This window comes from Rutidosis leptorrhynchoides, chromosome 4 (assembly GCF_046630445.1).
Source record: "Rutidosis leptorrhynchoides isolate AG116_Rl617_1_P2 chromosome 4, CSIRO_AGI_Rlap_v1, whole genome shotgun sequence".
In the NCBI taxonomy this organism is placed as follows: Eukaryota; Viridiplantae; Streptophyta; class Magnoliopsida; order Asterales; family Asteraceae; genus Rutidosis; species Rutidosis leptorrhynchoides.
In genome coordinates, this window is record NC_092336.1 from 355,890,049 (window position 1) to 355,962,137 (window position 72,089).

Consider the following 72,089-nt stretch of genomic DNA (forward strand, 5'->3'; position numbering starts at 1 on the left):
GGTTTAACATAAGATTTAGCCTTAACTGTGTTATCTTCATTAACTTTTTCAACTACCGGTTCTTTTTCCTTATCTTGTTCAGGTTGTGGTTCTTGTGGAGTAGGAATAGCTTCATCAGAAATTACATGTATTTCAGGTGGTTTAAGTGTTGTACCACTTCTTGTAGTAATGGCTTTAGCTGTTTCATTCCGGGGGTTAGCATTTGTATCACTAGATAAACTTCCCGGTTTTCTTTCACCTATTAACCTTGCTAGGTTACTTACTTCTTGTTCCAAATTTTGAATAGAAGCTTGTTGATTTCTAAATGCTTGAGCATTTTGTTCATTGGTTTGTTTCTGAGATGTGAAAAACTGCGTTTGAGTTTCAACTAGCTTCGTCATCATATCTTCTAAATTCGGCTTTTTATCATCGGTTTGTGGTGGTTTGTTTTGAAAATTAGGTCTTTGCTGGTTGTAAGTATTGTTGGATACTTGTTGATTACTAGGACCTTGTTGGTTGTTGTATGGAACATTTTGGTTATAATTCTAGTTTTGATTGTAAATTGGTCTTGGTGGTTGAAGATTATTCTGATAATTATTTCCAGGACTTTGGTTTATGTATGAAATATTCTCTCTTTGTTCCATTGTTAGTTCAATACTGAGACAATCTTTTGTCAAATGTGGTCCTCCACACTGCTCACAACTAATTCGTATTGAGTGAATATCCTTAGTCATCTTTTCCATTCGTCTCTCGACAGCATCTATCTTTGCTGAAATGGAATCTAAGTCATGGCTAGAATCGGCTCTAGCTGCTTTAGATGATCTAACGATATCTTTTTCTTGGTGCCACTCATGTGAGTGGGAAGCAGTGTTATCAATAATTTTATAAGCATCAGTTTCGGTTTTCTTCATAATAGAACCACCAGCTGCTATATCGATGTCTTTCCTTGTAGTGATGTCGCATCCTTGGTAGAATATTTGTACTATTTGACAAGTGTCTAAACCATGTTGCGGACATCCTCTCAATAACTTTCCAAATCTGGTCCATACCTCATATAGAGTTTCATTTGGTTTCTATGTGAATGTAACAATTTCTCATTGAAGTCTTACGGCTTTAGATGCCGGAAAGAATTGTTTAAGAAAATTTTCAACTAAAACATCCCATGTATCAATCGCCCCTTCAGGTAACGATTCCAACCAATCTTTGGCTTCTCCCTTTAAAGTCCAGGGAAATAACATGAGATATATCTGTTCATCCTCCACTTCTCTTATTTTAAATAGTGTGCAGATCCAATTAAAGGTACGAAGATGTTCATTTGGATCTTCCTTTGGCGCACCAGTAAATTGGCATTGATTAGTTACCATGTGTAGAATTTGTCCTTTGATTTCATAATATGGCGCATTAATGTCAGGATGAGTAATATGGCGCATTCGGTCTTCCATACTTAAAGGTTCCAGATTTTCCATGATTGAATTTATTGAATCTGAATCACTAGAGGATTCTGATTAAATGGTTCGTTCCTCAACAATCTCTGTTTGAATGATTGGTGGTTCCGGAGAAAAAATTAATGGTTCAGGATCTATGAATTGTCCCTGAATATTCTTCGGATTCTCAATTGTGAGGTCGGGTTCAAAAAATGGATTATCAGAAATTTGAATTGGAGTACTTGGTCGACTGGATGACGATTCTAAAGAAAAATCAACGGCGACAATATTTGCTAGATGTCTTGATCTGGTTACAGGTGGTGAACGTACAAAAGGTGGTGAACGTCTTGCTCGGTGCATTCACTGAATATCCTATTAGTTTTTAAAAGGAAAGAAAAATTATATAAGTTATCCAATTAATAGACTTTTCTGATTTTACCCACGTTTCAAATAGCCAAAAGATGCAGCAGAGGGGCAGGATTCGTTTGGTCTCAATATAATTGAGTACTGTTTGGCTCCAATAACCCGGTCCTCGTACAAATCCAACTATTACTACGAACCAGAAAATTTTGATGTCTATCAATTTAATCACTTAAAATAAATTTTCGTAATTTAAAGAAATATTAGATAAGAAATAGAGAAAATTCTAAGTCCTAAAACTAGAATTGCGAGAAATAAGAAAGAAAAAGAGCGCGTCGGTATTAAAATTGGAGAAATAAGAAAGAAAAAGAGCGACTTATAAAACTTTAAAACACTCGACTATCCCAACCTTATTATTATCACTAACTTAAAATTAAAATTGCAAATTGAGATTACTAATTGGAGTGATAATTGATACATAGGTAAAAGGTGTCGAAAAATTAAAATAAGAAAATAGCGCGTCGAAACTTAAAAAGGAACTTAAAAACTAAAAATTAAAAGTTGCGTCTAAAAATATTAAAGCTTACAAGTAAAACTATATCCCAAATGGCAATATCTTAAAAAAAATACTAAAACTTAGATAGGCGTCACAAAATTCTAAAGCACATAAATCTTAGTCTAAAGAGAAAGCACTTAAGGGATTTTACGGCAAAGTCTAAAAATCTAGGAGTAAAAATAACTATGGCAAAAATTATGACTTAAAACTAAATACGAATGATAAAATTACAAAAATTACGAATAAACGATTAAAAAAATACAAGAATAAAAATAAGATTAAAATTGATAAAATTATTTAATTTTGTAAAAATATTATTTTTATATATTTATATTATAAAAGTATTAATTTTTATATATAAATAAAATAATTATAATTAATTATTATAAATTAAATTGAAACTTAAATTAAATATTAAACTAATTAACCCTAATTAATAATAATAATAATAAATACTCCGTAATTAATGCTTACTAGGGTTTCTGTGTGACCTGTCTGGGCGGCTCCGCGAGTCGCGGTGAACCCAATTCAAAACCCCCGCAAGTCGCGGAGATTGCAGGTTCAACGTGTACTAGGTTCAAATTTGACAGGTTCAGTTTTTATTATATTTTTTTATTATATTTTTCTATTTTATATTTTCTGTTTTAATAATTAAATAAAATATTTATATAAATTAAATAAAAACTTATGTTTTAAAAACTAAAATAAAAATAGAAATACAGAAATTTTATAAAACTTAAATATTTAACAAACTCTTAAAAATATTTATATTTTTGTTTTTCTTTTTATATTTTCGAATATTTAAAACGTATTTTTACAAAAACGTATTTTTATAAAAGTAAACTAAAAATAAAAATCTTTTTTTTATATTAGCGTTGCGCTTCCGGCTTTTAAGCTAGATTTTGTTCCCCGGCAGCGGCGCCAAAAATACTTGATGTGCGCAGAGGTGTATATGAAATAGCTTATATTTTACTAGGAAAAACTATTAAATACGATACAATTTTACACAAGATATTTATTTATTTATAGAATGGATATACCTAAACCTTGCTACAACACTTATAGGCAGTGTACCTAATCGTACAGTAGTATAGTTTTTAGTAAGTCCGATTCGTTCCACAGGGAAAATCTTTTAAACAAAGCTTAACGCTATATTAGTTTTAATTTATAAAAATACAAATATATATAAGTAATATTATTATTATAAAGGGGGTTTTTACCGTTTAATGACTGGTTTGTCGATTTTAAAAACTTTAGTCGCAGTTAAAACCTATGTAAAATATTAAATAAATAAAAGACTTAATTTAAAGCGTAAAATAAATAACGATAATGAAATTGCGATAATTAAAAGTGCGATAAAATAAACTTGCGATAATTAAAAAGTACGATAATTAAAAATGCAATTAAATACAATGACAATAAATAAAAGTGCGAGAATTAGAAGTGCAATTAAATATGAAAATAAAGGAATTATGCTTATTTAAACTTCCGTAATCATGATGTTTGACGTGTTGATTTTAGTTTTATGTCCATGGGTTAATTGTCCTTTATCCTGGATTATTTAATATGTCCGTCTGGTTTTTGTCCATAACAGTCCATCAGTCATAAATATAAAGTGCGAGTATCCTCGTCAAATTATCCTTATATCCGAAGTCAAATATTCTAACTAATTGGGGACTTAAACTGTAACAAGGTTTTAATACTTTGTTATCAATTATGCCAAGTGTCCTTGTACATAATTTCACCCCTGTTTTAATAATTCCATAGACTATTAATCCATTCCCGTGTCCGGTTAAATGAACGATTATTCGTACATATAAATACCCCGCCCATCGTGTCCGATCGAGTGTATATGGTTATTTATAGGTACATCTAGTTGTAAATCTTTATATTAAAATTAACAAACTATCATTTAGTTAAACAAATATAAAGCCCATTAATAGCCCATAGTCTAATTTCCACAAGTGTCGTTCTTTTTTCCAAACCCCAATTATGGTACAAAGCTCAATTACCCAATTTTAGTAATTAGCCCAACATCATGATTACTTCGGCTTAAATAAGCATAATAATAACTTAGTTATGAGACATTAAATTAAAAAGGTTGAACATAACTTACAATGATTAAAAATAGCGTAGCGTTACACGGACAGAATTTTGACTTACACCCTTACAACATTCGCTAACATACCCTTATTATTAGGATTTAAAATTAAAATTAAAATTAATATATATATATATATATATATATATATATATATATATATATATATATATATATATATATATATATATATATATATATATATATATATATATATATATATACGTTTACATATAGATAGAGAGATTGATGGATGGATATTTAAAACGATCAAAATGCGTTGCCTTTTATAGGCAAATTTGGATTTGAGTGCTCCGCGAGTCGCGGTCAATTTCCCCTTCAAACTCCGCGAGTCGCGGAGTTTGAATTTCCAGCTCACTCCAATTTGGATCTTTATTTGCCGACGGATTTTAATAATATAAATATATATAATTTATATAATTAATTATATATTATATTATATTTATATACATAATTAATTTGTAACTTTCGGTCCGTTGCGTCGAGCGTTGAGAGTTGACTCATGTCCCGGTTCCGGATTTTCGAACGTCCTTGCGTACAATTTAATATCTTGTACTTTGCGTTTTGAATCTTGTACTCTTGTAATTTCGAGACGTTTCTTATCAATAATTGGAACCTCTTTGATTGTATTTTGTACTTTTGAGCTTTTTAGTCGTTTGCGTCTTCAATTCGTCGAATCTGTCTTTTGTCTTCACCTTTTATTATTTAAACGAATATCACTTGTAAATAGAACAATTGCAACTAAAAGCTTGTCTTTCTTGAGGGATAATGCTATGAAATATATGTTCGTTTTTAGCATTATCAACTTCCTTCAGTTTTGCAGACAATGACGCAATCTCAGATTCCATAAACCTTTTTTTAGCAACATGATGGTCCTCCTCTTGCTACCTTTTAAACATTATGACATTTATCCTCTCTTCTACCTGTACATGCGCGGTCACAGCGACTGCAAATTGGGCCGTTAGCTTTTCATTGTCCTCTTGCAAGGCATTTATTTTAGATGTTTCTGAAATTGAGGGCGGTGGTGGATGAGCAATGTAACGACCCGGCTTTTTTGACTTACTTTTGTGCTTGTTACTTTCTGCGAAACTGCGTATTTGTGCGTACTGAGCTATATTATGTTTTGGAATCTTAATTCATGTTAATTACTTTCGTTATTACCATACAACATTCCATTAAGTACTTAGTTACTTAACTTGATCCCCGAATACTTTTACGACCGTTAGTGTCACTTGACGTTTAGAACGAGCTATGTATTTTGAAACACGTTTCACTTTGGTCATAATTGGAATATTATGACTACTTAATACTAATTTTTATTTTATAATGACAATTACTTGAGTTATTGGTTTCTTAATTACGCTTAATAATTTACTTATGCTCACTAGTTAGTCTTGTTGGACTTTCTACCTTGTTGGACTCAAGCCCACCCTACTCTAGCTAATGGACTATTTAATTAGCCTAATTTTAATAAGTTTATGACCCATATTAATGTAAGACAAATACCCATTTATTAGAGGGAACATACTAGCATTTTTATTAACCATAATCACAATTGTTGCATGAGATCCCAACATAAGCACCAACTTTAGACCACCATTAACCAAAAAGCAAAAGTTGCCCCCCCCCCCCTTGTCTCCCCCTAAACCCACGGCCACCACCACCCCCACTCACTATAAATACCAAGCAAACCTCACCCATTTTACACTTGATCTCATTCACAATTTACACATACTTACTCCCTAATTCTCTCTCTAGTCTTTCTCACTCTAAAAAGTGTAAGTTTTAAATTTTTTTTTCTTCTTCTTCTCTTCTCATTTTCGACATCATCATCATCATTGAAGGATCTAGCTTTTTAGCTTTTTGATCTTGTTATATCTTGTAGATTCAAACTTGGGTTTGAATCCTTCAAGAACATGAAAGAGTCAATATTTTTAGCTTTGAATCTTCATTTACTTGTTAGATCTAGGTTTTATAGCTTATGATTCCTTTATTTTGTTAAAAGGATCAAAACTTATGTTTTTGATCTTCATATAACTTGAAGATCTAGTCTTTTGCTTTAAGGATCTTCAAGAACATTAAAGATCCAAGCTTTCTAGCTTTGGATTTCATTATTTTGTTAAAGATCTTAGCTTTTTAGCTTATGGTCTCATTACTTTTACTAGATCTTAGGTTTCTAGCTTATGGTCTCATTAATATTGTAAAGATCCAAGCTTTCTAGCTTAGGGTTTTCTTAATACTTGAGATCTAAGTTATCATTGTAGATCTCACTTACTTGAAACTTTTTTGTGATTGTTGTGATGATAAAGATCAAGTCTTCATCATCTCATATGATGAAGATGCATAAACTTGTGTAAAAAGGACAAAGGTTGAAGCTTTATTGGATTTATGAAATAAAGAGGCAACCTTGATGTTCAAAACTTGTATAATGTTTGCTTTTACTCTTAGTTGTGTGTTGATGGCTGAAACTTGGTCAAAGTGATGCTAAAACATCAAAGAGTTGTACACTTGAAGCTTACACGCATCAAGGATGAGAACCGTGATGAGCATCAAGCACCAAGAAACCCAGTGGAGCACTTGTTTGATGTTTTTAGGGGTCTGATCTGACTCTTGTAATTCTGAAAAATTGATTTTCAGATAGTTCGTTTTGATTAGATAACTTTTCGTTTAGGCCTCGCCTAAATCCGATATACGGTTTAGGATTTATAGCCTTCCGAAAGTCACTACGCCGTTATAACGACGTGCTGAAAATTCTAACCTACTCGCGCTTGAACCGTCGCCACGGTCAAACGATATCGAGTTAGGATCTTAAAATTGGAAAGCGGTTAGAGGACTCACATACAGAGCCTTGGCCACTGACCACGCCTCGTTTCGTTTTGTATAGAGGTCGTAGAAGCTGTCCGAAATCATCCTTTTGTTTCGATCTCTATTCTTTTTGAAAACTTACTTTATCTTTTACGAATGATGATGACGATGATGATGTTTAGGACTTTACTTACATACTTTTAAACCTTTTGGGATAATATACTGACTTAGTGACCTTTGACTTAGGTTGACGACCTTTTGGACCGACTTACTACCTTCATACTTTTCCTATCGACTTTTACTGCTTATTCACTGTGAGTTATAGCTTCCCTTTTTACTTTACTAATTTTGGCACTGAGAATACATACGCTTTTTATATTTTACATACTAGACATGAGTACTTAAAATTTACATATGTGTGGGTGATATAACGGCACAAAGATTCCCCTTAGCACGGTAACGTTTTATCATTTGGTTTTTGAACCGGTGAACGCGAATATTAGATATGGATCCATAGGGTTTGACATCCCCACTCGGGCTAGTCGCGCTAGCATTTAACGGGTGTTTGATACTTCGAGGACATACGCACTCGCCAAGTGTACTTTTATGGGGTATTATTATTTCGTTAAGTTAGTTACCGGGTGCCCACGGATAAGCATATACTTTTTATACTGTTTTGAATACAAAATCTCGTGGTCTACATTACATTACTGAATACAAACTATAGCTCACCAATATTCGTGTTGACCTTTTAAGCGTATATTTCTCAGGTGCTTAGACGTTGTTGCTTTCGCTGTTAGACTTGCTGTCTTGGTGTCATAGACTTGCTGTTACAGACTCGCTGTGTTAGATTTCCTCTGCATTACTTAGAGATGTCTCAATCATGGAACTTTTATTTTGCATTCATAACTTTTGTTATTTGAATAATGGCTTGTAACGACCTTTGTGTCACGTTATTTTTTGTAAAACGTTATCCTTTTTGAATGCAAAACTTGTTTTAAAACAGCATGTAGTATTATACCGTGTAATGGACCTGTTGTTGACGATTCGTACATGATGGTTTTGTACGGGGCGTCACATTTGGTATCAGAGCATCGGTTGTAGGGAATTAGGTTGCATTAGTGAGTCTTGACCGAGCCGAATAGGATTCGCTAATAGGACTAATCTACAACTTGCTCGTTTACTTATTACAGATTACTACTAATGCATGCTACTGCTTACCTTTACTGCTATGTGAACTTGCTGTATGCTGCTACTTTCTCGGTACTGCATGCTTCTATCTGTCTTTGATTGCATGTTACTTTTGTTTAATACTGTTACGATTGCCATGCTATGTACTGCTAGGATGCTGTAGTGCCTGATTACGTGCTTGCTATATGTCTTACTAACATGGAAAAAGTTATTTTTCCTTGTTCAGATGTCAGACATGCTGCCCATGACCTTTGACTTCGAGGGTGACTCGGATACGTCTGCTACTTCGCCTACTATTGTTGCTGATTCACCGCTACCCTCCGGCGACTCCGGCGATTCATCTTCTGGAGATAGTGGACACGCGCTTGACCTGATGGACGTCTCAGACAGAGATGAGGATCTAGAGGAGATTCCAGATCTAACCAGCCCTAGACTCCCGGAGTCACAACACCATTCCAGTGGTACTGTGATTCCCGGGGGAAATGGAGACGGTCCCTTCCGTAACGAGCATGGACATTGGGCTAGATGCACCACTGACGGACGTGTCGTACCGATTACACCTGGCAGATGTCGACTTATGACCACCGGCCAGACGCTTTCTCCCGCCCCTGATGTACCTGCACTACCTTCCGACGATTCAGACGGTTCATCATCCGATGATACCAGTGAGGAGGATTCCGAGGAGGATTCTGAGGAGGACTCCGAGGAGGAGCCCATGTAGCCACCTTCTACCACGCCAAAGAAGAGGTACCGCTTCGATGGTACTGTTATTCCAGGGGTTAATGGAGGTAAGTCGTTCGTGAACGCACATCGAAAGTTGGTTAGGGTCACAGCCCATAAACGGGTTGTACCATATCCCGCCGATCCATTTGTGCGTAAGGTCGCCTGCACTGTGCCGTCTACTTCTAGTACTACATCCGCATCATCTGGACCATCTGCACCACAGGCACCATCTGCACCACCTGCCCCACCAGCATCTCCCACCGTCGAGGAACTGACGAGGGAAGTGTATGCCCTCCGTGCTCGGGTAACTGAGCTCGAGGACCAGCTGACCCACCTGATGGACATCATTTACCCACCCTCTCCCTGGGACTGTTGTATTAAATTTCTTTATGTATTCCGTTTGTAGTTTCCTGTTTTTTATTCATGTATTATACGAACTTCATGCTGTTGTATGCAATTTTCTTACTATGAATGGAATTACTGTTGTTGATTTATTATATGGCGTTTTATTACATATTGGCTTTTGTGCTATCTGCTGCTTGTTGCCATGCTTAGTTATCGTGTACTGTGTTGTTTCCATGTTGTTTACCGTATGCCGTGACGTTGTTGGATTTTGACTTAAGTCGAAATTTTGTTTGGAAGATCGATGGTAAACGGAAGAGGTCCCAGAGAAATGCCCACCGTAGCACAAATCGAGGAGATGATAACTGCTCGAGTAGCTGCAGCTATGGCAGATGCCAACCCTGCACCAGCACCAATGGCGAACTGGAATGCTCAAAATGGGTACACTTTCAAGGAATTCCAGAGCTGCAAGCCCCATAATTTCAGTGGAACAGAAGGGCCAGTTAGGCTGACGAGATTGTTTGAGAAGTTGGAATCTGTGTTTCGTGTGAGTAACTGCTCCGAAGGGAATAAGACTAAGTTCGCATCCTGCACTTGGTCGGATGGCGCTTTGACTTGGTGGAATACGCTCACCCAGGCGCAAGGAATTGACGAAGCTTATGCTACACCTTGGGAGGAGTTTAAGAGGGCTATGATTGAGGAGTACTGTCCTAGAACCGAAATTCAAAAAATGGAAGCGGAGTTTTGGGAACTGAAAGTTGTAGGAACTGATCTTGATGGCTATAAACGAAGGTACATGGAGTTAGCGTTGATGTGCCCCACAATGGTTACTCCGGAGTACAAATGGATGGAGAGCTATCTGTGGGGACTCCCCAAGGACATTCAGGAAAATGTCACTTCTTCGAAACCAGCGAATGTCTCAGAAGCTATGCGCATGGCGCACACCCTGATGAATTAAATTACCCGCCAAGAGCCAGCGAGGGTAAAATTAGAATCGGGAGCTAGTTATGGGAAAGGTAAGTGGGACGGAAACAAGGGAAAAGGTTTTGACCAGAACCCAGCTAAGAGGTATGAGAATTTTAAGGGAAACAACGACTGGAGGAACCCTAACCCGAACCCTAGCTCTAACCCTAACTACAAAGGTAGTCTTCCTCAGTGTAAGAGATGCTACAAGCATCACACTGGATACTGCAACGTAGTATGTGAGAAGTGTAAAAGGACTAGATACATCAGCAGAGATTGTAAGATCAACACCCCAGCTGTGAGGTCAAACCCAATCGGACCAAGGAAGTGCTTTGAGTGCGATCAGCAAGGCCACTTTAAGAATGAATGTCTTAACAAGAAGAAGAATGGTGGGCCAGCACATGAAAGAGTCTTCAACATGAATGCCAGAGATGCCCGTGAGGATCCTGACTTGGTTACAGGTACATTCACTATCAATAAACTATTAGCTTTTGTCCTATTTGATACCGGTTCCGATAGGAGTTATGTATGTAGACACTTTTGCTCTAAGATAGATTGGTCGTTAGTGCCTTTAGATGAGAGTATACTTGTTGAGGTAGCCAATGGAAAACTTGAGAAAGTTGACCAAATTGGCCGAGGAGGTATAATAAACTTAGCAGGTGTGGATTTTGAGATTGATTTGATACCCATTAAGTTGGGAAGCTTTGATGTGAGAGTCGGTATGGACTGGTTGTCCAAGGTAAGAGCAGAAGTTGTTTGTGGAGAGAAGATTCTTCGGATACCTCGTGAAGAGGGAGAGCCACTGATTGTTTATGAAGAGAGATGTAGCCCGAAGCTAAACCTTATTAGTTGCATGAAGGCACAAAAGGTTATGAAGAAAGGGCGTTTTGCTATTCTGGCTGATGTGTGCAGCGGAGGTGTACGAAATACTATTATTGTTTACTACGAAATACGACAAAATATTACACAAGTTTTATTTATTTACTTATGGGATATACCTAAACCTTGCTACAACACTATAGGCAGTGTACCTAATCGTAGAGTAGTATAGTTTTTAGTAAGTCCGATTCATTCCACAGGGAGCTAGTGATTACATACTATATTTTTAACAACTATAATTATATAAAATATATATAATTATAGGTATTAATAATATTATATAAAAGGGTGTTCTTACCGTTTAATGACCAGTTTGTCGATTTTAAATAAAGCGTAAAGATAAATGACGATAATATAAATAACAGAATTTAAATTGCGATAAAGGAAATTGCAGTAATTAAAATGACAGTAAATAAAGGTACGATGAAATATGAAATAAAAGTATTATGCTTATTTAAACTTCCGTAATCATGATGTTTGATGTTATGATTTTAATTTATTACCCTGGGTTAATTGTCCTTTATCCTGGATTATTTGATACCTATTTGGGTTTTGCAGATAATAGTCCATCGGTCATAATTATAAAATGCTCGTCAAATTAACCTTATTCCCGAAGTCAGATATTCCAACTAATTAGGGATTCGAACTGTAACAAGGTCTTAATACTTTGTTAATAATTACACCAGGTTATCGACTGCGTGTAATCCAAGTTTTTAATACTCTGTTAACAATTACACCAATTACCCTTGTATGTAATCCACCCCTGTTTTAATGAGATATGAATATTAATTTACCCACTTGATCAGAATGAATAATCAATTACCCAACCCGAATAATTAATTAAATGATTGTAAAAGATGTCATATAAACGTCACTAAATAGGACATGCATAATCATTTAATAATTATTAGATTAACTAATTTGAAGATAGGTTCGATAGGTTCCAATGAGTTGTCATTCAATTAGACAATACCCCCACCTATTAATAGTCAATAGTCTAATGTTCACAAGTGTCGGTCTTTTGTCCAAACCCTAATTATGGTACAAAATCCAATAACCCAATTTTGATATTTAGTCCAACATCATGATTATTTTGGCTCAAATAAGGATAATAATAACTTAGCAACGATACATTAATTGAAAAAGGAAGAACATAACTTACAGTGATTATTTATCGCGTAGCGTTACCCGTATAGAGTTTCGACTTAAAACCCGTAAAACATTTCTTACAATAACCCAACTAAACCATAACTTTAATATTAAAATTAACTTATATTAAAATTATAATATAAATATATTTATGTTTACAGAAGAAGGAATGAAAAGAGTGTGTAAAATTCGGCTGAAAACATTGCAATTTATAGGACCTGGCCAGGATTTTGGGCTCATGCGATCGCATGAGATTTGTGCTTCCAGGCTATACGATCGCATGGCCAGCTGGGACAGATATTTTTGCTTTTCAAAACGTGGGCTGCTCGATTTTAATAATATATAATATAATACATATAATTTTATATAATTATATATATATTATATTATATTCTTGTGTATAGTTGACTCGTAATTTTAGCTCCGATGTCTCGCTCGTTTAAGCCCAGTTTATGTCTCGGTTTCGGATTTTCAAACGTCTTTTTGTGTGCTTAGATATCTTGTACTTTACGTTCCGCGACTTGTACTCTTGTAATTTTTAGACGTTTCACATCAATAAATTGAACCACTTGGATTATATCTTGTACATTTGAGCTTTTTGGTCATTTGCGTCTTCAAATCTTCATTTGCGTCTTCAGTCTTCGCATTTATTTATTTAAACGAATATTACTTGGAATTAGAACAATTGCAACTAAAATGTTTACATATTGGGATGATATTGCGACTAAATATATGTTCATTTGGAGCACATTCAAATATCCCCACACTTGAACGTTGCTTGTCCTCAAGCAATACAGAACTTGAAATAAAATTACACTTCACTCGAATCACTTTTTTATTCTCACACTTTATACATCATTGATTTTAATACGGCGGTATAAATAATGATAGTAACAATAGAACCATGGTTAAAGGTGGGTGTGCCATCCACAGTTGCCTCGAGTTTAGGTTAACGACACTTGCAATCAAATAGCCGATTTACTTTCGGTTTCCAAATCAAAGTGCACATTTGAAAGGCGGTTTAAAGTCCCACGTGACTATGAAAATTTAGATCCTTAAGGAAATTGGATCTTTATGAAAACATTTGATATTTTGAAAATTCATTCTAGCTTTTACCCTAGATAAATTTTCCAGAATAACCCTTCACCGGTGTTTGCAAAATATTTTTGTGGGTTTTTTGGGTTTCATATTTTAAAATTTTAGCTCAAAACTTGCGGTTTTGTGTTATCCGCTTGCTAACCTTGTATTAGGAAAGCACACGTCTAGTATACTTGCTCCGTATATTACCTTTCGGTAAACTACCGTCCGGTTGTAAAGGAAAGCGTTGAACAAGCAACTGTTATGGCAATGTCTAATGACATGTAGATATTCATGGTCTACAACATGTCGGATACAATTACTATCCTTTGCAGGAGAAATAGTAAAGATCACCCTATAATTTTTCGGTCTGGCACAAGGTCCTGTTTTCGACCATGCTATGCAACCACCGTTCTTACGGTTGACACCCGATTTGGTTCAGGTGACCTAATGAATTCTGATGAATTCTCAGGATTTTAAGTTCAATGGTAATGAACGCATTGAAAATAGGTTATCAGAAAAAATAAATCGGTTTTAATTTGATCAAAATATTTTCTCGTTCAAGCTCGAGTTTAGATATCATCGAATTCCATGAGTTTGAATTCTCAATCTTTAAGGTCAATCTCTAGGATTGAGTAATATCAGGCTTAAAAGCTGATTTTTAATCTTTTAGGAGATTATCCTTTTCTAGGGGTCTGATTCATTAGTCTTTTCAAGCTAATTTGCACGGCGCCCTCCTCATTTTACGAGACAGATCCTCTCATGGTTAGGATAAGTCTGACCACTTGGCGACCCTGTTTGATGCTGAGGTCCGTGGATTTCCTGCTGAATTTAGAGATGACTTTTCTAGATTTTTCGTCAACCTACAGCTGGTCTGGACGACAACTTCCTGACCTAAATCAAGAAGCGCGTGTCTTTTTCAGAAGACTTTACTTCCTTTTAATGATGGAATTGATTCATCGTGTAGATCCATCTTTCTTTCAAATATATTACAGTAAATCGGGTAAAACATATTTGTTTAGTCCAAAGCAAAAGTACCTACAATAATCTTGTACAAAATATGTGATATATGTTTTAAAGAACTTGGTAAATTCTTTCCACACTTAGCTTTTATTTTTCTTTGCCTTTTTATTCTCCTTTATTTCATTTTAAATGAATTCAAGCATTTTGGGTTGTTTCTCCATTTATGTTCTCTCCGAGGTAACAATAATTTCGGCATTAACACCTAGTTTTATCGTTCATAAATATGTATAAACATGATTTTAAATTAATTTAGTTGAAATTTTTCAAATTTTCACAAAATTTGGCAATTAAACTAAGTGTAACCCGAGATAATTTATAACCCTTCCCCATACTTGAGATCTTGCAATGCCCTCATTTGCAAGAGATCAGTAAAAATTTGAATTCATGAGGGTGATTAGCGTAGAAAAATGATTAAAAATACCGAGTTTGCAAACATATTATTTTATATCACATTTGATATTTTACGTCTTGTCGTTAAAATTAATAGCTTTTGCTGAACTTAATGCCAGTCTTTGAAAGTGCGCTGTTTTACCCTGTTTTGTACATAAGATAAACTACAAATATATATATATATATATATATATATATATATATATATATAATATATATTTTTTTTATAAAACCTTTATTTATTAAAACAATTTAAATGAATAATTAAAATTTTTCGTTTTAAAACGAGTGTTTTAAAAGCAAAGATTTTCGGGTTTTTAACCTTTTTAGCATACTTTAGATCAATAATATTAAAATAATGATAATAAAATTTTTCGCCCCGCCCTCGGGTAAAGCAATTTCGGTTCTACGACCTAGTCTTTAACTCACAACGAATTTTAGAAATCATTTTTTAAACTTAATGAAATAAAGTAAAATTTGTTTTTAAATTCACACAAAACTTAAATTTAAAAAGCGTATTAATTTTATACAAAACCTACAAAACAAAAATAAATTCAGAATGAGGGGAGAAAACTAGTTCTTTAGTGTCTGCTAGTGGAAAAAACCAATCAGATTCCATTCTCGGAACTACGCGAGAACAGAACAACTAACTCTAGACAGCATTTTTTTCTTAGAACATTTGAATCTCCCCACACTTAGGTAGCTGTGGTGTCAAATTTGTGATTAACTTCATTGTCAATTTCTTTTGAACCATAATCAACTTACATATCTGTGACTTTTGCTTTAAGCCATTGGTCGGAATTCTGTGTAATATCCACAAATTCAACTAGTTTCGCCTTTTCTTTAGGCGATAGACTGGATACTAACCGGTTACATAACTTAAAGTTCCCCTTGGTTCTAGCATCGCGAATCCGTTTAATAAGTTTTTTCATTGAACTATTAATAACGGATTCATTTAATTTCGCATCAACAACGGGGTTCTTTGTTATCAGGTCATCATTAGGTGCTACTTCATCTTCCCCACACTTAGGCGTTTTATTATTGTTAAGCACTACCGTTGGAGTTGGTAAAACAATATGCTTCTTATCGATCGTTTTTTTTTTGGTTTAACGGTTTTGGTTGATGGAGATTTAGACTTTCGAATCATAAAGGTGATCGATTTGTCACCATCACTAAGTGTCATTCTACCCTCTCTTACATTAATGAACACCTCGATGGACACTAAGAATGGTCGACCTAAAATTAAAGGAACGTTTGAGTCCTCTTCTATGTCAATGACAATAAATTTGATTAAAAAGGTTAAATTACCCACTTGAAAGGGTAGGTTGTCAGCAATTCCAACTGGGTGCCTAATGGTTTTATTAAGGAGTCGAACACTCATTTTCATTGGACTTAGCTCACCTACTCCTAATCTCTTATATAATGAAAGAGGCATAACACTCACACTCGCACCTAAATCTGCTAGTGCATCATACATTACACAATCACTGAGTAGACAAGGAACAATATATTCACCTAGATCACCCAACCTGGGTGGAAGTTTTGGTGGAACTGTCTTCACCGGGTTTATTTTTACGGTTTTTGTTTCTTGCACTTTCTTATTCTTTTTCTTTTTTCTATGGTATCACAAATTTTATTACCTATCATTTGCTCATACTCAACTCCTTTTCTTGGAAACGGGATGGGTGGTCTGTATGGTGTCACCACTGGCTTTACATACTCGGGTGGTGGTGGTGGTGTAACTTCTTCATTGTTACTCACATCTAAAACCTTCCCATCTTCTGGTGCTGGTTTTTCAGAATTTGTTGGCACCATATTAACATTCTCATTCCGAGGATTTACTTCAGTATCACTCGGTAGTTTTCCTTGTTTCCTCTCACTCATCAATCTAGCAAGACTACCTACTTGTTTTTCTACATTCAGAACGGAAGCTTGTTGAGTTCTAAATGACTGATCAAACCTCTCATTTGTTTGGGTTTGAGATGTAATTGTGTTTGAGATTCCATTAGCTTTGCCATCATTTCTTCCAGATTTGGCTTTTTCTCTTCGGTTTGTTGTGGTGGTTTATATAAGCCAGGTCTTTATTGATTGAAAGTGTTATTTTGAGTTGGTTGGTTATTCGGACCTTGTTGGTTGTACGAGTTATTGTTGGGTCCATTTGGATTTTAAAGAATGTTTTGATTTCGATTGAAGTTTGGCCTTGGCGGTTGATAATTATTTTGATAATTATTTCCCGGCCTTTGGTTCATGTAAGAAACATTCTCACATTGTTCCATCTTTTGCTCAATGTGGCAATCTTTCGTTAAGTGTGGTCCACCGCATTGCTCACAACTGATTCGTATTGCGTGAATATCTCTAGTCATCTTTTCCATTCGTCTCTCGAAAACATCTATTTTTGCGGAAACGGAATCAAAGTCATGGCTAGAATCAGCTCTAGCCGCTTTAGATGAACGAAAAATATCTTTTTCTTGGTGCCACTCATGTGAGTGGGATGCTGTGTTATCTATAATCTTGTGAGCTTCAGTAGTGGTTTTCTTCATAATGGAACCACTAGCTGCTGTGTCGATGTCTTTTCGTGTAGCAACATTGCATCCTTGGTAGAATATTTGCACTATTTGATAAGTGTCTAAACCGTGTTGAGGATATCCTCTCAACAATTTTCCGAATCTTGTCCACGCCTCATATAATGTTTCATTTGGATTTTGCGCGAACGTAACAATTTCCCCTTGAAGTCTCACGGCTTTAGATGCCGGAAAGAATCTTTTAAGAAATTTCTCAACTAAAACATCCCATGTGTCCATCGCTCCTTCAGGTAACGATTCTAACCAATCATTGGCTTCTCCCTTTAAAGTCCAGGGAAACAACATGAGATAGATCCGTTCATCCTCAACTTCTCTAATTTTGAATAGAGTACAAATCCTATTAAAGGTTCGAAGATGTTCGTTTGGATCTTCTTTTGGCATACCACTATATTGGTATTGTTTAGTTACCATGTGTAGAATTTGTCCTTTGATTTCATAATCTGGCGCATTAACATCTGGCTTAATAATGGCGTGACCTTGGCCCGTGCGTGTAACGACCCTGGATTTTCCAACGTTTATTTATTAATAATTATTATTATTAATACTTGTGATAAAACGAATGTATGTTATTACATTTACTTGTTGCCATGATTAACCGCACTTGACTTTTAAATGCCCGAAACGTCTTTGTTACACACGAAACTTACACGAATAATATTTTTGAATATTATTTACATTCATGATTAATTTATTAATCATTTTAATTAACTATGGTTACTAGTTAATCACTTGGGCTTTAATTGGATTTAATTGTTACTTACATGAAACTTGGGCTTTTATTAGTAATAATGGACATGTTAGCCCACTCTACAACCTTATTGGATTAACTAGCCCATATTTACACATGTAAGTACCACATTATGACTTAACTAGTTGGTTTAAGTCACATTGGAATCTAGTTACTTGTTATCCCCATGCATACACCTCTTGTAACCACCTTTTAAGCTTTAACACATGAAGAACTAGTGGATTTTTGGCCTCCCCCTTCCCTTGGCAATACCGTCAGCATAGTAGGCCTTTAGGAGGGTTTTTGTTTCATTTTTTCTTATCACTTCTCACTTGTAACTCTCTCATTTCAAACACACACAAGACTTGCTTTCTTTTTCTCTCTTTGTCTCTCTAATCTTGTAAGCAACTTGAACTTTTCTCTTCTTCTTTTCTTGTAAAAACCGAAACCCAACACCCCTTTAATCATCATCATTTGCTTGTTGTTACATGTTCATTGTTAATGTTTACTTACTAGTAGTAGTTGTTGTTGTTACTTACAAATTACAAGAATCAAACTACCTAGTTTCATTCTTCATTTATCTTGTATTTACAAGAACATACAAGAGCTTAAACTTTCTAGTTATGCTCTACATATATTGTTTTAAAGATGGTAAGTTCATGGTGGTAAAAATCATACTTGTGAATCATGTTTGTAAACTTAAAATTTTACATTCTTAAAGATCAAACTTTGGTTTGAATCTTTAAAGTATGAACCACCATGAATTATCTACTTGTTTACTTAGTTTACTTCTTCATATTATGCACTTTAAATTCATGTTTGTTGGTTAAAATTGGTCAAATGTTACTAGTTAACTTTGATCTCATTAATCTTGAACTAAAGTTAACTTTAAAAAGTTCAAGAACATGGAACTGTAACTCTTTAGTTATGACTTCATACACTTGTGTTAGATTTAACTTAATAACTTTAGATCTAGACTTTTGGGTCTTGGATCTTTAAGATCTAACTAAGAACTATGTTCTACATCTTAAGATCTTGATTAGTTAGTTTACTTTCAAGTTTGTAGTTCAATATTACTTTTATATTTCATGTATGTGTTAAATCTAAGACTTTGATGTAACTTTGGTTCATCAAAACACTTGCAACACTTAAGTGAGTTGTGCTTCATGTCTTAGACTTACATTTGGGTTATGATGGTCAAACCTTGGTGAAAATGATGCAAACACATCAACGAGTTGTACACTTGAAGCTATATGCATCAAGGATGAGAACCATGATAAGCATCGAGCACCAAGAACCACCGGAACCTACTGACCCTACTGTTTTACTGTTTCTGTGTCTGACCTGTACGACCTGGGCTACTGTAATTATGATTTTCAGATATCTATTTCGAGTAGATAACTTTTCATATAGGTCTTGTCTTAATCCGAGTTACGGTTTAGGATTTATGGCCCTCCGATCGTCACTATGTCCATTTAACGTTGTGCTGAAAATTCTGACCTACTCACACTTAGACCGTCGCCACGGTCAAACGAAGACGATTTTGCTTCTGTAATTTTTACCACAACTAAAGGACTCATATACAGAGCCATTTCCACTGGTCTCACCTTATTTCAGTAGGTATAGAGGCCGTGGTGACTGACTGAACTCAGCCTTTGTTTAAAACTACTTTCATAAACGAAACTTACTTTACACCTTTTGTTTGATGATGAATGATGATGACCTTTAAGACCTTATTTACATACTTTTAAACCTATTCGGACGATTTATTGACTTAGTACTATTTGACTTAGGTTGAGGACCCGTTTGGACAACCTTCATTACTTGCTTACTTTCCGAGTCATACTATACCGCTACTTTATCATTGTGAGTTATAGCATTCCCTTTTTACTTTAACTTATTTTGGGAACTGAGAATACATGCAGATTTTATGTTTTACATACTAGGCACGAGTACTTAAACTTTATATATGTGTAGGTTATATAACAGCAGAAACATTCCCTTTAGCTCGGTAACGTTTAGTCATTGGTTTTTTAACCGGTGAACGCGAATCTTAGATATGGATCCATAGGGTTTGACATCCCCACTCGGGCTAGTAGCGCTAGCATTTAATTAGTGTTTAATACTTCATAGACATACGCACTTACCAAGTGTACTTTCAGGGGGTATAAATGTTAAGTTAGTTACCGAGTGCCCACGGTTAACATATACTTTATCATACTGTTTTGAAACGCTCTTTGTAGTACTGAAATCTCGTGACCTACCTTGCATACTATCATACTTAAACTATAGCTCACCAACCTTTGTGTTGACGTTTTTAAGCATGTTTTTCTCAGGTACTTAAGGTTAGCTACTTCCGCTGTGTACTAGTTTTGCCGTAGACACCCGCTGCTCTAGTGATTATCACCGCATGAACTATTTATCTTGCATTCAAACTTTAATACATTTGAAACTATGTTTTGTAACGATCTAAGGGTCACATACATTTATTCACGCTTGCTATTCGTAGAAGCATACTGTTGGTGCAAAACAATTGACGTCGATTACGACGTCATCTTTTTATCGTGAATACAACTTCTTTTGAAACAACATATAGTACTTAACCTTGTAATGATCCTGTTGTTGATGATTCGTACACGATGGTTTTGTACGGGGCATCACAGTGCGTGTGGCTCTCATTCGGTCTTCCATATTTTGAGGTTCCGTTACTTTCATAATTGAATTTGTTGAATACGAATCACTAGAAGATTCTGATTTAACAGTTTGCGGTTTAGGAGGAATGATTATTGATTCAGGATCTTGGAATTGTCCTTGAATATCCTCCGGGTTCTCAATTGTGAAGTCGGGTTCAAAAAATGGATTATCGGATATTTGAATTGGAGTACTTGTTCGACTAGATGATGATTCTAAAGAAAAATCAACAGCGACAATATTAGCTAGATGTCTTGATTGAGTTACAGGTGGTGAACATTTTGCTCGGTGCATTTACTGAATATCCTATTAGAAATTATATAAGTTATCAAATTAATAGACTTTTCTGATTTTGCCCACGTTTCGAATAGCCAATAGATGCAGCAGATAGCCATGACCCTTTAAATCGGAAGTCCACAACTCGCCACTAAAAAATCCAACTATTACTACGAACCAGAAAATTTTGGATGTCAATTAATTTAACCGCTTAAAATAATTTTTCGTCGATATTTTGAAATAAAATCTATGTCCTAAAAACAAAAGCGTAGAAAAGAAAAAGAAAAAGAAAAAGAAATGCGTCGAAAAACGTCGAAAAATAAAAATAAGAAAGAAAAACGTCGAAACTTAAAAGTCTAAAAACTAAATCTAAAAAGTTGCGCCTAAAGGTATTAAGGCTTAAAAGGAATTCTATATTCAAAACGGCAATAACTTAATTAGGTACTAAAATCTAAAAACTGCGTCGCAAAATTCTAAAGCGCCTAAATCTTAATCTAAAGAAAAAGCACTTAAGGGATTTTACAGCAAAGTCTTAAAAGCTAAAAATCTACGGCAAATCTATAACTACGAAATTAATATTACGAACGACAAATATTAAAGACTACGAATAAATGATAAAAAGATACAAAATATAAAATAAAATGATAAAAATACAAAATTTATAAAAATATTATTTTTATATTATATAAAAGTATTAATCTATATATTTAATAATAATATTTAAACTTAAAATAACAAATTATATATTAAAACTAAATATTAACCTAATAAACCCTAATTAAATTAATTAATTAATTATAATTATTATATAAACCCTAAACTGTCAGACGAATGATTCAGACCTGTCAAGTCACACCATGCGATCTCATAGAGTTGAAGGCTTCTGTCCATGCGAAAGCATGGCTTTGAATACCAGGCCGAATGTTTGGGCTGCTACAGTACTTGGCCCATTTTCTATTTTATTTATTTTTATGATTTTAATTTTCTAATTTATTACAAAATATTTATATAAATTTAAAATAAACTTATATTTTAAAATCTAAAAATAAAAGTACTTGTTAATATTATATATAAAATCTTAAATATAAATATATATATATATATATATATATATATATATATATATATATATATATATATATATATATATATTCTTTTCTTTTTATAATTTTTTTTATATAATAACTTATGATTAATACAAAATATTTTTTCAAAATAATAAATAATATATTTTTACAAAAATATAGTTATAATAAAGCGTTTTTCACCGAGTCCCCGGCAGCGGCGCCAAAAAACTTGATGTGTGCAGCGGAGGTGTACGAAATACTATTATTGTTTACTACGAAATACGACAAAATATTACACAAATTTTATTTATTTACTTATGGGATATACCTAAACCTTGCTACAACACTATAGGCAGTGTACCTAATCGAGAGTAGTATTGTTTTTAGTAAGTCCAGTTCGTTCCATATGGAGCTAGTGATTACGTACTATATTTTTAACAACTATATTTATATAAAATATATATAATTATAGGTAGTAATAATATTATATAAAAGGGGATTTTTACCGTTTAATGACCGGTTTGTCAATTTTAAATAAAGCGTAAAGATAAATGATGATAATATAAATGACAGAATTTAAATTGCGATAAAGTAAATTGCAGTAATTAAAATGACAGTAAATAAAGGTATGATGAAATATGAAATAAAAGTATTATGCTTATTTAAACTTCCGTAATCATGATGTCTGACGTTTTGATTTTAATTTATTACCTTGGGTTAATTGTGCTTTGTCCTGGATTATTTGATACCTATTTGGGTTTTGCCCATAATAGTCCATCGGTCATAATTATAAATGCTCGTCAAATTAACCTTATTCCCGAAGTCAGATATTCCAACTAATTAGGGATTCGAACTGTAACAAGGTCTTAATACTTTGTTAATAATTACACCAGGTTATCGACTGCGTGTAATCCAAGGTTTTAATACTCTGTTAACAATTACACCAATTATCCTTGTATGTAATCCACCCCTGTTTTAATGAGATATGAATATTAATTTACCCACTTGATCAGAATGAATAATCAATTACCCAACCCGAATAATTAATTAAATGATTGTAAAAGATGTCATATAAACGTCACTAAATAGGACATACATAATCATTTAATAATTATTAGATTAACTAATTTGAAGATAGGTTCGACAGGTTCCAATGAGTTTTCATTTAATTAGAAAATACCCTCCACCTATTAATAGTCAATAGTCCAATGTTCACAAGTGTCAGTCTTTTGTCCAAACCCTAATTATGGTACAAAATCCAATAACCCCATTTTGATATTTAGTCCAAAATCATGATTACTTTGGCCCAAATATGGATGATAATAATAACTTAGTTACGATATATTAATTGAAAAAGGAAGAACATAACTTACAGTGATTATTTATCGCGTTGCGTTACCCGGACAGAGTTTCGATTTAAAACCCGTAAAACATTTCTTACAATAACCCAACTAAACCATAACTTTATTATTAAAATTAACTTATATTAAAATTATAATATAAATATATTTATGTTTACAGAAGAAGGAATGAAAAGAGTGTGTAAAATTCGGCTGAAAACATTGCAATTTATAGGACCTGGCCAGGATTCTGGGCTCATGCGATCACATGAGATTTGTGCTTCCAGACCAGCCGATTGAATGGTCAGCTGGGACAGATATTTTTGCTTTTCAAAACGTGGGCTGCTCGATTTTAATAATATATAATATAATATATATAATTTTATATAATTATATATATATATTATATTATATTCTTGTGCATAGTTGACTCGTAATTTTAGCTCCGATGTCTTGCTCGTTTACGCCTGGTTTATGTCTCGGTTCCGGATTTCGAACGTCTTTTTGTGCGCTTAGATATCTTCTACTTTGCGTTCCGCGACTTGTACTCTTGTAATTTTTAGACGTTTCTCATCAATAAATTGAACCACTTGGATTGTATCTTGTACATTTGAGCTTTTTGGTCATTTGCATCTTCAAATCTTCATTTGTGTCTTCAGTCTTCGCACTTATTTATTTAAACGAATATTACTTGAAATTAGAACAATTGCAACTAAAAACTTTACATATTGGGATGATATTGCGACTAAATGTATGTTCATTTGGAGCACTATCACTGGCACCTGTGAAGAAGCTAGAGACTGGGGAGAAGTGTGTGGATGATGTACGAATTGTGAACGAATTTCCCGACGTCTTTCCAGAAGAGTTGCCAGGATTACGCCGAGATCAGTGGAGTTTCAGATCGATCTAGTACCAGGAGCTGCACCTGTAGCTCGCGCACCTTATCGTCTTGCACCTTCTGAACTGCAAGAGTTGCAGAGTCAACTACATGAACTACTACACTGTGGATTTATCCGACCGAGTTCATCGCCTTGGGGCGCACCTGTTTTGTTCGTGAAGAAGAAGGACGGATATTTCCACATGTGTATCAATTTTCATGAACTGAATAAGTTAACGATCAAGAATCAGTATCCCCTTCCCAGGACTGACGATCTTTTCGATCAGCTGCAAGGATCTAGCATTTACTCCAAGATTGATTTGCGATCAGGATATCACCAGTTGAGGGTGAAGGAGAGTGATGTGATGAAGACTGCGTTCAGAACCCGTTATGGTCATTATGACTTTCTTGTGATGCCATTCGGATTAACAAACGCACCTGCCGTGTTTATGGATCTCATGAATCGCGTATGCAAGCCATACCTGGACAAATTCATTATCGTCTTCATAGACGATATCCTAATCTATTCCAAAAGCGAAGAAGAACATGAGCAACATCTTCGACTCATGCTTGAACTCTTGAGACAAGAGCAACTCTATGCCAAATTCTCCAAGTGTGAATTTTGGTTGAAGGAAGTCCAATTTCTTGGTCATATCGTGAGCAATCAGGGTATCAAGGTCGATCCCGCAAAGATCGAAGCCATCAACAAGTGGGAAACCCCCACTACTCTACTCATATCCGCCAATTTTTAGGCCTCGCCAGTTACTATCGTAGATTCATCGAAGGATTCTCTTTGATTGCATGTCCTTTGACCGCGTAAACTCAGAAGGGGAAGAAGTTCGTTTGGGAAACCGAGTAAGAGTCGGCATTCCAAACCCTGAAGCAGAATTTAACCACCGCTCCTATTCTATCCCTTTTCGAAGGCATTGATGACTTCGTTGTGTATTACGATGCCTCCCGACAAGGTTTTGGGTGCGTATTGATGCAACGAAAGAAGGTTATCGCTTACGCCTCCCGTCAACTGAAGATTCACGAGCGAAACTACACTACTCACGATCTTGAGCTTGGAGCCATTGTCTTTGCACTCAAACTGTGGAGACACTATCTGTATGGAACCAAGAGTACTATCTTCACCGATCACAAAAGCCTCAAACACATATTCAATCAGAAGCAACTGAATATGCAACAGCGACGGTAGATCAAAACGTTGAACGACTGTGATTGTGAACTTCGTTACCACCCTGGCGAGGCAAATGTTGTAGCCGATGCCTTGAGCCGAAAGGAAAGAATGGTACCACTTTGTGTTCGAGCCTTGAACGTCACCATTTACATGAATCTCAATAGCCAAATCCGTGTAGCTCAAGAGGAAGCTCTCAAGGAGGAGAATATTGCTCAAGAGCACTCGAACATTCTCATTTCTCGATTCGAGGTCAAGGAGACTGGACTCTGATACTTTGTCGAAAGAATCTGGGTGCCTAGTTATGGAGATTTACGAAGCCTTATTCTAGATGAAGCCCACAAGTCAAGGTATTCGATTCATCCAGGAGCTGGTAAGATGTACCACGACCTCAAGGTTCAGTATTGGTGGCCAAACCTCAAGAAGGATGTTACGACTTACGTCGGAAAGTGTTTAACTTGTTCTAAGATCAAAGCCGAACATCAGAGGCCATCCGGATTACTTCAGCAACCCGAATTCCCTCAATGGAAGTGGGAAGGAATAACAATGGACTTCATCACGAAGCTACCGAAGACGGTAGGCGGTTATGATACTATCTGGGTTATCGTTGACCGTCTTACCAAATCTGCTCATTTCCTAACCATGAAGGAAAATGATACAATGGAGAAACTGGCGCAATTATACATAAAGGAAGTTGTATCTCGACACGGTGTACCCTTATCGATTATTTCCGACCGAGATGCCCGTTTCGCTTCTAGATTTTGGCGTTCTTTACAAGAAGCTTTGGGAACACGTTTAGATATAAGTACTGCGTATCACTCGCAAACCGATGGACAGAGCGAACGCACAATTCAAACCTTGGAGGTCATGTTACGTGCTTGTGTAATTGATTTCGGAAAGGCTTGGGAGAAGCATTTGCCACTAGCCAAATTCTCTTACAACAATAGCTATCATGCAAGCATTAAGGCCGCACCTTTCGAAGCCTTGTATGGTCGCAGATGTCGTTCTCCTATCTGTTGGGCCGAAGTAGGTGAAAAGCATATCACCGGACCCGAACTCATCCATCAAACAACCGAGAAGATTTTTCAAATTCAAGCGAGGTTCAAGACGGCCCGTGATCATCAAAAGAGCTATGCCGACCTTAAGCGTAAAGATCGCGAATTCCAAGTAGGTGATCGCGTAATGTTGAAAGTTGTAGCGACCCCGACAAATCGTCAATTGACGGCGTCGACTACTTAGGTCCCGTTGCGTGGTCATAGGTCTTTAACGTGACATTTGACCAAAGATATGTCGCATTCCTTTCAAAAATAAAGATTGTTTCAAAGTTTACAAGAATTGTTCATCCAAAAGTTACGTTACAAAGTTATAGTTACATGTGAAACCTATGCGACACAGTTTTAAAGAAAGTCAAAAGACGCTCCATGAAATGCATGTATACTCGACATCCAATGCAAGTATCAAAATAATGAGCGGAAGCATGTTTCACATAGCGTTCAAAGACCTGAGAAAAACATAGAAATCTGTCAACGAAAACATTGGTGAAATCATAGGTTTAAGTAAGTAAGTACAAGTGAACCACAAGATTTGCATCAATGAAATAATAGTAATACATTCCAAAAGTTTGTTTCACGAGCACCCAATTATCAATGCTTAACATTCCTTCCATTGAACCCCATCACTTAGTGCTAGAACATACACAGTTTCTCGAAAATATATTTCATTCGTAAACGGTAGCGAACCGTTTGAATGAGGGTTTGTCAAACCCATATGGATCCATACAACATAAGTTCTCGCTTACACCCGGCAAGTGTAACTAATGATAATCGAATTGAGGATTTTGTTCTAAACTCGTATGTAGAATGTTTGTTTTCCTGTACTTGTGTTCACTTAGTAAAAGAAATGTTTATGTTTTCTCATCCCAAATGTAAGTTCAAAAAGAGTAAAAGTGGGACTATGATCTCACCTTGAGTGCACGAGTAGTAAAGTACTTCAACAAGTAAACGTGTGCAAAGAACAATGCTAGTCTTGACCTAAACAATAGGTTGTATCAATAACGGTAAACACGATAGGTCAAAGATGTTCAATTAGTCCTATGGCTCGTTAAGACTCGATCATAATAGCATGTGAATCAAATTGTCATGTTTCATGCAAGGTACAAGTATAAAAACATGTTAGAACGATTGCACAAATATTTGGTTAAGTTTGATTAAAAGTCAACTTGGTCGGGTCAAAGTCAACGAAAAAGTCAACATGTTCGGGTCGGGTCCCGAACTATTTTTCTGAGGTTTTTAATCATATATGAGCATGTTAGAACAAGTTTCATGTGAATCGGAGGTCCGTAGTATGCCAAACATTTTTCGTATTTTGGACATGGAGGTCAGAGCCTGGACACGGCTTATGCCGTGCTGCGGCCCACAATTGTCGCGCCGCGACAATACACGGGAGCTGGTACCTGGCCAGTTTCAAATGTTCAAGTCTTGATCCAAAATTCGTTTTAGCACAAAATGCAAACCGTAAACATTTAGAACTCGCACCTTATATCGTTGGAAAGCTCTTTTGACAAAGAACATAAATAAACATGTTTCATCAAACAAAAACATCATTTCCAATGACCGATTTCTCGTCATGTGATCATTTAAAGTCCATTTTCAAGTTTCAAGTTCACAAAATGCATTTTAAGTTTCAGGAATCCAATTCACACATATGATATGCCGTTTTGAAGGTAATGAAACATGCATTACAACTAAACACTAACAATTAACATTTCATGGTATTCAAGCATCAAAAAGTTCATCTCAAGAACGATATAACCCTAATCAAGAATCACAAAATCATTAATCATGTTTTTGAAGTTTTACAAATCGACCTACACATCAAAATGAAGCTAGTGATACTAGTAACACAATTAAAACATGAACTTTAACGATTTAACAACATTTAATCTTCCAAAATCAAAGATTAAGCAAACCCATTTTCAAGTGTTCAAACTAGTTACTCAAAACAACAAATCGAACAAACAAAACATATATTCATGTTATACACGAGCCATAGACACTAATTAACACTTTTATAATTCAAAAACATCAAGAACACAAAATCTAGTAATTTTAGAAAGTTACCCAAATGAGATGAAATTGGTATCAAGTCGAAGAGGATGAAGAGAGGATTCCAAATATGTAATTTGTTTTGATGTTAGCCTCCAAATCCGAAATTAGATGATGAATCTTGGTTGAGTTCTTGAGAGGAAAATGGAAGTATGAAAAGAGAGAAAGAGAGAAAATGAGAGGAGGAGGTTGAAGGTTTGACTAGTTGACCTAGTCAAATCTTTGGCCTCTTTGCAAGTTTAGTCCCTCTAGTTTGGGTGCGGGTGCGTGAATTAACCAAACGAATTATTTTGAATTACACGAGAGTACGAGAGATGTTAAAATCCAATAACGAAAATATTTTAAGAAGGTTAGCTAATGGAGGCTATGAATCGAGATACTGAGGATAATATTACAATAAAAAGACGGGCGTTAAAATAATTTAACGGAAAAATGCGGGATGTTACATTACCCACACCTTAAAAGAAATTTCGTCCCGAAATTTAGTTGGAAGCAATAGTCGTTGCTTCTTACTCGAGACCTTACGTTGCCAATGCTATGAATAAGTGAAGATACATCCTTGGGCATTCCCACAAATTTTGACAGTCGAGATTTCAGTTTGTATTAAGACTTGGTTTTACGATCCAAAATTTCAACCAGTTTCCCATGAAGGGGAGTTTGCCATCAATAGTAAGTTTATCTAGGAGAGTAGCACGTTCCTGTTCTGTAGGACACGTCTCTAAGTTTGTTGCATGGAACGTAGGGTAAACGAAAATTTAATTGAGTCGAAAGTTCTAAACGGTAGGAGCGGTTCCAATACGCCCCAAGGTTTCAAAAGGATTAATATTTCGCAGTTTAAATTTCCCTGATTCCCGAAACGGATTTCACCTTTACAAGGTGCGAGGTCTCGATATTACACGGTTACTGACTTGGGATTCGAGAGGTTTACGTCGAATATCGGTATAGTCCTTTTGGCGACTACGGGTCATCTTGAGTCCTTCTCAACTGTTATTTCTTGAATGAGTTCGGATTCGGTGGTTTGCTTGCCACATGCTTTGATCCAACGAATAGGGGTATGACATTTGCGGTCATATAGGGTTTCGGAAGTGCGACGTTAATACACGAATGGTAACTGCTGTGTGAGAGGAGACAACTAAAGGCAACAATACAAGTTTGTAACATGTCTTTCCAAGATGTGAAACGTACGTTTGTTTGGTCCATTGATTGTGGATGATACACGACATTCATGTTTAAACGTGTCCCTACAGTTCCTTGTAAGGCATCCCGAATTTAGAAGTGAGACGAGTATCCCGATCTGAAATTTTAATGGAGATGGTACGCCGTGTATCCCGTGCCGAGCTAGAATTTTCTTTAATACACGTTTGAACAGGTTTCGTTTCTCAAGAGGTCCGCACCGCGGAAGATCCATCGGTTCCCGAAAGTGGTTGTTAGGACTATTCACCATCGTGGCGAATACTAATATAATGTGAAGAGTTTCTCTCTCCATTGAGAAGTTTTATAAAAAGTTTCCTTACACGGAAATGCGAGCAATAAGACAGGAGTGAAATGAGAACTTAGAATAGGATTAGTTCACACCTTGAGGTAACCATGTCGCGCACTTAGTGGTCGAATGTTGAGGCTTGGTGGGATAACGAGATAGTACACGTAGTTGTATGATAAGTCAAAGAAGAGTGAAGCATCCTTGGATTGGGTGTTATCTTAAGTTCCAGTAATATCAGGCGGAAAATGGTGAAATAACAGGGCTATGTAACGTGGCACGTGTTGATGAGAAGGTTGATCGGGTCCATGATTAAGTATTCAAATTTATCGAGCAAATTAACGAATTTCAGTTCCCTTGATTTCGAGTAGAGAGAGTATGTATTTCGGGCGTTCAAGTAGAAATATTTCCATATTTGAGTTCCAGTGTGCTAAACGAATTTAGCTAGTAAGGTTTGTGTGAAAGATCATGTTCAAAGTTCAGACACGGAGAGGTTTAAATTTTTCCCTCAGTGAGTTAACGAGTTTAAAGGTCGTGCAACACGAGAAAAGTCGGAAATGAATCTTCAGTGATAACCGGCGAGATCTAAGATTTTACGAATACAAGTCTGAGTCGTGAGGGTTTCCCGATTACGTGTGGTTCCGATTGCGAGATGTATTGAGATACTTTGACCACTAACAACATGGTCTAAAAATTGAACTTCGTTTAACCAAAATTCTCACTTGGAGAATTCGGTATAGAGTTGCTCTTTTCTCAAGTGTTCGAGCGTAAGTCGGAGACATTGTTCGTTTTCTTCTTCGCTTGAATAGGTTTAGAACATCAATTATAAGTACGGTAACGATTTGTCTAAATAAGTTTGCACACGCGGCTCCGGAGGTTTATGAATTCAGTCGGAGCCTTAGATTAATTGAACGGTACTAAGAGAGATTTACAACTATCGTAGCGAGTTCAGAAAATGGTTTAGGAGACATCGTCTCCCTCAACCCTCAATTGATGATAACAAGGATGGAGATCGATTTGGTATACACACGAGATCCTCGTACTTGATCAAGAGGTCATTGATACGGGGAAAAAGAATATCGGTTCTTAACCGGAAATTATTTAGTTCACAATAATCTATACAAGACGATAGGGAAACATTTCTTCTTAACGAATAGGTTTTGAGCTCCTCAACTCTATAGGTGTTAAGTCAAAATTCAAATTATTCACCCAATAAGTTTAACGTACATCCTCCGATATAAATTTGGTGGCACACAATAGTTTTTTTTTTCGTGGGTCACTTGAATGGCCTAAGCAATATCTAGGGGGAGTGGTGGAGTGCAAGGAGTACGAGTCAAAGTCTTGGTTATAAAACATCTAACGATAACCGAATCGAATAAGTATGAAATATGCGGGTTGTTGTGAAGAAACGTACCCGTGACTAGTCCATCGTCGTCTCGGGCACCCTAAGTGTCGATGTTGAAAGTTCAACGGCAGGCGTTGGGGTTGGCTTTCTTCTTTGGGCACGCATTCCTATAATGACCCGGTTGGCCACATTCGAAACAAACAACCGCCGTTGGCACATTGGGCGTCTTTTGAGCGACGGTAATGGTACTTTTACAAATATGGGCCACATGGCCACTTCTTTGACACCTGATGCAAAATGGTTTGCCACATTCACCCAAATGATGTTTGCGACATTCGTTACAGTAGGGCAGGTTTCCGGCATACCCTTTCTTGCCGTCGGAGGTGAAGGACTTCTTGGTGAAGTTGTTGTTGTAGTTGCTCGATGGAGAGGCTTCCCATTTTCTTTTGTTGTTACCCGGTTGGTCCTCGGCCGTAGGTGTCGGCGCTTCAATTTCATTCACCGTTTTTATAGATTGGCGGGCCATCGTTAAAGCCTCTTGTAGGTTGGCGGGTTTGGATGACATTAACCCGTGTTGAACGCTCTTCGGGAGGCCATCCATGTAAAGTTCGACTCTTAGGGATTCGGGAGTCATGAGATTTGGACACATTAAGACTACTTCGATAAACCGTTGATTATAAGCTTCGAGGTCATTCCCGACCGTTTTTAAATTCCTTAGACCCTGTTCGAGCCTTCGAGTCTCGTCGCGCGGGAAGTATTCGGTGATCATTCTTTCTCTTAATTCGGTCCAAGAGAGTGTAAGGGCCTCATCGATACCCACTGATTGTACATACGTGTTCCACCATGAGAGAGCAACACCGGTGAAAGTGAGGGTGGAAAACTTGACCTTATCTTGGTCCTGATAACCGCTTATGTTAAAAACGGCTTCCGTTTGTTCGAACCATCGGGTGAGAGCAATCGGTCCCCGGGTTCCATCGAAAGTGGGAGGTTTGTACCCCATGAAGTTTTTGTAGGAGCACCCCTCGTTTGAATTATCGGCTCCATGATTGTTGTTGTGGTTGGAGAAGTGATCGGCCACGACCTCACCCACGGCGGTGGCTATCATTCGTTGAAGGGCTTGTTCTAAAGTTTCGGGAAGGGTATTGTGTTGACCTTGGTGAGCCATTGTTCCTTCATGACACAAGAATATCGTTGATTAGTATTCTTAACAATACTAATCGTGATATGGAATAATGATGAAGAGAAAATTTTCCTTGATTCGCCTTAAATTCTTTATGTCGTAATGTCGGAACGTTCATATGAGTCACCGTAATATAATCCCGGCAATTATATTACCCTGATTCATATGTGCATTCGACATTATTCTATAAAGTCAAGGTGGCGCGTCAATCAAATTAAACAATGAAAGATTTAGATGAAGCGAGAGTTAGTTATGAGTAGAAACGTTCGAGTATAAATGCACAAATAGTCAAGTAATTCCTACTTCATGTCTATATGCCGGTTGTAGTCTAGATTCACTAATGTAACCTATGACTCGGGGTTGACACCAATGAACTCTAAATCCCTACAACCAATGCTCTGATACCACTTGTAGCGACCCCGACAAATCGTCAATTGACGGCGTCGACTACTTAGGTCCCGTTGCGTGGTCATAGGTCTTTAACGTGACATTTGACCAAAGATATGTCGCATTCCTTTCAAAAATAAAGATTGTTTCAAAGTTTACAAGAATTGTTCATCCAAAAGTTACGTTACAAAGTTATAGTTACATGTGAAACCTATGCGACACAGTTTTAAAGAAAGTCAAAAGACGCTCCATGAAATGCATGTATACTCGACATCCAATGCAAGTATCAAAATAATGAGCGGAAGCATGTTTCACATAGCGTTCAAAGACCTGAGAAAAACATAGAAATCTGTCAACGAAAACGTTGGTGAAATCATAGGTTTAAGTAAGTAAGTACAAGTGAACCACAAGATTTGCATCAATGAAATAATAGTAATACATTCCAAAAGTTTGTTTCACGAGCACCCAATTATCAATGCTTAACATTCCTTCCATTGAACCCCATCACTTAGTGCTAGAACATACACTGTTTCTCGAAAATATATTTCATTCGTAAACGGTAGCGAACCGTTTGAATGAGGGTTTGTCAAACCCATATGGATCCATACAACATAAGTTCTCGCTTACACCCGGCAAGTGTAACTAATGATAATCGAATTGAGGATTTTGTTCTAAACTCGTATGTAGAATGTTTGTTTTCCTGTACTTGTGTTCACTTAGTAAAAGAAATGTTTATGTTTTCTCATCCCAAATGTAAGTTCAAAAAGAGTAAAAGTGGGACTATGATCTCACCTTGAGTGCACGAGTAGTAAAGTACTTCAACAAGTAAACGTGTGCAAAGAACAATGCTAGTCTTGACCTAAACAATAGGTTGTATCAATAACGGTAAACACGATAGGTCAAAGATGTTCAATTAGTCCTATGGCTCGTTAAGACTCGATCATAATAGCATGTGAATCAAATTGTCATGTTTCATGCAAGGTACAAGTATAAAAACATGTTAGAACGATTGCACAAATATTTGGTTAAGTTTGATTAAAAGTCAACTTGGTCGGGTCAAAGTCAACGAAAAAGTCAACATGTTCGGGTCGGGTCCCGAACTATTTTTCTGAGGTTTTTAATAATATATGAGCATGTTAGAACAAGTTTCATGTGAATCGGAGGTCCGTAGTATGCCAAACATTTTTCGTATTTTGGACATGGAGGTCAGAGCCTGGACATGGCTTATGCCGCGCCGCGGCCCACAATTGTCGCGCCGCGACAATACACGGGAGCTGGTACCTGGCCAGTTTCAAATGTTCAAGTCTTGATCCAAAATTCGTTTTAGCACAAAATGCAAACCGTAAACATTTAGAACTCGCACCTTATATCGTTGGAAAGCTCTTTTGACAAAGAACATAACTAAACATGTTTCATCAAACAAAAACATCATTTCCAATGACCGATTTCTCGTCATGTGATCATTTAAAGTCCATTTTCAAGTTTCAAGTTCACAAAATGCATTTTAAGTTTCAGGAATCCAATTCACACATATGATATGCCGTTTTGAAGGTAATGAAACATGCATTACAACTAAACACTAACAATTAAAATTTCATGGTATTCAAGCATCAAAAAGTTCATCTCAAGAACGATCAAACCCTAATCAAGAATCACAAAATCATTAATCATGTTTTTGAAGTTTTACAAATCAACCTACACATCAAAATGAAGCTAGTGATACTAGTAACACAATTAAAACATGAACTTTAACGATTTAACAACATTTAATCTTCCAAAATCAAAGATTAAGCAAACCCATTTTCAAGTGTTCAAACTAGTTACTCAAAACAACAAATCGAACAAACAAAACATATATTCATGTTATACACGAGCCATAGACACTAATTAACACTTTTATAATTCAAAAACATCAAGAATACAAAATCTAGTAATTTTAGAAAGTTACCCAAATGAGATGAAATTGGTATCAAGTCGAAGAGGATGAAGAGAGGATTCCAAATATGTAATTTGTTTTGATGTTAGCCTCCAAATCCGAAATTAGATGATGAATCTTGGTTGAGTTCTTGAGAGGAAAATGGAAGTATGAAAAGAGAGAAAGAGAGAAAATGAGAGGAGGAGGTTGAAGGTTTGACTAGTTGACCTAGTCAAATCTTTGGCCTCTTTGCAAGTTTAGTCCCTCTAGTTCGGGTGCGGGTGCGTGAATTAACCAAACGAATTATTTTGAATTACACGAGAGTACGAGAGATGTTAAAATCCAATAACGAAAATATTTTAAGAAGGTTAGCTAATGGAGGCTATGAATCGAGATACTGAGGATAATATTACAATAAAAAGACGGGCGTTAAAATAATTTAACGGAAAAATGCGGGATGTTACAAAAGTCATACCTTGGAAATGTGTAATTCGTTTTGGAAAGCGTGGGAAGATAAATCCGTGATACATTGGTCCTTTTGAAGTCTTGGAGCGTATTGGAACCGTTGCTTACTGTTTGGATCTTCCGACTCAGTTGAGTGCAGTTCATCTCACTTTCCACGTGTCGAATCTGAAGAAATGTCTTGCTGAACCAGAACTCGTCATACCACTTGAGGAGCTTACGATTGATGACAAACTCCACTTCATAGAAAAACCTATAGAAATTATGGACCGTGAGGTCAAGACCATGAAACGCAACAAGATTCCAATTGTCCGAGTCCGTTGGAATGCTAAACGAGGACCCGAGTTTACTTGGGAGCGAGAGGATCAGATGATGCTGAAGTATCCTCACTTCTTTACAACTCTACTGCCTACCTCAGCTTAAAATTTCAGGACGAAATTTTCATTAACAGGTGGGTAATGTAACGACCCGACTTTTTCGACTTACTTTTGTGCTTGTTACTTTCTGCGAAACTGCGTATTTGTGCGTACTGAGCTATATTATGTTCTGGGATCTTAATTCATGTTAATTACTTTCGTTATTACCATACAATGTGCCATTAAGTACTTAGTTACTTAACTTGATCCCTGAATGCTTTTACGACCATTAGTGTCACTTGACATCGAGAACGAGCTATGTATTTTGATACACATTTGACTTTGGTCATAATTGGAATATTATGACTACGTAATACTAATTATTATTTTATAATGACAATTACTTGAGTTATTGGTTGCTTAATTACTCTTAGTAATTTACTTATGCTCACTAGTTAGTCTTGTTGGACTTTCTACCTTGTTGGTGAAATGTCCCATTCATATTGATTATAAATGTTCCATATTAATTGATTTCGTCGCGAGGTTTTGACCTCTATATGAGACGTTTTTCAAAGACTGCATTCATTTTTAAAATAACCATAACCTTTATTTTATCGATAAAGTTTTAAAAAGCATTACATAGATTATCAAATAATGATAATCTAAAATATACCGTTTACACACGACCATTACATAATGGTTTACGTTAAGAATATATTACATCAAAAATAAGTTTCTTGAATGCAGTTTTTTACACAATATCATACAAGCATGGACTCCAAATCTTGTCCTTATTTTAGCATACAACAGCGGAAGCTCTTAATAATCACCTGAGAATAAACATGCTTAAAACGTCAACAAAAATGTTGGTGAGTTATAGGTTTAACCTATATATTATCAAATCATAATAATAGACCACGAGATTTTATATTTCAATACATCCCATACATAGAGATAAAAATCATTCATACGGTGAACACCTGGTAACCGAAATTAACAAGATGCATATAGAATATCCCCATCATTCCGGGACACCCATCGGACATGATAATTTCGAAGTACTAAAGCATTTCAAATTCCAGAATGGGGCTTGTTGGGCCCGATAGATCTATCTTTAGGATTCGCGTCAATTTGGGGGTCTGTTCCCAAATTCTTAGGCTACCAAGATAAAAAGGGGCATATTCGGCTTCGATCATTCACCCATATAAAGTTGTTTCATTTACTTGTGTCTATTTCGTAAATCATTTATAAAATTGCATGTATTCTCATCCCAAAATATTAGATTTTTAAAAGTGGGACTATGACTCACTTTCACAGATTTTTACTTCGTCGGGAAGTAAGACTTGGCCACTGGTCGATTCACGAACCTATAACAAATATGTACATATATATCAAAGTATGTTTAAAATATATTTACAACATTTTTAATACGTTTTAATGTTTTAAGTTTATTAAGTCAGCTGTCCTCGTTAGTAACCTACAACTAGTTGTCCACAGTTAGATGTACAGAAATAAATCGATATATACTATCTTGAATCAATCCACGACCCAGTGTATACACGTCTCAGGCTAGATCATAACTCAAAGTATATATATTTTTGGAATCAAACTCAGACCTGTATAGCTAACTCCAACATTACTGCATATAGAGTGTCTATGGTTGTTCCAAATAATATATATACATGGGTCGATATGATATGTCAAAACATTTGCATACGTGTCTATGGTATCCCAAGATTACATAATATATTAGAATACATGTATAATACAATATAAGTTAGCTAGGATATGATTTGTATAGAATTGTTACAATATTTCCCGTATCTACAACAATCAAAAAATATCCAATCTTGTTTTACCCATAACTTCTTCATTTTAAATCCGTTTTGAGTGAATCAAATTGATATGGTTTCATATTGAACTCTATTTTATGAATCTAAATAGACAAAGTATAGGTTTATTGTCAGAAATACAGGTTACAAGTCATTTTTGTAAAGGTAGTCATTTCAGTCGAACGAACGACGTCTAGATGACCATTTTGGAAAACATACTTCCACTTTGAGTTTAACCATGATTTTTGGATATAGTTTTATGTTCATAAGAAAAATCATTTTCTCAGAATAACAACTTTTAAATCAAAGATTATCATAGTTTTTAATTAACTAACCCAAAACAACCCGTGGTGTTACTACGACGGCGTATATCCGATTTTACGGTGTTTTTCGTGTTTCCAGGTTTTAAATTATTAAGTTAGCATATCATATAGATATAGAACATGTGTCTAGTTGATTTTAAAAGTCAAGTTAAAAGGATTAACTTTTGTTTGCGAACAAGTTTAGAATTAACTAAACTATGTTCTAGTTATTACAAGTTTAAACCTTCGAATAAGGAAGTTTTATATATATGAATCGAATGATGTTATGAACATCATTACTACCTTAATTTTAGTAGGTAAACCTACTGGAAATGAGAAAAATAGATCTAGCTTCAAAGGATCCGTGGATGGCTTGAAAGTTCTTGAAGCAGAATCATGACACGAAAACAAGTTCAAGTAAGATTTCCACTCGAAATAAGATTGTTATAGTTATAGGAATTGAATCAAAGTTTGAATATGAGTATTACCTTATATTGGAAAGATATCTTACTGTAAATAAGAAAGATTTCTTGAGGTTGGATGATCAATTTACAAGATTGGAAATAAGCTAGCAAACTTGGAAGTATTCTTACAACTAGAACTTATATAATTTATGAAGAACACTTAGAACTTAAAGATAGAACTTGAGAGAGATCAATTAGATAAAGAAAATTGAAGAATGAAAGTGTTTGTAGGTGTTTTTGGTCGTTGGTATTTGGATTAGATATAAAGGATGTGTAATTTTGTTTACTTGTAAATAAGTCATGAATGATTACTAATATTTTTGTAATTTTATGAGATATTTCATGCTAGTTGCCAAATGATGGTTACCACATGTGTTAGGTAACTCACATGGGCTGCTAAGAGCTGATCATTGGAGTGTATATACCAATAGTACATACATCTAAAAGTTGTGTATTGTACGAGTACGAATACAGTTGCATACGAGTAGAATTGTTAATGAAACTGAACGAGGATGTAATTGTAAGCATTTTTGTTAAGTAGAAGTATTTTGATAAGTGTCTTGAAGTCTTTCAAAAGTGTATGAATACGTATTAAAATGCTACATGTATATACATTTTAACTGAGTCGCTAAGTCATCGTTAGTCGTTACATGTAAATGTTGTTTTGAAACCTTTAGGTTAACGATCTTGTTAAATGTTGTTAACCCATTGTTTATTATATCTAAAGAGATATTAAATTATTACATTATCATGATATTATGATATATTAATATATCTTAGTATGATATATATACAGTTAAATGTTGTTACAACGATAATCATTACATATATGTCTCGTTTCGAAATCATTAAGTTAGTAGTCTTGTTTTTACATATGTAGTTCATTGTTAATACACTTAATGACATGTTTACTTATCATTTATCATGATTAAACATAGTGTAACAATATCTTAATATGATTCATATGTATTTAGTAAGACGTTGTTATAACAATAATCGTTATATATATCGTTTCGAGTTTCTTAATTCAATAAACTCAATTTTATGTATATAACTCATTGTTAAAATACCTAATGAGATACTTACTTATCATAATATCATGTTAAATATATATATATATAATCATATATATGTCATCATATAGTTTTTAAAAGTTTTAACGTTCGTGAATCACCGGTCAACTTGGGTGGTCAATTGTCTATATGAAACCTATTTCAATTAATCAAGTCTTAACATGTTTGATTGCTTAAAATGTTGGAAACACTTAATCATGTAAATAACAATTTCATTTAATATATATAAACATGGAAAAGTTCGGGTCACTACAGTACCTACCGTTAAATAAATTTCGTCCCGAAATTTTAAGCAGTTGGAGGTGTTGATGTATCTTCTGGAAATAAGTGCGGGTATTCCTTCTTCATATAATCTTCTCATTCCCAGGTGAACTCGGGTCCTCTACGAGCATTCCATCGAACCTTAAAAATTGGTATCTTGTTTTGCTTAAGTCTTTTAACCTCACGATCCATTATTTCGACGGGTTCTTCGATGAATTGAAGTTTTTCGTTGATTTGGATTTCATCTAACGGAATAGTGAGATCTTCTTTAGCAAAACATTTCTTCAAATTCGAGACGTGGAAAGTGTTATGTACAGCCGCGAGTTGTTGAGGTAACTCAAGTCGGTAAGCTACTGGTCCGACACGATCAATAATATTGAATGGTCCAATATACCTTGGATTTAATTTCCCTCGTTTACCAAATTGAACAACGCCTTTCCAAGGTGCAACTTTAAGTATGACCATCTCTCCAAATTCAAATTCTATATCTTTTCTTTTAATGTCAGCGTAGCTCTTTTGTCGACTTTGGGCTGTTTTCAACCGTTGTTGAATTTGGATGATCTTCTCGGTAGTTTCTTGTATTATCTCCGGACCCGTAATCTGTCTATCCCCCACTTCACTCCAACAAATCGGAGACCTGCACTTTCTACCATAAAGTGCTTCAAACGGTGCCATCTCAATGCTTGAATGGTAGCTGTTGTTGTAAGAAAATTCTGCTAACGGAAGGTGTTGATCCCAACTGTTTCCGAAATCAATAACGCATGCTCGTAGCATGTCTTCAAGAATTTGTATCGTCCTTTCGCTCTGCCCATCAGTTTGTGGATGATAGGCAGTACTCATGTCTAGATGACTTCCTAATGCTTGCTGTAATGTCTGCCAGAATCTTGAAATAAATCTGCCATCCCTATCAGAGATAATAGAGATCGGTATTCCATGTCTGAAGATGACTTCCTTCAAATACAGTCGTGCTAACTTCTCCATCTTGTCATCTTCTCTTATTGGCAGGAAGTGTGCTAATTTGGTGAGACGATCAACTATTACCCAAATAGTATCAAAACCACTTGCAGTCCTTGGAAATTTAGTGATGAATTCCATGGTAATGTTTTTCCATTTCCATTCCGGGATTTTGAGTTGTTGAAGTAGACCTGATGGTTTCTGATGCTCAGCTTTGACCTTAGAACACGTCAAACATTCTCCTACGTATTTAGCAACATCGGCTTTCATACCCGGCCACCAAAAATGTTTCTTGAGATACTTGTACATCTTCCCCGTTTCAGGATGTATTGAGTATCTGGTTTTATGAGCTTCTCTAAGTACCATTTCTCTCATATCTCCAAATTTTGGTACCCAAATTCTTTCTGCCCTATACCGGGTTCCGTCTTCCCGAATATTAAGATGCTTCTCCGATCCTTTGGGTATTTCATCCTTTAAATTTCCCTCTTTTAAAACTCCTTGTTGCGCCTCCTTTATTTGAGTAGTAAGGTTAGTGTGAATCATTATATTCATAGCTTTTACTCAAATGGGTTCTCTGTCCTTTCTGCTCAAGGTGTCGGCTACCACATTTGCCTTCCCCGGGTGGTAATGAATCTCAAAGTCGTAATCATTCAACAATTCAATCCACCTACGCTGCCTCATATTCAGTTGTTTCTGATTAAATATGTGTTGAAGACTTTTGTGGTCGGTATATATAATACTTTTGACCCCATATAAGTAGTGCCTCCAAGTCTTTAATGCAAAAACAACTGCGCCTAATTCCAAATCATGCGTCGTATAATTCTGCTCGTGAATCTTCAATTGTCTAGACGCATAAGCAATTACCTTCGTTCGTTGCATTAATACACAACCGAGACCTTGATTTGAGGCGTCACAATATATCACAAAATCCTCATTCCCTTCAGGTAATGAGAGTATAGGTGCCGTAGTTAAATTTTTCTTCAATAATTGAAACGTTTTTTCTTGTTCATCCTTCCATTCAAATTTCCTCCCTTTATGCGTTAATGTAGTTAAGGATTTTGCTATTTTGGAAAAATCTTGGATGAATCTCCTGTAATAACCAGCTAGCCTTAAAAATTGGCGTATGTGTTTTGGAGTTTTCGGGGTTTCCCACATTTCAACGGTTTCAATCTTTGCTGGATCCACCTGAATACCTTCTTTGTTCACTATATGACCGAGGAATTGAACTTCTTTCAACCAAAATGCACACTTTGAAAACTTAGCGTACAGTTTTTCTTTTCTTAACAACTCTAGCACTTTTCTCAAATGTTCTTCATGCTCTTGGTCATTCTTTGAGTAAATAAGTATGTCATCGATGAAAACAATGACAAACTTGTCAAGGTATGGTCCACACACTCGGTTCATGAGGTCCATGAACACAGCTGGTGCATTAGTCAACCCAAACGGCATAACCATAAACTTGTAATGACCATAACACGTCCTAAAAGCAGTCTTTGGAATATCATCCTCCTTCACCCACATTTAATGATACCCAGAACGTAAATCAATCTTCGAATAAACCGACGAGCCTTGTAGTTGATCTAATAAGTTGTCGATTCTCGGTAGTGGGTAGCGGTTCTTGATGGTAAGTTTGTTCAACTCTCGGTAGTCGATACACAACCTAAATGTACCATCCTTCTTCTTGACAAACAAAATATGAGCTCCCCACGATGATGTGCTTGGTCGAATGAAACCACGCTCTAAAAGTTCATGTAACTGACTTTGTAATTCTTTCATTTCACTATGTGCGAGTCTGTATGGAGCACGAGCTATTGGTGCAGCTCTTGGTACAAGGTCTATTTGAAATTCAACGGATCGATGTGGGGGTAATCCCGGTAATTCTTTCAGAAATACATCGGGAAATTCTTTTATGACGGGAACATCATTGATGTTCTTTTCTTCAGGTTTAACTTCCTTGATGTGTGCTAGAATGACGTAACAACCTTTTCTTATTAGTTTTTGTGCCTTTAAACTACTAATAAGATTTAATTTCGCATTGTTCTTTTCTCCTTACACCATTAAAGGTTTTCCCTTTTCACGCATAATGCGAATCGCATTTTTGTAACAAACGACCTCTGCTCTCACCTTTTTCAACCAGTCAATGCCAATTATTACATCAAAACTTCCTAACTAGACTGGTATTAAATCAATTTTAAACGTTTCATCCCCCAGTTTAATTTCTCTATCCCGACATATATTATATGCTGAAATTAATTTACCGTTTGCTAATCCGAGTAAAAATTTACTATCCAAAGGCGTCAATGGGCAACTTAACTTAGCACAAAAATCTCTACTCATATAGCTTCTATCCGCACCCAAATCAAATAAAACATAAGCAGATTTATTATCAATAAGAAACGTACCCGTAACAAGCTTCGGGTTTTCTTGCGCTTCTGTCGTATTAATATTGAAAACTCTTCCGCGGCCCTGCCCATTAGTATTCCCCTGATTCGGGCAATTACTTCTAATGTGGCCCAGTTTTCCACATCCATAACAAACAAAGGCGGCATTACTTGTTTCGCCACTATTTGTTCCTTTAGTTCTTTTAAACTTTGGTCCGTATACCTCACACTTTTTCGCACCATGGCCATTTCTTTTACACTTGGTGCAAAATGTCGTGCAGAACCCATTCTGGTGGTACTCTTCACACCTTTGGCATTTTTTGTTTTTATTGCCGTTGTTGTTATTGAGGTTGTTGTTGGGATTGTTATTGTTGTTGGAACGGTTGTTGTAGTTGTTGTTGTTGTTGGGACGTTTGTTGTAGTTATTGTTAGGATTGAAGTTATTGTTGCGATTGTTGTTGCGGTTGTTGGGATAGTTGTTGCGATTGTGGTTGTAATTATTGTTGTTGTATTGGTGACCCTTATCACTGGTTTCTTCCCACTTTCTCTTGAGTTGTTTCATATTGGCTTCTTCGGCTGCCTGCTCTTTAATTCTTCCCTCAATCTGATTTATGAGTTTATGAGCCATTCGAATTGCCTTTTCTATGGAAGCGGGCTCATGTGAACTCACATCTTCTTAAATCCTTACTGGTAACCCTTTTATAAATGCGTCGATCTTCTCTTCTTCATCTTTGAACGTTCCTGGACATAATAGGCACAACTCTGTGAATCGTCGTTCATATGTGGTAATGTCAAACCCTTGTGTTCATAACTCTCTAAGCTCTACTTTGAGCTTATTGACTTCGTTTCTAGGATGGTACTGCTCGTTCATCAATTGCTTGAATGCCGACCACGGTAGTGCGTAAGCAGCATTTTGTCCTACCTGTTCAAGATAGGTGTTCCACCACGTTAACGCAGTACCTGTGAAGGTATGTGTAGCGTACTTAACTTTGTCCTCTTCAGTACACTTACTTATGGCAAACACCGATTCGACTTTCTCGGTCCACCGTTTCAATCCAATTGGTCCTTCAGTTCCATAAAATTCCAAAGGTTTACAGGCAGTGAATTCTTTGTAGGAGCATCTTACACGATTTCTTGTGGAATTAGTTTCACGGCTAGATCCAGAGTTATTGTTATTTTGCATCGCAGCCTGTACTGCGGCTATGTTTGCTGCAAGGAAAACACGGAAGTCTTCCTCCCTCATATTCAAATTCTAACGAGTCGCTGGTGCCATTTCCTTCAAAAATAGCCAAAAGAATTGAGTTAATCATATAGAATTTTAAGAGTAGTCAATAGTATCTCGTAGCATTATATGAACTTATTTATAAAAGCTTTTTCTTCATATTAGCATTTTATAGTTTTAATTCGAGTAGTACCTACCCGTTAAGTTCATACTTACTAGCTACTATACAACTCAACTACTACGCTTCTATATGAAAAACTTATTACAATAATATTTCGCGTTCAAACCTTTATACAATATTTTACAAACTTACAATACCACTATTATACATATAGGATGAAATATAGCACATAATATCTTTGCTACTCATCAGCTATAAAGGCAATTCTAGTTAATACGCAAGTTGTTCAGCAAAAGAAATAAAGACACGTAATTCATAAGTCCAGAAACAAGTCATGCATTCTGGTTTTACTAAGATGACTTCCCATCCTTGATCTTGTGGAAAGTAACCGTTATGGCCATTGGCTAGGCAGCATGTTGTAATGTCGTCAAAAGGACGAGGGTTTCGTAATGCCAAACAGCCTCGTAGCAATCTAAAAACCTTGTTTCTTACCCCAACTACTGAGTCCGTCACTTGTGAGAATGTTTTATTTAAAAGTTGCAACTCAATGTTCTTTCTCTCAATTTGATGAGAAGTGAACATTATTAACCCGTAAGCATAACATGCTTCTTTATGTTGCATGTTAGAAGTGCTTTCTAAAGAACGGAGTCCTATGTTGGGATATGTTGAGTCAAAATAGGTTCGTAACCCGTAGCGTAAAATTGCCTCTGGGTTTCCTGCACTAAATTCCTTAAAGAAAACTTGGCGTAACTTAAAGATTCCCCAATGTGATATACCCCATCTTTCAAAGGAAAGTCTTTTATATACTAAGGCATGCCTGGAATGTCTTTCAAACGTTTGACAAACTAATTTTGCCATAACTAATTGTGCTGATGAATTCTGCCCAACTCTAGACAAGATTTCATCAATCATATCTCCTGGTAGGTCTTCTAAAATTTTTGGTTGTCTATCCTTAACGTCCATTTTGTGTTTTTATACTGTAAAATAGACAAGGATTAGATTCGTAAAAGATAATTAACAAACAATACAAGCAATTTTTACATAGAACATAAAAGTACAAGCACACTACAATACATATAATACACAACATGATTACAACCCTCTAATCTAAATCACTTGTTTCTTCTTCTTCGAACTTGGTTCGTTTTCCTAATTTTCTAGGGACATATGGTGTTCCTCTAATACGAGCCATCGTTTTCCACAATGGTTTAGAAAAACTTGGTGGTTTAGAGGTTCCCGGGTTATTGTTACAATTTAGGAAATACGGACGTTGCCGATACATATAAAGTTCATCGGGGTTGGAATCAGGTTTCTCTATTTTTATACGTTTTCCCTTATTATTTTCTTTTGCCATATTAAATTGGGTCGAGGTAATTTCTATAACATCATCGGAATCCTCATCAGGATCCGATTCATCAGAAAATTGGTAATCTTCTCAATATTTTGCTTCCTCGGCGGAAACACCATTGACCATTTTTAACTTTGGTCCGTTGGTTGATGATTTTCTTTTATTTAATCGATCTACTGTAGGTATCAATATTTCTTCCTCCGTAACCTCTTCTTCTTCCGATTCCTCCTCTTCCGGTTCCTCCTCTTCTGATTCCTCTTCTTCCGGTTCCTCTTCTTCCGGTTCCTCTTCTGGAATTTGTGAATCTTTCCAAATTATGTTCGACTCTTCATTATTATTAGGTGAGTCGATGGGATTTGTACTAGTGGTAGACATCTATCACACAATATCAAACACATTAAGAGGTTAATATATTACATAATATTTACATGTTAATAATATATAGTTTCCAACAAAAGTGTTAAGTAATCGTTTTTAAAGAAAACACGGTCGAAGTCCAGACTCACTAATGTATCCTAACAAACTTGATAAGACACACAAATGCAAATTTCTAGTTCTCTAAGACCAACGCTCAGATACCAACTGAAATGTCCCATTCATATTGATTATAAACGTTCCATATTAATTGATTTCGTCGCGAGGTTTTGACCTCTATATGAGACGTTTTTCAAATACTGCATTCATTTTTAAAACAATCATAACCTTTATTTTATCGATAAAGGTTTAAAAAGCATTACATAGATTATCAAATAATGATAATCTAAAATATACCGTTTACACACGACCATTACATAATGGTTTACATTAAGAATATATTACATCAAAAATAAGTTTCTTGAATGCAGTTTTTACACAATATCATACAAGCATGGACTCCAAATCTTATCCTTATTTTAGTATACAACAGCGGAAGCTCTTAATAATCACCTGAGAATAAATATGCTTAAAACGTCAACAAAAATGTTGGTGAGTTATAGGTTTAACCTATATATTATCAAATCATAATAATAGACCACAAGATTTCATATTTCAATACATCCCATACATAGAGATAAAAATCATTCATACGGTGAACACCTGGTAACCGAAATTAACAAGATGCATATAGAATATCCCCATCATTCCGGGACACCCATCGGACATGATAATTTCGAAGTACTATAGCATTTCAAATTCCAGAATGGGGCTTGTTGGGCCCGATAGATCTATCTTTAGGATTCGCGTCAATTTGGGGGTCTGTTCCCAAATTCTTAGGCTACCAAGATAAAAAGGGGCATATTCGACTTCGATCATTCACCCATATAAAGTAGTTTCATTTACTTGTGTCTATTTCGTAAATCATTTATAAAATTGCATGTATTCTCATCCCAAAATAATAGATTTTTAAAAGTGGGACTATGACTCACTTTCACAGATTTTTACTTCGACAGGAAGTAAGACTTGGCCACTGGTCGATTCACGAACCTATAACAAATATGTACATATATATCAAAGTATGTTTAAAATATATTTACAATATTTTTAATACGTTTTAATGTTTTAAGTTTATTAAGTCAGCTGTCCTCATTAGTAACCTACAACTAGTTATTCACAGTTAGATATACAGAAATAAATCGATATATACTATCTTGAATCAATCCACGACCCAGTGTATACACGTCTCAGGCTAGATCACAACTCAAAGTATATATATTTTTGGAATCAAACTCAACCCTGTATAGCTAACTCCAACATTACTGCATATAGAGTGTCTATGGTTGTTCCAAATAATATATTACATGGGTCGATATGTGTAACGACCCGCACTTTTTCGATCGTTCTATACTTATAAGATTAATATTTACATAAATTAAACCTTACCAACATGATAAGCAAACCAAATTGTCGAGACTTATGTTTTTCGAAAAGAGTTTTACACAACGTTTGACCGTCTAGTTTGACCGATGATATCACGAACTATACAATATATGATAATTATACGTTCGTGTATATATATGTATATATACATATTTAACATGACCTAAGAATGTTTTAATATCTCATTTTGTATTAATAACAATAAGTTATAAGTATATTTTGAAACTACTAACTTAAGTTTTCAAAACGATAACCATACGTAACGTTATTTGACTTAAATACTTATGACCTATAATGTTTATACATATATCGTAGAAGTAATGTATTTAATCACTTTTAAAGACTTAAATACATAAAACAATATAAGTATATTTACAAAAGATAGCTATATTTGAATCCTCGTTCCGTTTTCTCAAAGATTTCTATACGTATACCTAGGGTATATGTACCCGTATCATACGCAGCTTCTAGATGTATTTACTATTGGTATATACCAATAAAAATCTGCTCCTTAGCAGCCTTAAATGATTAAGAAACATGTGGAACCAACCATTTGTCAAGTAGCATGAATTATTTAGCAAGAAAACAAAGTTAGGTATCTTTTTTTTCCTTTATAACCTAAAAACGTTTTTATGCATGCACACCATTTCTTCACCCCATTTTCTCATACTTACACTTCCATTTCTCTCTCAAAATACTCTTAACTTCATACTTGATCATCTCCAAGCATTTTCCCCATCATTTAGCTTCAAAAACAACACTTAAACCTCATAAGAAAACCTTACAAAAACACTTCAAGAAATCCTTCCAAGAACACCAACTTACTTCCAATCTTTCATCCACTTCCATCACCCTTTTGGTTCTAGGTTCTTACTCCTCTTTTACAACAACCTTGTCCAAGGAACTTGAGGTAGAATCTATGTTCATAACCTTATTCGATTCATATATATATAGCTATCTTATTTTGTGGTATAAAATTTTAACAACAAGAACATAGTTTGAATGTTTTCAAACTTGTTTGCAAACTAAATAGATCCTTCTAACTTAACTTTTAAAATACTCCAAGACCTGTAATATAACTTAAATATATGCTAATTTAACAAGGTATAACTTGGTTTTTCAAAGATTATCTTAAAAACTGTTTTTACGACGTCGGAGTGCCACCGGGGGCTGTTTTGGGTTGGATAATTAAAAACCATCTTAAACTTTGAATTGGAGGTTTATTTTCTGGAAAAATGATTTTTACTATGAATATGATAACACATAAAAATTTCATGATTTAACTCAAAGTATAAGTATTTTTAGAAAAATAATCATTTAAGGTTGTTTACATGATGGAAAATGATTAACTTCATAAGTTTCACTAAAGTTTGACCTATGCCGTGTGATTTTGAATACAAACTAAGGTATTTACAGTTCATAGTCTTAAAGAGGGACTCGATCCAAGGAGATGGCAAGTTGAATCAACGAAAACGGATTTGTAACGAAGAAACTATGACCGAAACAAAATTGGTTATCCAAGACTAGTTTAGCCACGAAAATAATTGGGAAAAATTAAATAAATCACATCTTTTTAAGTTAACATGATATTTTATATATATGTACTTATAATTCAATTTTATATGGTTCAGGATCACCCGTAAACAACACGAGAAGATTAATCATAAGATCCCATGATTGTACGCAACACGTCATTTGACAACACCGGTACTTTATGTACGCAACACGTCATTTGACAACACCGGTACCGTGGGTCAAGATTAATCTCGACCAATACATATACGATGGGGTTTTATTTATTTCGTTGGGGGTTTTATTTATTTCATTGCGGGTATATTAAACATCTAAAAATGAACCATTAAAATTGAATTACTAACAACGAACTGCTAACTACGGACTAAGGAATTATTCAAAGTATTAAAAGTATAACAAGTATATATATGAGACGTTTGTTTAAAAAGAAAAGGTATTGATATATTATATATGGATAGGTTCGTGATATCAACCGGAAGACCAAGTCAAAAATATATATATCTTCAAGACGAACGTGAGTATATAGTCCCACTTTTAAACTCTAAATATTTCGGGATGAGAATACATGTATTTTATGTTTTACGATATGGACACAAGTAACTGAAAAATATATTCTACGTTGAGTTGTACCACTAGCATACTTCCCTGTAGCTTGGTAACTAATATTTACAGCGGTATTGTAAACGCGAATCCTGTTGATAGATCTATCGGGCCTGACAACCCCAACAGGACTGGACGACCAGTATTCAACGGTTGCACAGTACTTCGTTTTGTGACTACACTTGGTACGGTGTAGTAAGATTTCATAATAAAGGGAATATGCGACGTGATTAAATGTTAAGTATGGTTACCAAGTGCTCAACCACTTAGAATATTTTTATTAAACTGTTTATATACGAAATCTTGTGGTCTATATATATATATTGCTGCCGGCATTAAACCTATATCTCACCAACTTTATGTTGACCTTTTAAAACATGTCTATTCTCAGGTGATTACTAAAGCTTCCGCTGCATTATGTTGAATTTGAGCAGGATCTTGCGTACGCATATTTGTGTCAAAAATAAAACTGCATACCCAAGGATTTGTGTTGTAAAATATGCTCGAAATCGTGTTGTTATCATTATATGTAAAGTTTGTAAGTCGAAGATTATCGCTAAACGATAATCATCTTTTTATTGTCTAAAGCTTGTAACAAAAATAATGGTTATGGTTTGTAATGTATAATATATGCAGTTTCTCTTTTAAAAATGTCGCATATAGAGGTCAATACCTCGCAATGAAATCATACGTTATCTAACACGTTCTTATGGTTAAGGACGGGTTATGACATGTGGTATCAGAGCGGTGGTCTTAGCGAACCAGGTTTGCATTAGTGTGTCTAACCGATAAGTCGTTAGGATACATTAGTAAGTCTGGACTTTGACCGGGTCTGATTTAAAAACCATTGCTTATCATTGTTGGTTAAAATTTATATGTAAATATTATGTAGTACTAATGGGTTAGTTGTTGTATGATAGATGTCGGGCTCAAAACTTGTTATCACATTCAGCGACTCCGAACCAGAATCTTCAGATGGTGTTCCAGTCATTAACCTATCCGATGACGAAAATAATATCTTTGGAGAAGACTCACAAATTCCGGATGAACCAACTATAGAGAACCCGGAAAGTGAACCCGAGGAGGAAAGTGAACCCGAGGAGGAAAGTGAACCCGAGGAGGAAAGTGAACCCGAGGAAGAAATACAGGAAATTACAAAAGACGAGTTCGAACTAGGAAAGAAACGAAAGGCTAATGAATTAGAAAATTCAAATCCTGAGTTTAATAAGGATGATGTGGCACCAACTCCACTAGACACTACCACCCCTATTCCCGCTATTCCTATTCGTTCTATCCCGGCATCCAGTTCTTCAGTCCCACAGCCAAAATATAGGCAGACAGCCAGGATAAGCGTTAAGCGATTCTTTGAACCTAAACGTCCTAGAAAATAGACCAAACGATGCGCTGCCGTATTAAACCATGGGATCATATAATGTTTTGTATAATATTATTAGTGTGGTTTGCTTAATGTTCGATGTAAGATAAGCATATGTAAAATAGTGAAGTGTGAAATGCAATAATTTTCCATGGTTAAGTATTATTTAGATGGTAGTAATTGATTCTGTACTAAGCTATTAAGTATGGACATTAACGGGTAGGTACTACCCTAGATATAATTATAAAACGCTAATAAGAAGAAAAGGCTTTTATAATAATACCTGGTTCATATTATTAATAAGCTATAATGTACTGTAAATATACACTACATCTATAATAATCCATGTGAATAATTATTTTCTTTCATTAGGAAATGGCGCGATTGAATCGAATGACGGAACAAGAAATCCAGGAACTCATCAATCAACGAGTGAACGACAGAATGTTATGGGTCGAGGCTGCAAGAGGTGCTGCAGTTAACCCAAATCCTCGTGTGGGGTGCACTTACAAAACTTTTCAAGCTTGCAAGCCCTCATCATTCAGTGGAACAGAAGGACCGATCGGTTTAACCCGGTGGATAGAAAAGATGGAGACTGTGTTTAAAATCAGTGGTTGTGTTGAAAAGGACATGACCAAGTATGCATCGTGCACTTTACAAGATAGTGCACTCACGTGGTGGAAAAATTATGTGAAGGCTGTAGGAGGAGATGTAGCTTATGATACTCCGTGGAAAGAATTCAAAACAATGTTAATCAACGAATATTGTCCAAGGAACGAGGTTAGGAAGTTGGAAGATGAGTTACGAAGTCTGAAGGTTATTGGTACTGAAATCACCAACTACAATCAGCGATTCATGGAATTAGTTTTGCTATGTCCTGAATTGGTTCCAACCGAAGAACGGAAGATTGAAATGTACAAAGATGGTTTGCCAAAAAAGGTCAAGGCAAATGTTACAGCATCGAAACCTAAGACAATTCATGAAGCTATAACCATGGCAAACGAGCTAATGGATCAGGTCATCATGGATAAGAAAGTATCCAATACTGATGTGAAGGTATCAGGTAACAAAAGAAAGTGGAATGGAAATTATGATCGAGGTAACCAACAACAATCTTTTAAGAAACAAGAAAACACGCAAGGTGCGGGTAGTGGTTTAAGCTTTGGTTATAAAGGACAAAATCCTTTATGCAACCGATGCCACAAACATCACTCTGGTTACTGTAATGTGGTATGCAACAAATGTAATCGAAAGGGTCATCTTGCTGAAGATTGTAGGGCTCTCGTTACAAATACAAATGGTACCAAGACTCCTGCCACCAATGCAAATAGAACTGCTTTGGCTACCATTACTTGTTATGGGTGTGGAAAACAAGGTCACTATAAGAGCCAGTGCCCGAATCCAGAGAAAAATATCGGACCTGCACGAGGGAGAGCATTTGTTATTAATGCTAGAGAGGCGTGTGAAGACCCGGAGCTTGTTACGGGTACGTTTACCATTAATAACTTATCCGCATCTATTATATTTGATACTGGTGCTGATAGAAGTTACGTGTGTAGAGACTTTCACGCTAAATTGAATTGTTCATCATTACCTCTAGATGCTAAGTACATGATTGAGTTAGCTAATGGTAAACTAATTAAAGCCGATAAAATTTGCCGTGATTGTAAAATAAATTTAGCCGGAGAAACATTTAAGATTGATTTGATACCCGTAGAATTAGGAAGTTTTGATGTAATAGTCGGCATGGACTGGATGTCCAAAATAGGAGCTGAAGTTGTGTGCGCCAAGAAGGCAATTCGCATTCCTCGTAAGAATAAAACGCCAGTAATGATTTATGGAGAGAAGGGTAACTCAAAGCTAAAACTCATTAGTTATTTGAAAGCTCAAAAGTGCTTGAAGAAAGGGTGCTATGCTATCTTAGCACATGTTAATAAAGTCGAAAAGAAAGAAAAAGAGAAGTGCATCAATGACGTGCCTGTGGCAAGAGATTTTCCTGAAGTATTTCCGGAAGAGTTGCCGGGATTACCTCCATTTAGATCTGTAGAATTTCAAATAGATCTTGTACCAGGAGCTGCACCGGTTGCCCGTGCTCCATATAGACTTGCACCGTCCGAGTTAAAAGAACTTCAGAGTCAGTTAAAAGAATTACTGGATCGTGGATTCATACGACCAAGTACTTCACCGTGGGGAGCTCCAATTTTATTCGTCAAGAAGAAAGACGGATCTTTCCGAATGTGTATAGATTATCGTGAATTAAATAAGTTAACTATCAAGAATCGGTATCCACTACCGAGAATTGACGACTTATTTGATCAACTCCAAGGATCATGTGTGTACTCGAAAATTGACCTAAGATCGGGCTATCATCAATTACGTGTCAAAGAAGAAGATATACCGAAAACTGCTTTTCGGACACGTTATGGTCATTACGAATTTTTGGTCATGCCGTTTGGGTTGACAAATGCGCCAGCTGTATTCATGGACCTCATGAATCGAGTTTGTAGTCCATATTTAGATAAGTTTGTTATCGTTTTCATTGATGATATTCTTATCTATTCCAAGAGTGAGCAAGAGCATGAGCAGCATTTAAGGTTGATATTAGAGTTGTTAAGAAAAGAACAGCTATATGCTAAATTTTCTAAATGTGCTTTCTGGTTGAAAGAAGTGCAATTTCTTGGCCACGTTGTTAGTAGCAAAGGAATTCAGGTTGATCCAGCAAAAATTGAAGCCATTGAAAAATGGGAGACTCCTAAGACACCAACGCAGATACGCCAATTTTTGGGTTTAGCCGGTTATTATAGAAGGTTTATTCAAGATTTTTCCCGAATAGCTAAGCCGTTGACAGCATTAACGCAAAAAGGGAAGAAATACGAATGGACCTCGGAGCAGGAGAACGCATTTCAATTACTGAAGAAGAAGTTAACTACGGCGCCTATTTTATCGTTACCTGAAGGGAACGATGATTTTGAAATATATTGTGACGCTTCGCGACAAGGTTTTGGTTGTGTTCTTATGCAACGAAAGAAAGTTATTGCATACGCATCTCGACAATTGAAGATTCACGAGCGGAATTATACGACGCATGATCTAGAACTGGGAGCAGTCGTGTTTGCGTTAAAGATATGGAGACACTACTTATATGGGGTTAGATGCACTGTGTTTACTGATCATAAAAGTCTTCAACATATTTTCGATCAGAAACAGCTGAACATGAGGCAACGTAGGTGGGTCGAGCTGATAAACGACTACGATTGTGAGATTCGCTATCATCCCGGGAAAGCGAATGTAGTGGCTGACGCATTAAGCAGAAAGGAACGAGAACCAATTCGAGTACGAGCGATGAACATAAAAATTCGCATGAATCTCAACTCACAAATCAAAGAAGTTCAATGAGAAGCACTTACTAAAGAAAATATAGGAAATGAAATAATGAAGAAGTATGAGAAGCAACTCGTTATGCGGGAAGATGGAATTCGATATTTTGCAAATCGTATTTGGGTACCGAAGTTGGGTGGATTAAGGAAGTTGATATTGAACGAGGCACATAAGACAAGATATTCGATACATCCTGGAGTTGGAAAGATGTATCAAGATCTTAAGACACGTTATTGGTGGCCTAATTTAAAGACAGACGTAGCAACATATGTTGGGGAGTGTTTAACTTGTTCCAAGGTCAAAGCAGAACACCAGAAGCCGTCAGGGTTACTTCAACAACCAGAAATCCCAGAATGGAAATGGGATGGTATTACCATGGATTTCATCACGAAGTTACCAAAGACTGCCTGGGGATACGACACCATTTGGGTGATTGTTGATCGTCTCACCAAGTCTGCACATTTCTTGCCTATAAAGGAAACGGATAGAATGGAGAAACTATTACGATTGTATATAAAGGAAGTTGTTTCAAGGCATGGAATACCTATTTCCATTATATCTGATCGTGATAGTAGATTTACCTCAAAGTTCTGGCAATCACTACAGGAGGCACTAGGAACTCGTCTAGATATGAGTACCGCATATCATCCGCAAACCGACGGGCAGAGTGAAAGAACAATTCAGACTCTTGAAGACATGCTCAAGGCATGTGTGATCGATTTTGGAAACGGATGGGATAAGTATCTACCATTAGCAGAATTCTCGTATAATAATAGTTATCATGCGAGCATTAAAGCTGCACCATTCGAAGCATTGTACGGAAGGAAGTGTAGATCTCCTATCTGTTGGAATGAAGTAGGAGATCGACAATTAACTGGTCCCGAGATCATACATGAAACTACTGAAAAGATAGTACAAATCAAAGAGAGATTGAAAACAGATCGTAGTCGCCAAAAGAGCTACGCCGATGTCCGAAGGAAACCATTAGAGTTTCAGATCGGTGACATGGTTATGCTAAAGGTGTCACCTTGGAAAGGTGTAATACGTTTCGGTAAAAGAGGTAAACTGAACCCAAGATATGTAGGCCCGTTCAAGATCATCGAACGCATTGGACCGGTAGCTTATCGACTCGAGTTACCGCAACAACTCGCCGGAGTACATAATACCTTTCACGTCTCGAACCTTAAGAAGTGTCTTGCAAAGGAAGACCTCACCATTCCTCTTGAAGAAATCCATGTCGACAAGAAATTACAATTCGTCGAAGAACCAATCGAAATCATGGACCGTGAAGTTAAACAGCTCAAGCAGAGCAACATACCGATCGTTAAGGTTCGTTGGAATGCTCGAAGAGGTCCCGAGTTTACGTGGGAACGGGAGGATCAGATGAAACAAAAGTATCCACACTTGTTTCTCGATGACGCAAAATAGGTACAATTTTAAAATTTCGGGACGAAATTTATTTAACGGGGAGGTAATGTAACGACCCGCACTTTTTCGATCGTTCTATACTTATAAGATTAATATTTACATAAATTAAACCTTACCAACATGATAAGCAAACCAAATTGTCGAGACTTATGTTTTTCGAAAAGAGTTTTACACAACGTTTGACCGTCTAGTTTGACCGATGATATCACGAACTATACAATATATGATAATTATACGTTTGTGTATATATATGTATATATACATATTTAACATGACCTAAGAATGTTTTAATATCTCATTTTGTATTAATAACAATAAGTTATAAGTATATTTTGAAACTACTAACTTAAGTTTTCAAAACGATAACCATACGTAACGTTATTTGACTTAAATACTTATGACCTATAATGTTTATACATATATCGTAGAAGTAATGTATTTAATCACTTTTAAAGACTTAAATACATAAAACAATATAAGTATATTTACAAAAGATAGCTATATTTGAATCCTCGTTCCGTTTTCTCAAAGATTTCTATACGTATACCTAGGGTATATGTACCCGTATCATACGCAGCTTCTAGATGTATTTACTATTGGTATATACCAATAAAAATCTGCTCCTTAGCAGCCTTAAATGATTAAGAAACATGTGGAACCAACCATTTGTCAAGTAGCATGAATTATTTAGCAAGAAAACAAAGTTAGGTATCTTTTTTTTCCTTTATAACCTAAAAACGTTTTTATGCATGCACACCATTTCTTCACCCCATTTTCTCATACTTACACTTCCATTTCTCTCTCAAAATACTCTTAACTTCATACTTGATCATCTCCAAGCATTTTCCCCATCATTTAGCTTCAAAAACAACACTTAAACCTCATAAGAAAACCTTACAAAAACACTTCAAGAAATCCTTCCAAGAACACCAACTTACTTCCAATCTTTCATCCACTTCCATCACCCTTTTGGTTCTAGGTTCTTACTCCTCTTTTACAACAACCTTGTCCAAGGAACTTGAGGTAGAATCTATGTTCATAACCTTATTCGATTCATATATATATAGCTATCTTATTTTGTGGTATAAAATTTTAACAACAAGAACATAGTTTGAATGTTTTCAAACTTGTTTGCAAACTAAATAGATCCTTCTAACTTAACTTTTAAAATACTCCAAGACCTGTAATATAACTTAAATATATGCTAATTTAACAAGGTATAACTTGGTTTTTCAAAGATTATCTTAAAAACTGTTTTTACGACGTCGGAGTGCCACCGGGGGTTGTTTTGGGTTGGATAATTAAAAACCATCTTAAACTTTGAATTGGAGGTTTATTTTCTGGAAAAATGATTTTTACTATGAATATGATAACACATAAAAATTTCATGATTTAACTCAAAGTATAAGTATTTTTAGAAAAATAATCATTTAAGGTTGTTTACATGATGGAAAATGATTAACTTCATAAGTTTCACTAAAGTTTGACCTATGCCGTGTGATTTTGAATACAAACTAAGGTATTTACAGTTCATAGTCTTAAAGAGGGACTCGATCCAAGGAGATGGCAAGTTGAATCAACGAAAACGGATTTGTAACGAAGAAACTATGACCGAAACAAAATTGGTTATCCAAGACTAGTTTAGCCACGAAAATAATTGGGAAAAATTAAATAAATCACATCTTTTTAAGTTAACATGATATTTTATATATATGTACTTATAATTCAATTTTATATGGTTCAGGATCACCCGTAAACAACACGAGAAGATTAATCATAAGATCCCATGATTGTACGCAACACGTCATTTGACAACACCGGTACTTTATGTACGCAACACGTCATTTGACAACACCGGTACCGTGGGTCAAGATTAATCTCGACCAATACATATACGATGGGGTTTTATTTATTTTGTTGGGGGTTTTATTTATTTCATTGCGGGTATATTAAACATCTAAAAATGAACCATTAAAATTGAATTACTAACAACGAACTGCTAACTACGGACTAAGGAATTATTCAAAGTATTAAAAGTATAACAAGTATATATATGAGACGTTTGTTTAAAAAGAAAAGGTATTGATATATTATATATGGATAGGTTCGTGATATCAACCGGAAGACCAAGTCAAAAATATATATATCTTCAAGACGAACGTGAGTATATAGTCCCACTTTTAAACTCTAAATATTTCGGGATGAGAATACATGTATTTTATGTTTTACGATATGGACACAAGTAACTGAAAAATATATTCTACGTTGAGTTGTACCACTAGCATACTTCCCTGTAGCTTGGTAACTAATATTTACAGCGGTATTGTAAACGCGAATCCTGTTGATAGATCTATCGGGCCTGACAACCCCAACCGGACTGGACGACCAGTATTCAACGGTTGCACAGTACTTCATTTTGTGACTACACTTGGTACGGTGTAGTAAGATTTCATAATAAAGGGAATATGCGACGTGATTAAATGTTAAGTATGGTTACCAAGTGCTCAACCACTTAGAATATTTTTATTAAACTGTTTATATACGAAATCTTGTGGTCTATATATATATATATATATTGCTACCGGCATTAAACCTATATCTCACCAACTTTATGTTGACCTTTTAAAACATGTCTATTCTCAGGTGATTACTAAAGCTTCCGCTGCATTATGTTGAATTTGAGCAGGATCTTGCGTACGCATATTTGTGTCAAAAATAAAACTGCATACCCAAGGATTTGTGTTGTAAAATATGCTCGAAATCGTGTTGTTATCATTATATGTAAAGTTTGTAAGTCGAAGATTATCGCTAAACGATAATCATCTTTTTATTGTCTAAAGCTTGTAATAAAAATAATGGTTATGGTTTGTAATGTATAATATATACAGTTTCTCTTTTAAAAATGTCGCATATAGAGGTCAATACCTCGCAATGAAATCATACGTTATCTAACACGTTCTTATGGTTAAGGACGGGTTATGACAATATGATATGTCAAAACATTTGCATACGTGTCTATGGTATCCTAAGATTACATAATATATTAGAATACATGTATAATACAATATAAGTTATCTAGGATATGATTTGTATAGATTTGTTACAATATTTCCCGTAGCTACAACAATCAAAAAATATCCAATCTTGTTTTACCCATAACTTCTTCGTTTTAAATCCGTTTTGAGTGAATCAAATTGCTATGGTTTCATATTAAACTCTATTTTATGAACCTAAACAGAAATAGTATAGGTTTATAGTTGAAAATACATGTTACAAGTCATTTTTGTAAAGGTAGTCATTTCAGTCGAAAGAACGACGTCTAGATGACCATTTTGGAAAACATACTTCCACTTTGAGTTTAACCATGTTTTTGGATATAGTTTCATGTTCATAAGAAAAATTATTTTCCCAGAATAACAACTTTTAAATCAAAGTTTATCATAGTTTTTAATTAACTAACCCAAAACAGCCCGTGGTGTTACTACGACGGCGTATATCCGGTTTTACGGTGTTTTTCGTGTTTCCAAGTTTTAAATCATTAAGTTATCATATCATATAGTTATAGAACATGTGTCTAGTTGGTTTTAAAAGTCAAGTTAGAAGGATTAACTTTTGTTTGCGAACAAGTTTAGAATTAACTAAACTATGTTCTAGTGATTACAAGTTTAAACCTCCGAATAAGGTAGTTTTATATATGTGAATCGAATGATATTATGAACATCATTACTACCTTAATTTTAGTAGGTAAACCTACTGGAAATGAGAAAAATAGATCTAGCTTCAAAGGATCCTTGGATGGCTTGAAAGTTCTTGAAGCAGAATCATGACACGAAAACAAGTTCAAGTAAGATTTCCACTCGAAATAAGATTGTTATTGTTATAGGAATTGAATCAAAGTTTGAATATGAGTATTACCTTGTATTAAAAAGATATCTTACTTTAAATAAGAAAGATTCCTTGAGGTTGGATGATCACTTTACAAGATTAGAAGTAAGCTAGCAAACTTGGAAGTATTCTTGATTTTATAAAACTAGAACTTATAGAATTTATGAAGAACACTTAGAACTTGAAGATAGAACTTGAGAGAGATCAATTAGATGAAGAAAATTGAAGAATGAAAGTGTTTGTAGGTGTTTTTGGTCGTTGGTATATGGATTAGATATAAAGGATGTGTAATTTTGTTTACTTGTAAATAAGTCATGAATGATTACTAATATTTTTGTAATTTTATGAGATATTTCATGCTAGTTGCCAAATGATGGTTCCCACATGTTTTAGGTGACTCACATGGGCTGCTAAGAGCTAATCATTGGAGTGTATATATGATAGTGCTCCAAATGAACATATATTTTGTAACAATATCCTCCCAATATGTAAATTATTTAGTTGTAATTGTTCTATTTTAAGTTGTAATCGTTTATATTAAATAAGTGCGAAGACAAAAGGCGAAAACGACGATTTGAAGACAAAAACGTCCAAAAAGCTCAAATGTACAAGATACAATCCAAGTGGTTCAACTTATTGATAAGAAACGTCTAAAAATGACAAAAGTACAAGTTTCGGAATGCAAATACAAGATATTAAATTATACGAAAAGGCGTTCGAAAATCCGGAACCGGTACCCGAGCCCACTATCAACGCCCGACGCAATGGACCAAAAATTACAAGTCTACTATGCATAAGAATATAATATAATATATAAATAATTATATTAATTATTTATATTTTATATTTATATATGAATTATGTCGACAAGCAAGGTTCCAAAATTTTGTGAGCTGGATTTTCGAACTCCGCGACTCGCAGAGTTTGCAGGCTTAAAATGCCGCAACTCGCGGAGCTGCAAAAATCATAAATGCCTATAAAAGGCCATGCATTCTGCCGAGTTTAAAAAACATAAAAAATAATAATAATAATACTCTGTAATAAATAATAAATAAATATATATAATATATATATATATATATATATATATATATATATATATATATATATATATATATATATATATATATATATATATATATATATATATATATAGTATAGGGTAGTTTTATATTAGTTAGTTTGGGTTATGTAACGATTATTTACGGGTTTTTAAGCCGGAACTCTATCCGTGTAACACTACGCGTTAAATAATCAATGTAAGTTATGTTCTCCCTTTTTAAATTAATGTCTCGTAACTAAGTTGTTATTATGCTTATTTGAACCGAAGTAATCATGATGTTGGGCTAAAAATATCTAAAATTGGGTAATTGGGCTTTGTACCATAATTGGGGTTTGGACAAAAGAACGACACTTGTGGAAATTAGACTATCGGCTATTAATGGGCTTTATATTTGTTTAACTAAATGATAGTTTGTTAATTTTAATATAAAGATTTACAATTGGACATATCTATAAATAACCATATACACTCAATCGGACACGATGGGCGGGATATTTATATGTACGAATAATCGTTCATTTAACCGGACACGGGAATGGATTAATAGTTAATAGATTTATTAAAATAAGGGTGAAATTATGTGCAAGGACACTTGACATAATTGATAACAAAGTATTAAAACCTTAGGTTACACGCAGTCGATATCCTGGTGTAATTATTAAACAAAGTATTAAGACCTTGTTACAGTTTAAGTCCCCAATTAGTTGGAATATTTGACTTCGGATATAATAATAATTTGACGAGGACACTCGCACTTTATATTTATGACTGATGGACTGTTATGGACAAAAACCAGACGGACATATTGAATAATCCAGGACAAAGGACAATTAACCCATGGGAATAAACTAAAAATCAACACGTCAAACATCATGATTACGGAAGTTTAAATAAGCATAATTCCTTTATTTCATATTTAATTGAACTTTTAATTATCGCATTTTTATTTACTATCATTTTATTTATTGCACTTTTAATTATCGCACTTAAATTATCGTCATTTATATTTTTTATTAGGTTTTAATTGTGACTTAAAATATAAAATCGACAAACCGGTCATTAAACGGTAAACCCCCTTTTATATTATTATTATATATAAAAATATATATTTTGTACAAATATAGTTGTTTAAAATATAGTGTGAAATAAGCCAGCTCCCTGTGGAACGAATCGGACTTACTAAAAACTATATTACTCTACGATTAGGTACACTGCCTATAGTGTTGTAGCAAGGTTTAGGTATATCCCATCTGTAAATAAATAATTTAAACTTGTGTAATTTGTAACGTATTTCGTATTAAAAATAATAACTATTTCATATACATCTCGCATCACATCAAGTATTTTTGGCGCCGCTGTCGGGAAAATCTGCGAAACGCTATATTTTTAATTTATTTTTGTATAAATATATTTATATATATTTTTAGAAAAACAATATAAAATTTAAAAAAAAACGTTTTTCAACCTCCGCGACTCGCGGAGATTTTCTGGAACGGGACATCGCGACTCGCGGAGCCGCCCTGTCAGGCCACCACAAACCCTAATTCGCATTAAGTACGGAGTAATTATTATTTATTATTTTTTTTATTTAACCCTATTTACTTAATTATTATTATAATTAGTTTAGTTTTATTAATTAATTTGTAATATTAATTATAATTAGTTTTAATATATATATAAAATAAATATAAAAATAATATTTTTATAAAAATAAATAATTTTATCAATTTTAAGCTTAGTTTTATTTTTGTATCTTTTTATTTGTTTAATCGTAATATTTGTATTTTTGTCGTTTGTATCTAGTTTTAAGATTAGTGTTTTTATTTCTAGATTTTTAGGATTTGCCGTAAAATCCCTTAAGTGCTTTTTCTTTAGATTAAGATTTAGGCGCTTTGGAATTTTGCGACGTTTTTCGCTTTAGTTTTAAATAGATTTTAGTGCCTTTAAGTAATTGTCGTTTTCTGAATAAAATTGCATTTACCTTTAGACCTTTAGGCGCAACTTTTTAGATATAAATTTTAGACTTTTAAGTTTCGACGTTTTTCTTTCTTATTTTTATTTTTCGACGTTTTTCGACGCGTATTCTTTTTCTTTCTTATTTCTCGACGATATAGTTTTTAGGACTTAGAATTTTCTCTATTTCTTCTCTATAATTTCTTTAAAATTTCAACGAAAAATTATTTTAAGCGGTTAAATTGATAGACATCCAAATTTTCTGCTTCGTAGTAATAGTTGGATTTGTTAGTGGCTGAGTTGTGAGCTTCCGATTTAAAGGGTTCTGGCTCCCTGCTGCATCTATTGGCTATTCGAAACGTGGGCAAAAAAAGAAAAGTCTATTAATTTGATAACTTATATAATTTTTTTATTTTATTTTATAACTAATAGGATAATTAGTAAATGCACCACATTGTAGCTAAAATTTGGTAATAAACGCATTATGGAAAATCTCGAAAATATCTTAGAAACTCTTTATGACATCCGAAATCAATTTCATCAATACTCTCAAACAGGTGTTGATGACAATTCATTCGGTCAATCTTGGATCACGAATGACGAAACAATAACTGGTTGTGAAATATGTGGAGATTATCACTCAACATGGGAATGTTATTATTACGTTCCTATGGAAAATTATGCACCCATGGAACCTGAATGGAACGATTATGAGGAATACAATTCTAATTGGGATTATTCACAAGAATATATCCAAACTCAACAACCAGAAGACGAGGAAAATTATGTGCCTGAAAATTCTTTAGATTATATGAAAATCAAACTCGGAGAACTTGATGCTCAAAATGAACAAATGAGAGAGTTTGTAAATCGGCAAGCTGAAACCCTATCAGATTACACACCTGTTGATCTGAGGAGTATTGTGCAAGAAAATTTTATATCATCGAATTTTGATGAATTCGAGAGCTCCGAAATCACCAACTATCCCGATGATACTTTTTATTCAGTTTTATCAATTTCACAACATATCGACACATTAGCCTCTACCGACAAAATCATCGATCCATCAATGAATGAAGAAGAAGTAAGGGTGACAAATTGGTACTCTTGGGAAAACGATAACGTTGAAAATTTTACCCCCGAGACCAAAATGGTGAGACCAATAAGTACCATTAATGAAGAAGAATTTGCTTTGATCCCGAAATTCACCATTCCACAACCTTCCAACCCAATATTTTCAATAGACGAGTCATCTACTGAAGATGAACTACGAGCTGTAATAGATAATGACACGTCGGATTTCACCCAATCGGGTAATAGAGGTGAAAACTTTGATCACGAGAATAAAAGGAAGGAAATATTAGGAATTGTCCACCCTATAGAAATAAGTATGTCGGTGTATATCGATCCATTTGACCAAGAACCAGAAAAGAGACATATCCATTTACTAAAAGCAACACTTAAAAAAGAATTAGGTAGTGACGATCGGGTGGGTCTAAACTTTAAACCCATTGATATAATATATACCACCCGAGATGTAAATAACTGGCTCACTATTTTAATTCGTGGAACTTATTATACCGACTTCACATGTCGTCAGCTAAGTGTGGGGAAGTCTAACCCCACTTAACATTAAATTAGGGGTTCGGGTTAGTGCATAACTCGTTAATAAAAATGCATGATTAGGGTAAAAGACGCTTTTTCAAATATTAGTAAACAGTTCAGAAAAGCAGCCGTTTTTGAAAAAAAGCATGTGTGATAAAACAAGAAGGAATGAACGATGAGGCGCGCCATCTATCATTCGACGAGCTTTGTAATTACAAACTGGGTATTTTCAATCACTTTTCTACACTAATCACCCTCATGAATTTCTAATTAGAGTCTGATTTCATGCAAATGAGGACATTGCATGATCTCAAGTGTGGGGAAGGGTTATAAATTCTCTCGGGTTTATACTTAGTTTATTTGCCAAATTTTTTGAAAATTTTAAAAATTTTCAAATAAATGAATTCAAAATCATGTTTATACATATTTATGAACGATGAAAATTAGGTGTTAATACCGAAATTATCGTTACCTCGGAAAGGACATAAATTGAGAAACACCCTAAAACGATTGAATTCATTTAAAATGGAATAAAGGAGAATAAAAAGGCAAAGAAAGAAACTAAGTGTGGGGAGAATGTACCAAGTTATTCAATTAAAAACTATCTATCACATGTTTCTGTAAAGTTATTGCAGGTACTTTTGTTTTGGACGATTTTAATCAGTTTTACCCAATTTACTGTAATATATTTGAAAGAAAAGATGGATCTACACGATGAATCAATTCCATCATTAAAAGGAAGTAAAGTCTTCCGAAAAAGACACGCGCTTCTTGATTTAGGTCAGGAAGTTGTCGTCCAGACCAGCTGTAGGTTGACGAAAAATCTAGAAAAGTCATCACTAAAATCAACAGGAAATCCACGGACCTCAGCATCAAACAGGGTTACCAAGTGGTCAGATTTATCCTAACCATGAGAAGGATTTATCTCGTACAATTGGGGGTACCGTGGAAATTAGCTTGATAAGACTAATGAATCAGATCCCCAGAAAGGATAATCTCCTTAAAGATTAAAAATCAGCTTTTAAGCCTGATATTACTCAATCCTTGAGATTGACCTTAAAGATTGAGAATTACAAACTCATGGAATTCAATGATATCTAAACTCGAGCTTGAACGAGAAAATATTTTGATCAAAATTAAAACCGATTTGTTTTCTGAAAACCTATTTTCAATGCGTTCATTACCATTGAACGTAAAATCTTAGGAATTCACCTGGAATTCATTAGGTCACCTGAACCAAATCGAGTGTCAACTGTAAGAACGGTGGTTGCATAGCATGGTCGGAGACAGGACCTTGTGCCAGACCGAAAAATCATAGGATGATCTTTACTATTGCTCCTACAAAGGATAGTACTAGCATCCAACACGTTTATAAACCATAATCAAAATCAAGTCACGGGACATTGCCTTAACAGTTGCTTGTTCATCGCTTTCCTTTACAACCGGACGGTAGTTTACCGAAAGGTAATATACGGGACAAGTAAACTGCACGTGTTGCTTTCCTAATACAAGGTTAGCAAGTGGGTAACACAAAACCATAAGTTTTGAGCTAAAATTTTCAAATCTGAAACCCACAAAACCCACAAAAAATCATTTTGCAAACACCGGTGAAGGGTTATTCCGGAAAACTTATCTAGGGTAAAAGCTAGACTGAATTTTCAAAAGATCAAATGTTTTCATAAAGATCTAATTTCCTTAAGGATCTACATTTTCATAGTCCTGTGGGACTGTAAACCGCCTTTCAAATGTGCACTTTGCTTTGGAAACCGAAAGTAAATCGGCTATTTGATTGCAAGTGTCGTTGACCTAAACCCGAGGCAACTGTGGATGACACACCCACCTTTAACCATGGTTCTATCGTTACTATCATTATTTATACAGCCATATCAAAATCACTGATGTACAAAGTGTGAAGAATAAAGAAGTGATTCGTGTGATGTATTATATTATTTCAAGTTATGTATTGCTTGAGGACAAGCAACGTTCAAGTGTGGGGATATTTGATAGTGCTCCAAATGAACATATATTTTGTAGCAATATCCTCCCAATATGTAAATTATTTAGTTGTAATTGTTCTATTTTAAGTTGTAATCGTTTATATTAAATAAGTGCGAAGACAAAAAGGCGAAAACGACGATTTGAAGACAAAAACGTCCAAAATGCTCAAATGTACAAGATACAATCCAAGTGGTTCAACTTATTGATAAGAAACATCTAAAAATGACAAAAGTACAAGTTGCGGAACGCAAAGTACAAGATATTAAATTATACGAAAAGGCGTTCGAAAATCCGGAACCGGTACCCGAGCCAACTATCAACGCCCGACGCAATGGACCAAAAATTACAAGTCTACTATGCACAAGAATATAATATAATATATAAATAATTATATTAATTATTTATATTTTATATTTATATATAAATTATGTCGACAAGCAAGGTTCCAAAATTGTGTGAGCTGGATTTTCAAACTCCGCGACTCGAGTAGTTTGCAGGCTTAAAATGCCGCAACTCGCGGAGCTGCAAAAATTAGAAATGCCTATAAAAGGCCATGCATTCTGCCGAGTTTAAAAAACATAAAAAAATAATAATAATACTTTGTAATATTAGTTAGTTTGGGTTATGTAACGGTTATTTACGGGTTTTTAAGCCAAAACTCTGTCCGTGTAACACTACGCGTTAAATAATCAATGTAAGTTATGTTCTCCATTTTTAAATTAATGTCTCGTAACTAAGTTGTTATTATGCTTATTTGAACCGAAGTAATCATGATGTTGGGCTAAAAATATCTAAAATTGGGTAATTGGGCTTTGTACCATAATTGGGGTTTGGACAAAAGAACGACACTTGTGGAAATTAGACTATCGGCTATTAATGGGCTTTATATTTGTTTAACTAAATGATAGTTTGTTAATTTTAATATAAAGATTTACAATTGGACATACCTATAAATAACCATATACACTCAATCGGACACGATGTGCGGAATATTTATATGTACGAATAATCGTTCATTTAACCGGACATGGGAATGGATTAATAGTTAATAGATTTATTAAAACAAGGGTGAAATTATGTACAAGGACATTTGGCATAATTGATAACAAAGTATTAAATCCTTGGGTTACACGCAGTCGATATCCTGGTGTAATTATTAAACAAAGTATTAAGACCTTGTTACAGTTTAAGTCCCCAATTAGTTGGAATATTTGACTTCGGATATAATAATAATTTGACGAGGACACCCGCACTTTATATTTATGACTGATGGACTGTTATGGACAAAAACCAGAAGGACATATTGAATAATCCAGGACAAAGGACAATTAACCCATAGGAATAAACTAAAAATCAACACGTCAAACATCATGATTACGGAAGTTTAAATAAGCATAATTCCTTTATTTCATATTTAATTGCACTTTTAATTATCGCATTTTTATTTACTATCATTTTATTTATTGTACTTTTAATTAGCGCACTTAAATTATCGTCATTTATATTTTTTATTAGGTTTTAATTGTGACTTAAAATATAAAATCAACAAACCGGTCATTAAACGGTAAACCCCCTTTTATATTATTATTATTATATATAAAAATATATATTTTGTACAAATATAGTTGTTTAAAATATAGTGTGAAATAAGCCAGCTCCCTGTGGAACGAACCGGACTTACTAAAAACTATACTACTCTACGATTAGGTACACTGCCTATAGTGTTGTAGCAAGGTTTAGGTATATCCCATCTGTAAATAAATAATTAAAACTTGTGTAATTTGTAACGTATTTCTTATTAAAAATAATAACTATTTCGTATACACCTCGCATCACATCAATATACCAATAGTACATACATCTAAAAGCTGTGTATTGTACGAGTATGAATACGGGTCCATACGAGTAGAATTGTTGATGAAACTGAATGAGGATGTAATTGTAAGCATTTTTGTTAAGTAGAAGTATTTTGATAAGTGTCTTAAAGTCTTTCAAAAGTGTATGAATACATATTAAAACACTTAATGACATGTTTACTTATCATTTATCATGATTAAACATAGTGTAACAATATCTTCATATGATTCATATGTATTTAGTAAGACGTTGTTATAATAATAATCGTTATATATATCGTTTCGAGTTTCTTAATTCAATAAACTCAATTTTATGTATATAACTCATTGTTAAAATACCTAATGAGATACTTACTTATCATAATATCATGTTAACTATATATATAATCATATATATGTCATCATATAGTTTTTACAAGTTTTAACGTTCATGAATCACCGGTCAACTTGGGTGGTCAATTGTCTATATGAAACCAATTTCAATTAATCAAGTCTTAACAAGTTTGATTGCTTAACATGTTGGAAACACTTAATCATGTAAATAACAATTTCATTTAATATATATAAACATGGAAAAGTTTGGGTCACTACAGTTGGACTCAAGCTCACCCTACTCTAGCTAATGGTGTGACGACCCGGGAATTTCTGACCAAATTTAAACTTAATCTTTATTTGATTTCGACACGATAAGAAAAGTTTGTAAAGTTGATTCTCAAAATTTTGGAACTGTTTACATGAATTCAATTGAACCTCGACCAATTTTGACGATTCACGAACAACTAATTTGTAAATAAATATATATATTTTTTATTTGAAATAATATATGATTTAATTATTGGAAAATAAATATATAAAATAATATCAGTATATTTAATATTATTAATTTAATATATAATATATAGATATGCATATAATTAAATATATATATATATATATATATATATATATATATATATATATATATATATATATATATATATATATATATATATATATATATATATATATATATATTATAAAATGGGGGAATGATTCTCACACCCATGTTTTTGATCCTCACACACCAATTGAGTATTATTAGAAGAGTAAAAGGTTAAAATAAGTGTGTGAGGATCAAAAAAATGTGTGTGAGAATCATCCCCCTATAAAATGAAATATTATATATTGTAATTGTTATAATCAATGTTGAACAAGAATAATAATATATAATAATTATTATTTAAAGAGTATATATATATATATATAAATAAATTATATAGAATATATATTTTGTGACTTTGAAGTTATTTAGTAAACGACGGTGACGCTCAATTGTCATTCGATAGATAGTAAACATTTAAACAGGAATTTATGTGATTTTTAAAATAAACGGTGATCCAAAATGGGTTTTATAAATTATAGGCTTAGTAAAATGTATTTAGGAGCTAGTTATTAAATTTTAAAACTTTTTATATTTTACTTGGGGTTGGGAGTGAATAATTAATGTAATTTTTTATTTAATAGTTAAGGATTGAATTTTATACCATAATGACCAAAAAAAATATAGCTAATTTAAAAATATGGGATTTTTCTGAACACTTTTATCCGCCACTGATTAACAAGGGACCACGATATATCACTGTGTGAATAATGTCGGCAGGATAATTCTCCAAACATGGCTGCTTTATTGAGAAACACGTTTATTTAATATCAACCTTTTATTATCACAATATAATATGGAACACTATGTAAGATTATTGTCTTTAATTTGCATTGATTGATTAATAGTAAGTTACATCTGTATTATTGAATTATGATTGATAGCCACTCTTTTACTTTTATCAAAACCCATCTATCTATCTTTATATATATATATATATATATATATATATATATATATATATATATATATATATATATATATATATATATATATATATATATATATATATATATATATATATATATATATATATATATATATATACCATTTGCCTTAATCACCTTCCACTAAACAACCAAACCATCACTGTAACCATGGATGCTTGAATGCTACCAATGCCATCTCCTTATTTCTGCTGCTCAAACCGAACACAAACACCTATACGAGGCCACTGTTATTGCTATTGTTTACTTTTAGTTCTACCATCTACTCGACTATCATCACCCCGACCAATACCCTCGAATACAACCACCATTAAAACCATTGAAAGAAGTTTTCCTACTACTCGAGATCACCCGATATATTTTCTTCTTGTTTCGTTTGAAGACCACCACCACCAACGAGCCATCACCACCGGTCACCATTTCACCATCATCACTGTCGAGTTTTAACAACCATCGTGAACATCAAACACCACGAAACCATTCTTTCTTTTTTTTCGTTTACTCCAACACCATAACCACCCCACCATCTCTCTCTCTCTCTCCACTTTCTTTCTTCTTTCTTTGTTAGTGTCGAGAACCCAAACAACCATGAAAACAAAACCCATAGCCGTCACCATAACCCACCATCTCCAAAACCAAAGATCACCACCTTGAACCACCATTATCATCGAGCCATCATCCGACACCCTAAAATACCCAACACCACCATTTGATCTCTGTACGGCTACTTGTTTTGTTTCTATTTCTGTTTTCTGTTCAACAAGAACACGAACCGAGATCCTCCTGATCTGCTGTTGTTATTTTGAAGATAAATAAATCATCATCATCGAATACTCACTACCTGCTACTGTTTTGCTTAGGTTTTATTCATCGATCACAACAAACCACCTTAACCCTCGACAACAATATATCTCTCTCCCTCTCCTATCCTCACCGTAAACCATCACAACATTTCTCTGCTACTGCAACTGTTACGAAGGATACTACTACAACTAATTTCTGTCACGAGTGGCTATTGCTCGTCTTGCTTCTGTTAAGATCACAATAAAGATGAATCAATGAATTGATAAATGATGATGAGTAGTGATGGAGATGAAGTTCACGTAGATAAAGGTAATGATGAATAGAATGATGAAGACATTTCATTTTTTTCTCTTGTGATGGCCGACAAGTAATAAACTACATGACCCATTCCTTATTTAAAATCATAAAACTTTAAAACAATTATGACTGCTATATTTATATTCCATCGAATCAAGTTATGAAACACAGAACACCGGAACCCATTTGATTTCCTTGGTGGGTCGTATTTCTTTTGCTATTTGGGCCGTGTACATGTTTGGATGGTTGGGCCGAGATTCATCTTTTGTTTCTCTGTTGGGCCGAACATATAATGAAGATGATGGTGTCGCGGTGTTAACAATGATGATGACGATGAGGTAGGATGAAAAAATGATGTTTAGTTTATGATGACGTTTACGTGATGATGTGATGATCATATGATATGATTATGATGATGTACGGATTATATTATACACGATGGTTCTATGGTAATAAAGACGATGATGATTGATGGTATTATGAGGTCGTGATAGTATGATGATGATGATATGGTAAACGATGACGAGGATGTGATGACAATGATGATCATGAAGTTATGGTGTTAATGATAAAGATAATATGATCATAGTAATAATAGGATAATGATGATGATCCATGATATGATGATGATGGTATAACTCCTACCATTTTTATTTATTTATTTAAGTTTAGTATTATTATTTATAA

At 34.7% G+C, this 72,089-nt stretch overlaps 2 long non-coding RNA genes across 2 annotated transcripts; both read right to left on the reverse strand.

The window, feature by feature from the left end:
• Positions 1-26,918: 26,918 nt before the first annotated feature.
• LOC139904479 (uncharacterized) lies at positions 26,919-29,059 on the reverse strand. The gene is made up of 3 exons (XR_011778836.1): positions 28,840-29,059; positions 27,684-27,750; positions 26,919-27,221 (listed from the first exon to the last, which is right to left on the reverse strand). It is a non-coding gene; the product is annotated as an uncharacterized lncRNA (long non-coding RNA).
• A 3,977-nt stretch (positions 29,060-33,036) lies between these two features.
• Positions 33,037-35,426, reverse strand: LOC139904355 (uncharacterized). Its single transcript, XR_011778743.1, has 3 exons — positions 35,162-35,426; positions 34,006-34,072; positions 33,037-33,543 (listed from the first exon to the last, which is right to left on the reverse strand). It is a non-coding gene; the product is annotated as an uncharacterized lncRNA (long non-coding RNA).
• Between the last annotated feature and the right edge of the window lie 36,663 nt (positions 35,427-72,089).